This window comes from Pinus tabuliformis, chromosome X (assembly GCF_031772625.1).
Source record: "Pinus tabuliformis cultivar Carrire ecotype Pingquan chromosome X, CPIR1, whole genome shotgun sequence".
Lineage (NCBI taxonomy): Eukaryota > Viridiplantae > Streptophyta > Pinopsida > Pinales > Pinaceae > Pinus > Pinus tabuliformis.
In genome coordinates, this window is record NC_142308.1 from 1,106,356,222 (window position 1) to 1,106,428,310 (window position 72,089).

At 39.9% G+C, this 72,089-nt stretch overlaps 1 protein-coding gene across 1 annotated transcript; it reads right to left on the reverse strand.

Annotated features, from left to right (window-relative positions):
• Window positions 1-9,965: 9,965 nt before the first annotated feature.
• On the reverse strand, window positions 9,966-48,560 carry LOC149143685 (uncharacterized). Its single transcript, XM_089446864.1, has 6 exons — window positions 47,608-48,560; window positions 12,089-12,339; window positions 11,461-11,836; window positions 11,190-11,321; window positions 10,917-11,092; window positions 9,966-10,556 (listed from the first exon to the last, which is right to left on the reverse strand). Exons 1-6 carry the CDS (start codon window positions 48,190-48,192, stop codon window positions 10,433-10,435), a joined length of 1,644 nt encoding a protein of 547 aa, XP_089302990.1. The 5' UTR covers window positions 48,193-48,560; the 3' UTR covers window positions 9,966-10,432.
• Window positions 48,561-72,089: the final 23,529 nt, after the last annotated feature.

Below are 72,089 nucleotides of genomic sequence, written 5' to 3' on the forward strand. Positions count from 1 at the left end.
AAACATGTGTTTACAACAAATGACTCTTCAAGTCAAGCATGTAGGAAAAAGACTTTTAGGACTCTTTTCCAAAAGATGAAACACTTCATCATTATCTCCATTTTGGAGACCAAGTTTACTTCTCCCAAGCCAACATCACATGCATCTCATGCTCATGCATGCATTCCATCTTTCAATTTTCGCTTAAGTACACTGTACTTTCAAAGCTGAAATGAACATGTTGTTGCAGCAATAAAGTGAGTTTCCTACTCAACTTCTTTCCATTTACCATTTTGGTAAGATTCTGCAACTTGCATTTATTCCACAAAGAAATGCAAACAGATGCATCAATAGACATGCAATCTTAATTGGATAAGAATTCCAACCATTTCTTACCAATCCATTTCAAAAGTCCCTCCTTTGTTTGCACATTAGCGTCAATATGTGAATCATCCTGAAACACATCAATCATGGAATCTTTATTTCCATCCCTACCATTTTCTTTTTCCACCTTCTCCTTCAGCTTTGGTGGAAGCAGTGTTGGATTCAAAGTCCAACACCTTTCAACAAGATGCCCTTGCTTATGGTAGTTAGTGCAACATGTGCATCCTTTTGACAGCATGATTTTCCTCGTCTTGTGGACCTTTCGTTGCTTGCTTCTTTTCCTTCAAAAGTTTCATGTATGTGGCCATCCTCTTCCAACATCTAGAAACATAATGGTTATCCAAACCACAAAAGTAACATGCAATTCTTTTTCCATGCTTTACAAAATCAAAAGGAATGTGTTTAGAACCAGATTTATACCTGCCTCTTTCACCTTTATTGCCTTCATGAGGAGGTGAAGCAAATGAAGAAGTGGCTCCCTTTGGAACACCATCACTTTCTTCAAGGCTGTCAGAGTTTCCACAACTCTCTGGTTCTGAACACCTGCATCCTGCGAATGATGTTTCGAGCTATTGCATTCCTCCTGAATACAATCCTCACACTTCTGAGGTAGAGGACCTGCAATGAAACTCCTTTTTGGAACTGTTTCAATGGCCTTCATGGCAGCTTTGGAACTCTCTCCATAAGACTGTCCATAGCCAAGACCCAAATACTTAGGCCTTTCTTCAACCATTATTGGCTCAACAATACCTTGTGCATGTTTGCCCAATCATTTTCCTTCGTATCCCATCTTGGACATTAGCTTGGAACCTATGCCTCTGATATGTTTTTCAAAAGAACCAATATAAGCATTCTTAGAAGAATTTGAAGACAAATAGGAATGGTTTACCTCTTCTTCAAGCTAATACTTGGTCAAGGCTTCTTTGGCAACAAAGAGTTGTGACTCCAACTCATGCATCCTTTTCAGGTTCATATTTGCAATATGAAGTTGCCTCTCCATTTCTTGCAATTTGCCAGAAAGCCTTTGCTTCTCTTCCTCCACAAAATTCAACTGCTCTCTAAGTATGCTACTCTTCCTTCCATCCTCATACATTTCTCTCACCATATCCATCATGGTGGACAACTCTTGCTTCATGTCTCCATTAAAGGAACTTGGGGAGCAAGAAGAATTTGAAAACTCACTTGTAGAAATTGTCATTTTCAAAGTGCACAAAAGAACTTCAAACAAGATTATTAAAGAGCTTATTCAGTAACCTCTTGCAACGATCTTTTGTGCTTCAAGGATTGCCCTGAGGTCCTTTGGGATAGAAGAATGCCTTCAGCCCGCCTTCTTTCTTGTCCTTCCTGGACTGAGCTATCAATAGCTTTCCCTTCACCTCTGCAAACTCAAACAATAGTTAGTCTGCAACCAAGCATACAATCAATGAGGCAATCAATCCTTGACTGTCCAAACACCTTTCAGACAAGCAATCTTTGCCCTATCAATCAAGCATTCTGATACAACCTTCTTTGAAGGTGGGATTAATCAATCTTAAGCTTTGATACCACCTGATTTGAAAATGGGGCTCTTAGGCTTCTTATCTAACTTACAAGAACCTCTCCCACTTCCAAAGCTTTAAATTTTCCCAAGTCTTAATGATTAACCAATGCAGAATTAAGAAATGCTTGAAAATATAGGTGTATGCTTGTATTTGTTTTTTATTGTTGAGTGCTTATATTTATTTGCTTACGCTGATGTGAAACACAAATAACAGTAAATAAAGCAACAATTCAACAACCCCATAAGACAACAATATAATATGGAGTTCACCCTAATATCTTGGGCTACGTCTGCTTGAGCTCTAATCAACTCGATTAGGCTCTCTGGGATCATCACTTCAATTCTTTTACAAGTGCTACACTTAACTCCATTGGTTTATAGCTGAACCAATGGGCTTAGAATGCCATCTTACCCCTGGTTGTCCTTGTTCTGCAGACAGGGCTAGGCTTGACTAGACTTGACTCCTTCAGTCAGTGCTCTGAGCTTCTCGAGCTTCTGGCTTCTCTAACTCCCTCAGAACTCTGCATTTGTCTCTAGAACTCCTCCTATCTTCTACACACCTCAGACAACTAACCACAGCTCGATCATTCGATCTCCTGCTGTGCTGCAACTTCACTGCAGCCTCATGGCTCTTTAGAAGTCTATTAGAGCCCTCTTGGCTCTGCCTCCAACCTCTGGTGGCTTTGCTTATTACAGTGAGCTCAATTTTTGTCTCACACAACAGATACAATCAATAGGACTGTACTTGGATCCCCCAAGTCTCTCTGGAGTACTCTCTGTCTCTGTTTTAACCCTCGCTCACTTGCTGCCTTTGCTTCTTCAGGTCAGCTCGGCTCTGGTTTCTCTGCTTCCAGGTCTGCTCACTACTTCCTACGTTGCTCTCTCTCCTCTGTGTCACTCTGTGGCTTTAAAGCCAATCTGCTACCTGACTGTTCGTTTCCGCTTCTTGACTTTTTGGTTCCCTGCCTCTGTCCATTCGAATCCCTTCTTTCGGCAGTTACAGTAACTGCATAACGCCTTATAGGGAGGTGGCCACCTATTCCTTTAACGGATGAGCGTGTCAGGTTCACTGGAAACACTCGATCATTTGAAACGGCCGTTATTTCCGTTTACTCCAAGAATGCCCGCGAAACATGAATCTCTACCAACTCATCGTCCACGTCGGACTTCAAAATCCCACACAATCTGCTTTATAACTTCGTCAAATCCAGTCATCCATCGGGTCGCATCTCCGCCGTTGATCTGGACCCTCCAGATCCTACGGTCATCGCACATATCGGGCAGATAACTTGCTCGACGTTTACCCGTCCGATGTGAGCAGTTTTCTCTCTCTTCCACCGGACGCGTGTCACTCGCTGTGTGGCATCGGGCAGGACTCGGTCTAAACCAATGTTTTAAAACTCCAACTCCGACTCCGACTCGGCCAAGGGTCGACTTCGACTCCGACTCCGACTCGGTATGAACTCGGCCGACTCGATTTCAATGACTCAGTCATTGTAAAAAATACATTAAATATTTATTTTTTATAAAAACACATAATTTTAAAGATTTTCATTCATGTTTCCAAACACACAGCATTGGAATATAGATAGAAGACAACATATGATCAAAGTAGGCTCATGAATATATCCATTATATCAAAATGGCACCCAATGCATTGTCCAATACATACACGATGATGATATAGAGATCAAAACAAAAACACATAACCAAGGAGGCTATAAATGGCCTCTACAACAAAAGCCTGCGACCATTACTACTGGCTACTGCTACAGTTGCCAACATCATCTGGCTCAGTGTTACTTGGAAGTTGGGAGCAGGAGCGAAAGTGGGGAGCGAGAGCAAAAACGGGAGCGGGAGCGACATTTTCAGAAGCTCCTGGTTTGAGAGCGAATCCCATAGGAGTTCGACAACCAATGTCACTAACATCAAGGTACATAGAGGAATTGGTGCTCTTGATTAAATACGAGTTCCATACCCTAATACATGACAAAATTCAATGGAAACATTACAATCCTCCAATCTTAAAATCCTGAAAAACTGATAAGTCTGTTGGATTTTGAATGAAATCTAAAATTCTACTTTCTCCATATGAAATCCAATGAGGCCGAAACCACTCTCAAACATCCTGAGTCATTTCATGGTAATGTTAAAAATTTAAGTAAAAGGATGAAAATGAAGATTAAGGAGAATGTCACTTTTACTTTAAGAATTTAACATTACCATGAAATTTGAATAGCATATCAATAGTAGAGAGCATTTGAGTGTGTTAAATAGGGTTTGGGAGGGGGAAATGGACCCCAAATAACATTTAACTAATTCATAAAACACATTGGAGTTCAAACCAATCAACAAACACTTCAAAATTTCATTAAAAAAATGTCAAATCACTGTTTTGATGGGGTTATAGGCCACTAGTTATGACTCGACCGAGTCAATACAGAAACGGCCGAGTTGGCCGAGTCAGCCATGACACGGCCAGTCGAACCGTTCCAAGGGCCGGGTCACAGCAGAGGGTAATGGCTCGAATCAACCCGGTCGTTTCGGTATCGAAACGGCCGTTTCTTAAAACAACGATCTAAACCGCTTACTGCTCGAAACCCTTCCGATATCCTGCCAGTTTCTATGGAATCCCGCCTCGAATGGAACCGAAACACTTTCCGCTGCATTTCATGATTTTTCGGGTCTAGGCACATGTGGCTCTCCTTCGAGGGGTTTTCCCTACTGTCGCTAATCACATATCAGATTCCTCCCCCGTTGAATCAAAGCATCGTTGATTTTGCTAATTCGCGATCGCGCGCGTTACTATGGTCCGCCGCTCTGCGCGCTTGATCGACGGCCCTTGTTGATCCCCACTAATCGCAGTGAGCAACTATCATGAGGATTCCTCTAATAAGCTTGATATTCACAAGATTTTTAATCTTTGCCATAAATTATAGAGTTCATGAAGACTTCAAAGAGTTTCAGGATCTAGGATCCATTTTGGATCAGTGCTTGTCCAATCTAGATGCTCCAATAAGAGAGATCTGTAAGAAGAAAAACAAATCATTGCAAGTGGAGTATCCACGAATCTCTAACTTCATTTAATTCTAATTTCGGCATTTTGTAAGAGATCAGTAATAAATACAATCTCATCCATTCCGCTGGCATCTTTTAAAGTCTAATGACACCTTCCATTTACAGCATGCCCATAAATCACTTTTAAAAATGCTAGCCAACATATAGTTTACTCATTTAAATCAATAAAACGGTGAAATAAACATGCAACATGCTTAAAACCATGTCAAAACAACATGAGCTGCTCTCATGCCATGCCCTCTTTAATTGCTTTCTGAGAAATTAGCTTCTCCTTTGGCACCCATTTCGCTGATGTTAACACACCACAAGAAATATTACATGAGTCATGACCCATGGAATTGACAAGTTCTTACAGGTGAAAGGAAAGTTGGAAATCCCGTGAAGGAAATCCTGAAGATCCTGGTGACTAACAATAAAATTCATCGGTAAGGACCTTTAACTAGAGGACAATTAATATCTGACCTTCCACAAATCACATATTGGCCACTACTGTTATATGAAATTGTTAGTTGCCATGTAGTTTTTTGCAGTAAACCTGCCTATATATTAGCAAATTATACTTGCACACTAAGTTCTTTGTCCAATCTAGATGCTCCAATAAGAGAGATCTGTAAGAAGAAAAACAAATCATTGTAGGTGGAGTATCCACGAATCTCTAACTTCATTTAATTCTATTTTGGCATTTTGTAAGAGAATAGTAATAAATACAATCTCATCCATTGCGCTGGCATGCTTTAAAGTCTAATGACACCTTTCATTTACAGCGTGACAATAAATCACTTTTAAAAATACTACCCAACATTTAGTTTACTCATTCACATCAGTTAAATAGTGAAATAAATATGCGACATACTTAAAACCATGTCAAAACATGAGCTACCCTCAATAAAGACTCGAGAAATTAGCTTCTCCTTTGGCACCCATTTAGCTGATGTTGACACATTAAAAAAAATATTACATACGAGTCGTGACCCATGCAATTGACAAGTTCTTACCTGTGAATCGAAAGCTGGAACTAAGATGAGGTACATAGGTAAAATGGGTAACTATGGTTCCTCTGTTCTTGGAATTTGGTACCTTTGAGAAGGTATCCTACAAGTATACACACTGAACAAACAGCTATCAGGAATTAATAACCGCCTTGAAAACAACCAGGAATTAGGTAAACACATAGAGAAGAATTTAAACCAAAACCTGGATCTGATTTCTTCCCCTGAACTCTTAGGAACTACATTTCATCTTACTAAAATAAGTGTTGCAGAAGAATGGAGCATTCTTTCCTTTCCAACATCGCTCTCATTTTCTACCTTTTCTACTCTGGGAAACATTGCTTAAATAGAATTTCCTTAATAACTTTGGTGAATCATCCACTGATCATTAAAAATAAAGGCTAGAAAGTACAAAACGTTGACTTTAAGGTATGTAACAATGCCACATGATGGTTTTGATTTTACTTCTCTGAAATCTATTACTCTAGCAGAAAATCCCTAGGCAACCTAGGTGAATCATCCTGCAATTGGTATTGTAAGGCTAGAAAAGATCAAGCATTGAATTTAAGGTTTGTGACCACAACAAAAGAGTTTATTTCTTGGAAATCTTCTACTTATGGAAAATTCTAAACCAACATGAGCAAATTATCCTCAATTGCAAGGATCCATCAATCTGCTATATGAAAAACAGGGGCATTGATGCACATATGGTCAACAAGGTGCATTGGTATTTCAATGATGTGGGCCTGAGCTGACCACAGACAGTGCTTGAGTTGACCTATGCTGACAGAACACTGTAATCCGATGCTTCCTTCGGAGTAGAAGCTAAATAAGTTGAAAGAAAATAGATTGTGAACTGAACCGGGTTAGGTTCTTGTTGAAAGAGGCATCAGGATGACCTTGTAAGAGTCAAGACCCTTTGCCATCTCTTGTATGCCCTAATATTAATGAAGCGCAAGTCCTAGCTTGTTAAACAAATGAGAAACTGAAGCTCTGTTGTAGATATCCTAAAAATATATATATATTAAGCCTGAAAATTTGCTTTTAAAAAGGGCAGTTTGTTCTATAATATAGCATGCATTCAGATACCACCTACAATCAGGTCAATTTCTCATTGAAAGAAGCCTGATCACAGGCTTGTAAAACTCTTTTGTCGGGCCCAGAATGCCTCGGTTGAGGACTCCATCAACTAAACCCAAGCCCTGGCTGTGATTATCAAACGACGACTCAGGTTTTCTAAACACAGAATTCAAAAAAAAATCCATGCATGAGCTGTGAAACACAGCATTTGGGTAAAAAATGGAGTGCTCCGGTTGGGATTTCAATGATACCCTGTTTGAAAACTCTTGACCACCAGCAAGTTTCACGTGTGCGCTATCAGATTCTAAAAAGCACATTCAGAAGTACGGGATCCGCTTTCAGAGACCAAAGATATGCAGTTCCCTTCAAAGCCATTCATGGGTCAGTGCATAGCCCTTAAGGCTCTCAACAGACAGAAGATACAACAAACACAAAGCAAAAACACAGTGGGTTTTAGACCACTAGGCTCAAATTTCTTGCTTAAAATGCACATGTCATTGCCAAATTAAACAAAAAAAAATGGGGATTTTCAATGTTCATGCATGCTATCACAATCCTGGCCAAAAAAAAACAATAACCTAATAACAACAACAGATTAGATCCTTCATTGACAGTATTAAGAAACCACCCACCTTAAAAACAAGTAATACAAGTCAATACCCACAGATAATATTTGGATTTGCAGAGGCCAAAGCACACTTCGCTGCATAAAAATCCATTATTGCAGGCATGACAGAGAGGGTTGTTGTTGATGATGATGATGATGATAATAATCAGATGAAGAGCAGCAACATTGGAGGACGAGGGTAGTTCCAGCTTCCACGTTGTATGCAATCTGATAAGCATGGAGTTAGGTTTGGGTCCTAAGCTTCAGTGTTATAGACATTGCTCTTAATTGACACCCTCCAGAGATTCTTCAAAATAAGTCCTCTTGCCAAGCTTCAAACCTATATGAGATTCTCCAAAGCATGCAGAAACTGGGATTGCTACTGCAGAATTGTTTTCCTCCGTGTTTTCGATATCCTTGTCCTCTGCATGAATTTAGAATCTTTGGAACACATCTGTGGTTGTTGATGTTCCTTGGTGCCACAACAATGCTTATCGCCATTAAGTTCCACATCCTTCGTCCAGTGATATGACTTTTCTCTTTCTGACTCATCTGTTCTAGATCCTACTTGGCTTCTCAAGTCCAAGAAATCAACATTCCTGCCCTTCATATCACTGGACTCCATGGACCCCGTCTTGATTTCATAGAGATCTGGCTCAACCTTTGAGAGAGCCACAGCCAGGAAAATACAAATATCCATTATGGACTGAACCGTCATCCATCAGAGTATCCCCACCACCTCCTGTTTCATTTTCCCATTGAGCCCTCTTTTCAATGCCAGTTCCTCTATTAGGAAATAGCATTATATTCTCCCAGTCCCATGGGGAGGAAGACGCCTTCATGTCTCAATCAATGAGTACGCTGTTCCCTGAAAAGTTTGTTTTGTGAACCCATTACCAGAAACGGTAAATGGTAAGGACCTCTCTACACCATCTTCGACCCTCAAAACTAAACGGGATGCCTAAAATTTTCCATACCATCCTCGGCCCTCGAAACTAAACCTGATGCCTAAAATTCTCTGCCATGATTACCATCTTCACTGATCTGTTCAATCCTCCACCAGCCCTCGAAACTAAACCTGATGCCTAAATTCTCTGCCACGATTACCATCTTCACTGATCTGGTCAATCCTCCACCATGATTACCATCTTCACTGATCTGGTCGATTCCATGGATTCCAGGAGTGAAAAAGAGTGTTCTGGATCCACTTGTAGATGAAGTACTTGCTTATATATACAAAAACATGTACAGCCAAGCCGAGGAAAAAAAAAACTTTATCAGAACAGCAGCAGGAAGGAAATGCCAAACCCTAGCTCGGAATAGACACGTGTAAGGCACTCACTACAACAACTGGAGGACGACGAATCACTATGGTGTCGTCACAAAGAACCTCCTAAAAAGATGCCTATTGGCGAAACCATTCAACCAGAAGCATAGCAATCAAATAGACTGCCCAACCAAATATGCCAGTAAACAACATCACGACACTAGACAATTGTAGTGTGAAAAAACGCTGGCACATCCAAATCCCAACATCCAAATGTCAACGACAAAGCCAATCCCAACTATTCAAAGAACACAGCATAAGTATCAGTAAAAGCAACAAATACCTACTACCTGAGGGTACAACTTGATGACAAACAAATTTGTTGTTAGGAAAACTTGACAGTTTGTGGCACTACCAGAAACAAATTTGTTGCTAGGAAAACCAGACAGTTTATAGCACTAGCAGATGCACCAGATCTGATTATTCTAACAAGAGCTCTAAAACCAAAAAAAGGGTTATGAGAAAAAGTACAAGAATAGCATAACCCATCCCGATCTAAAATTTCATAGTTTTAAAACAATTTGTTCACTTTACAATTTTAACTTCAAAATTAAAAAATTAGCCTTTCCCCTGAAAAAGTAGAAAAGCTTTGCAAAACAGAGAGAATGTGCACAGAAAGCAAAGTCTCTACCTAGGAGAGGCAATCACAGGAACTGGTTTAAAACACCATAGTCTAAACATTTTACAAAATTTGCTTTTTTCCAACTGCTTAAAATAACAGAAGATAGAAAACCAGCATTTCTTACTTGAAATACAGTAAGAAATCATTTTGGATGGATGGAATTGCATATATCAGATGTTAACATTGCACAGTCCTGTTGTAGTAGGGGTATTCAAGGCTGTTGAATCCATTTCTACATTAAAAATAAAAATTTCACCAATTCATTTGATAAAAATTACAATTTTGACAAAAATTGCCTAGCTAACCGTCAAAAGTCAAAAACATAGAATGTTTAGCCTTCTTCATTTGAAAGATAACTATAAGCTTTAAAAGAATGCATACCTGTTATTTCACATTATCTGTAAGTTATAATCTTATCATTATGCTAGTTCTGAAAAGCATGATAGATTATAAATGTGGCAACTAGATGACCTTTGAAGGTCACTCTTTTAAAATATATCGTGTAGCATTTTGTACTTAATAAAAAAAGTCATAAAGCTTCAAAATTTTCTGGTGAAAATCTAATGATATAAAGTTAAAAAATTAGATCATTAGTATGCTCATTTCTCTTATAAAGCACAAACTTTGAAACTAAATAAAGCCTTGAAAAATCCATACATTACTACGTATTGACAATGGAGCAGTAGAAAACTCAGACGCCGACATTTTTACAAAAGTTTCCCTAAAAAATTCCTTTCCCAGGAAGATATCCAGGAAATAGTATTATTTAATTGTGGTTCACCACAAATAAATAATACAAAATCATGCAATTTATGTACTATGCACATCACTCCCACTCTACAGTTGATGGAGGTTTTGAGGTTATGTCATAAACTATTCTATTTACTCCACGAACACTGTTGCAAATCTTCGCAGAAACCTCTGCAAGGAACTTGGGATCAAATTGATACCTGTAGCCAAAACAACCATGTACAATTTATTATAATAAGCATACACAATGTGACAAATGAATTGAGAACGCACAACAGAAGTAAACTAATGTCTCAGTTTTTTGGTTGTGGAACATGTTTTGCGATCTTATTAGAAGACTCTAAAATATCTTAGAAAGAAAGTTATAGCAAAATTGGCATCTAGGCTCAAATGTAGGTAATTCTAGGTAAGAGAAGATATCTCTAGGCTCAAATGTAGGTAATTCTAGGTAAGAGAAGACATCTCTAGGCTCAAATGTAGGTAATTCTACATTTGACTCTCCAAGAAAATGAGAAAAATGACAAGCACAACCAAGGGATATGATACAACAAAAAACGCACCAGTCTGCAGTCATTCCATCCTCACTAGTGATTGCTCTCAATGCAACTGCATGTGAGTGAGTCCTCTTATCACCTTGCACACCAACAGTCTTTACTGGCAAAAAAACTGCGAAAGCTTGCCAAATTGAATCATATAGTCCAGCATCCTTGATTGAATTGATAAAGATCTCATCAACCTGTCAAAAGATGCAAACATATGATGAGAAACTTGGACCACTCTTATACAATCCAATAAGAGTGAACCCATATTGCACGCATATCACATGTATATACCAGGCGTATGGTATCCAAGGCATTTCCTTCAGTGACATCACCCAAAATACGTACAGCTAAGCCAGGACCAGGGAATGGATGCCTCTTAAGAAACCCTTGAGGAACACTCAAAATTGCTCCTAGCTTTCGTACCTGTTAATATTTATAAACATAGATCCGAGATTACCAGTACTAAAATCAGTCCTGAGAGAATTTCACAAAAAAACAACCATATCATCACAGAGTATCTAATTAAAGTAAACCTTAAAGAAAAGATTTAAATGAGATAGACCTCATCTTTGAAAAGCCACTTAAGAGGCTCAATAAGTTTCAGATTCATTTCCTCTGGAAGCCCCCCAACATTATGATGGCTCTTGATTGTGTGAGAGTGATTTCTCCCACTCCCAGGTGGTGGACACGACTCAATTACATCAGGATACAGAGTACCCTGGACCAAGAACATTGGCTTCCTTCCCAGTTTTTTTTCCAAATCTAAAGAGAATTCATCAAAAATGTGGATGAATTCCCCTCCAATAATTTTCCGTTTTCTTTCAGGGTCTGTTACTCCTTTGAGTTTATTAAGAAAACGTTCTGTTGCATCAATACAAGTCACAGGCAACTGTAGATCACTTTTAAATGTGGCCATTACACGCTCTCTCTCCTTGTACCTGACAGAATCCAACTAAATGTCATCAAATAACAGGAATCGCATACTCCTATCCAATATGTCAAATGAAAACCATTCATACTAATTTCTATTGGCTTGCAATCGGTTTTACGTTATACAATCATTTTGCACAACAGCTATGCATAACATGCTTTAATGCTTTTCCTCAAATTCTACTGAATAATAATCTCATTTCACCGTAAAGCATAATCTTCTAGAACAGATATACATTGCACTGTGCTTTTCAGCTCACCTCAAAAGTCCATTGTCCACAAAAACACAGTGAAGCCTGTCTCCAAGTGCTCTGTGTACAAGAGTCGCTGCAACTGTGGAGTCCACACCACCTGACAATGCACAGATGGCATGATCCACTGGTCCAACCATTCCTCTCACTGTTTGAATTTGCTCTTCTAGCACATCCTCGAGTTTCCAATCAGCTTTGATGCCACAAACACTGAAAAGAAAATGGCGTAGCGTCTCCATTCCAAGCACTGAATGGGTCACCTATCATACATGATCCCAAATTTGGTGTTAATAGTTTTCAACTACCAAATCATTAATTTCATAATGGAAACAGAACGATTCTTAAAGAAAAAGGCATTTAAGTCATGCATATTATAACATTATTACAGTTACTTGAGCATCAAGAACAAGCTATGGAGATGTGGTACTCTTGTCTGTCACAGTTTGAGGTTTATAGAAATAAAGGCTCCAACTCACTCTAAATTACAGAGAAAAAAACATGCCTACATTGCAATTTTTCAATTATCTATAATACAGTTATCAAAATAACATAAACATATGTCTAGTACATCAGTGCAGCCAAACAATAACAGTTGTCAGGTATGATACAGTGTTGCAAACATTACGATCAAGATTAAATCGGCGAGGGTCCGAAATCGGAAAAATCTTAAAAATTGGGAAAATTTTGATAAAAATCAGCAAACACAAAAATATTCATTTTTTTCAATTTTTGTAACATCTAAAGCATCCACAACATAAAATGAATGCATTGACACATAAATATGAAAAGAGAACTAATATATAAGATGTGTAATATCATGTCTAGTGCTACATCACATAACAGTGAATCATTTCCTGAATGCTACATAAAATGAATGCATTGACACATAAATATGAAAAGAGAACTAATATAATAAAATGTGTAATATCATGTCTAGTGCTACATCACACATAACAGTGAATCATTTCCTGAATGCTAAGTCCTGAGTCCCAACCCAGCCTCAAAATATCAACAAAAAATATAATAATGTATCTCATATCATGAGTCATAATGTCATCTACAATGAAATGAACCAAATAACTAATACTATTGATTTCTTCGGCCCCTCTTGTGAGACAATGTAACAGCTTTCCCTCTAGATGAAGAAGGCATTGGGGTTGGCAGTGGACTCTGTTGTGCTCTAGAAGCTGAAGAACTAGGAGCTATAGGAGGTAGACAATGTCTTCTACCGGTGACAGGGGTAGGTGGTGTCAGCTTCTCCTCCTGTTGCTCCTCCTCCTCCTGTTGCTTCTCCTCCTCCTCCACCTCTACCCCCTCCACTACCTCTTGCTCCAACCAATCAAGGGTCGACTCCATGATAGGCCTCTCGGCCTCAACCCTCCACGCATTAGTGGTGTCAATCCTATCCAATGAGATGGCCTCCACATCAAGTATCCTCTCAAGTTGCCTCACCCACAATCAAAGATTGTAGTAGACGTAGACCATGTCATTAAGTCGTTGGGACTCCAATCTTTACAAAGGTCATAAATTAATAAATTATAAATAATAAATCAATAATTATAAAAATTATTATTTAATGAATTCAAAAAATTAATTAGAAATTTGGAATATTTTAACCTTGTTGCGCTTCTTGGTATGTATTTTTTCAAATACACTCCAATTGCGCTCGCATCCCGAGGAGTTACATGTTTGGTTGAGAACTCGAATGGCAAGCCTTTGGAGATTGGGTACTCTGCCACCATAGCTTCTCCACCATACATCTACAACCAATAAGATAAACAAAACAAAAAATGAAATTTGAAAGTTGAAGCAAAGTATGAACTTGAAGAGAATGAAATTTGAAACAAACTAAAGCTTACCTGCATTTTAGTCTTTCTATCCACAACAGCCATGTAGAAGCTAAATGTGCCACCTATCATCTTGTATATCTCCATTTCTTTGGAGATTTCTACACGTTCTGTTGGAGATGGCACAATCCTCTGGACACAAGTGAAGAATCCATCCATGACTTCAACATCAAATAAGAAACCACAGGAATAAAAAAATGTGGGATTCAGGTAGATTCTTGCAGCATGAATGGGACGATGGAGTGTATAGTTCCATTGCTCATAAATCACTTCCCATAGGAGTTGTTGCTTCTCAAACCCCTCATCCCCCTTATCATCATAGTAGCTTTGAATGGATTCTTTGGCCATATCCATGGCCTCATACAAGAAGCCTATTGCGGCCCAGAAGCTTTCCCGGTATGAAACTAACCTGCATATGGCCTCTCCCTCTGGTTTGCATCTATATGACAAAGCACGCCACTCCTCTGAAAGAAACATTCTCTTCACATCTCACATAGAATTCAGAAGGGATTGAAGAGATATGAAACTGGTGGCAAACCATGTAATGGCAAGGCGCACCAACTCCTTGTTGTTGGTGAATGTTCTCATCAAATGAAGCACAGATGCATGATTATATATAAATTTTGTAATGTTTTTTGATGATTCAACCTTGTCCTTGACAAAAAGAATTTTTCGTATGTCCTCCAACATCAAATCAATGTAGTGTGCAGCACAAGATATCCAAATAAGTTAGGACGCCTCTCCATAAGCATCTTGCCAACAGCAACATAATTTGCAACATTGTCTGTTATGACTTGGACAACATGTTGTGGACCCACCTCCTAAATGAAAATGTCCAACAAATCACATAATAACCGTGCATTTTTTATATGTGCAGATACATCAACAGATTTCATAAACATTGTCCCCTTGGGACAATTAACCAAGAAGTTAATAAAGCTTCTACCCTTTTGATCGGTCCAACCATTTGACATCACAGTGCATACTGTGTGTGTCCATGATCCCCTAAACTTCTCCAATTTCTTAGTGCAGTCAACCTTTTCATTTTGAAGAATGCACCCTCTAAAGCCATCATATGAAGGGACTTTGGGGCCAACAATAGCAATAACATCAACTGCAAGCTAGAAAAAGGGATTGTTCCTGGCAACACTAAAAGAAATATCACTCCAAAGTAGAAACTTTCCCAACAACATGTCAGCTTCTTCCTTCTCCCCTTTTTAAATAACTAACGAGATACATGGTTTAATGTTCATATTTTCCGGAGAAATCACATAAAGAACAAAGGGTCTTGGTGATGAACCTAGATCTAGGTTCGAAACGCATCGACCATTTGTTCTCTATGTGATTTCTCCGGAAAATATGAACATTATATCATGAATCACAGAAGCATAAAATCTAAGAGATACATGGTTGTGCACTAGGTGTGGTTCTAGGAACAAAAAATGATGAGCAGTTATGGGGGTGGGTGTAGATGCTGATGGTGAAGAAGAACTAGTACCACTCTCACTTTCACCTCCCAATCCTGACACTCCACCTCTACTATTTGACTCTTTAGAGTTGCCTTGGTAAGTTTGGTTGTTTCTATTCCTTCCAATGATATGAGGGATCTTCGAATGAATTTTGGATTTATATTTGAGCAAGGCCCTACCTCGTGTTCAAGAATTTGTGCAAAGTGGAACTTCAATCTATATACTCCCCCCTTGTCATATGTTGCCCACATAACTAGCAACTCAAATTTGATTTGTCAAACCCCCCATCAGGTTCACCAAATTCCCACAAAAGGTCCAATTTCCTTGGCATGTTTGTAACTTTGTTGAACTCTTGAGTTTTAATGTAAGTTGAAATTTGAAGTTTGAACCTAGAGCTCAAAAAGAATTGTAAGTTAAACAAATGAAATTAAAATTTACATACAACATTTTTAATTTTTTACAAAAAAAAACCCTCAACTCAATGCAACAATAATGGAAAAAAATACACATTCAAACCCAAGCAAAAATAATGGAAAAGAACTAAGGCACAAGAAGAAATTAAACAAATAAAACTGAAAATCAAGTTTTTACATTTTTGACCAAAAAAAACCCTCTCCACTAAATGCAATAAAAATGACAAAAAAACACACTCAAATCCAAACAAAAATCATGGAAAATAAATGGGTGATAGAAATCCGCAGAAAAACAAGAAAAGAAAAAACACAAAAATGGTCAAATTTGATGCCCATACCTGAAAACCATGCTCTGCTAAAAAAACTTGGTCCAAACTTGAATTTTTTTTGCTTTGAATGCTAAATTCCTCCACTTTTCTACTCTCTTGCTATTGTAGATGAGTTATCTTCCTCCTTAGCTCTCACTCTTGCCCTCTATCTGCAAAATGAGCCAAAAAAACCGAATTTAGCCTTTAAAACCGCATTGTTTTCCAACCCCACGATTTTTATGGATCGGCTCGTAAAAATCGCGATGTTTGCAACACTACTAAAATCTCCCCTAAGCAAGCCAAACACACTAATAGTTTCATAGTAAAATTTTCCTATTTGTTTGGCTAGTTGGGCATTGAATTTTGAGCTTACAAACAACAGTTCAAGGGAAGTAGTACAAATGTACTACTAATAAATTACATGCATTTACTATGCCCATATATTATTAGCCTTGAAACCAATGAAACATATATTATGAGATCCAAGGAAAATATCATTATTTATACCAAGCTCCAAGAGAATCCATTTCTACCTTTCTTCATTATCCAACTCAGAGGTGTTTAGCTCTCTATATTTGGGGATGATTATTCATTAACAATAGACCTAGTGGGACAGGTCCAGGCTCAATTCCACCAACTTGGTCACTTCTTACAATCCATCTCAAAGAATAGAGGCATTAAGTGGCGTGCAAATTCACCAGTTCAGGATACAAAGGACATTAGTTCATCAATCCTTCCTGGTTTATTAGGGGATAGCTCACTCACACAAGATCGCTGGGACATACCCACTTTAGTTCGTTCTAGTGCAAGGACATGTCCCTTCCAAATCAATTAGTCACATCCCCTTGATAGATTCTTCTCTTTGGCTTTGGATGTTAGGAGAGTTGCAGCTAATCATTCCTTTGCCCCCTCCCAAGACTACCAAGAGATGTTCCAACTTCCCTAAGTCCAAGGCACTCCCCAATGGACAGATTATCAGGCTTTGTATTAGTGCTTTCACAGTTAGTTAATGTGACAAGGATGTTCTTTCTTTTACCTCTACATCTACTTCTACCTAGAGTGTAGTGTCATTCTCCCTGCTAGGGATTACCTTCTTGGTATACCCTTTCCTACTCATTAGTTCATTTTCAATTTGTGTTTCACTTCTTTAAGGAAAATTGGAATAAGTATAGCATAGCACATTATTGGAATGTGCAACTAAATATGAATGATATGCGTAAAATGCTCTATTATTCAGAAAGATATTGTATATAAATACATTATGTGACCATTGGATTCATCTTCCAAGGTCTCTTGGACTACATTGATTGTTCACATTCAACACCCAAAACCCTTGGTGGATTAGATGTCCAACATTCCCCCCCTTAATCCAAAGGGGTATATATGAGTCCAAGAAGAGAGTTGTAATACAAAAGTGGCAGTCAATGGCTGAATGTGCTCTCTGAAAAGGTGGTTTTTAAGGAAGACCACAAACCCAAAAGGTGGGAGAACTTGAGGTCTCAACTGGTGTGGTTTAAGGATGACCACCAACACTGGAACGCCTAGTACAGTTCCTAGAACTCCTCCAAATCTAGCTAGAAGTTGAAGTCTTCTACTAGAGGAAGTGTTTCCTAATGCTTTGAAAAGGGAAACCATTGAGGTCTCAACCTGGAATGCTTGATGCAGTTCTTGGAACTCTTCCGAATCTAGCTAGAAGCTGAAGCCTTTTGCTAGTGGAAGTGCTCCCTATTTTTCTGAAAAGGGAGACCATTGAAGTCTCAACCAACGGTGGTTTAAATTTGACCACCAACTCTAAAACGCTTAGTGCAGTTCTTGGAACAATTCCAAATCTGGCTAGAAGCTAAAGTCTTCTACTAGAGGAAGTGCTCCCAATTCCGGTTTGAAGATGACCGTAAACTGAATCACGCTTATAACTTTGACTCCGACTGCAACTTTGATACTGGTACAAGGGCTATGCTTTTGGTGTTGATCTAGCTGTGGCTTAGGCTCTTCAAAACTTGTAGTTGATCATCAATTCCCCCTATCAGATACAAGGTGAGAAGATGATATCACTGTTACTCAAGCTCGCTTGTACATGCTTGATTGATAGGGCTTCAAAAAACAAGAAGCCTCATTGTCAATCCCCTCTTATCCCATACAAAATGAGAGGATGAATATGTTTATAAAGTATTCACATGGATGAAGATCAAAAAACAATGATCCTTCATGCACGGAACTCAAGAAGGGTATCGGTTTCTACCGAAAATGCACCCATTTACAATGCAATTTCACTGGTAAACTTACAAAAAAACACCATTTGCAAGTTACCATTGTTTTTAATTTGAATGCCCAAGAAGTACAATGTTTCTAACATTGAGGAAAGACGCCCAAGGCCAACAAACACAAACTTGTGGTTGCAATATCGTCACAATAAAAAGATAAATGGTAGTGATGCCCAGAAAAAATATATCAACTATGCCAAATTATCTTGCTTTCCAATAAAAGAAATTGTGTCCAAATCCAGCCTCTCAAAGGCTCTCTCATGTCGTCCATTGTTGATATGGCAGGGTATTAATTTAGGTTAACAATGGTATGGTCTATTACTTCAACGTTCCTTTAGCAACCCAATGACAATTTCCAATTTAGTTTTCCAATAGCAATAACATTAACCATTAATCACATTGACAGTAAAAGTAGATAGAACATGAAACAAAATAAAAAAGACAAGCCCAGACAAGAGGACACTAGATTTGGCGAATGCAAGGGAAAAACCCCAAAGTGGGGAAAACCCTTTGATCAATTCTTCTTATTATTATTTTAAATGTTCAACAAAGAGAGAGAGTACAAAAATTCAAAGTTGACTTGCCAAATCACAGTGAAAACAGTGTTGTCAAATTTGCAGTCAACTGCAGTGGAATTCAATCGCAACCAGAAAGTCAAAGATGGTCAACGCAACAACAAATCTTCCTCTTTATAGCTCGGTCATACCCAGTCAAACTCGGCCTGATAAGGTGGTCAAAGTTAGATCAAAACAGTGATAAAAACTGCAGTCAAACATGGTCAACTCTACAGTCAACCTTGCAGTCAACCCTACGGTCAAAGTGCCCATAAATTCTCGGCCTGTGCCAAAGAGTACAGCTTGCCAAAAACGAAAAAGGATGAGTCAAAGTGCCTAGTCAACATTGGTCAAACCTTGAACAGTTTTGAAAATTTAGCCCTGTAATCTGTTTGAAATTCATCCTCCTTTGCCACATGTGTGAAAGAAAGAGAATGCCCAATAGCTATACGAATCAATGAGAGAAGGAGAGAGAAGAATGTGTGAGTGATGATGATGCCAAATGAGGCGAGAGGTCACTTGTATTTATACAAGTCGTTGAGGGTGAAGAGACACGTCCATTGGGCTTCATGAGCCTACATGATGATGTCGCTGACCTAAACAATTTGCACATGTGTAGGCATAAATTCAAAAACACACTTCTACTTGTCCAAATTGGATGATCTTTATGCCAATTTTGGTCCTCTCGAAAAAAAGAATTTAATGCAATCATCATCTCCACCAAATGAGTTGTCCCAAGGTGGAATTTGGCCCTAGTTGCCAATTTTAACACTCCCTCTCAACTAGGGAGAATTCCACCTACAAATCCATCCATCATCATCGATCATCATGCCATCTTGTTGTCATGTACCATCTTTGTATCTCATCTCATCTGTGCTCTGCTGAACACTCGTATGAATAGTGAAGAAGAATCGATCGAGAGTGAGTCACAAGATCTTACCACTCTCCACTGAAAAAAGACAGTGCAAAGGTAGAACCTCAATTAGACTTGATCCCAGATCAAGTTGTTGAACATCATGCATCCTAGACATAGGGAGTATGGGAGTACAGGATGCGTCCATCGGCAGTGTTATGGTCCTTGTCCACTTTTCCCAACTCATTGGCCAAATGAGAGATACTTCCCATGAGTCCCGGACTACATGGGTAGGATGTATGTTGGGGCATTCGCAGGAGAAGGTGAACCACTCATCCTGCTCATATGCCATAGAAGAAGGTGAACCACTCATCCTATGCATATGTCAATCGTAAGGGAACGTGAACCACTCACCCTATGGTCGCTCATAGCTTCAATGTTAAGTTATGGTATGTTCTATTCCATAGATTAGCAATCACATGTACATAAAGTAAAATGCAGATAGAACATTAAAGGATCTACAGAAAACAAGCCAAGACAAGAGACACAAGATGTGGCGGCTAGCCAGGGACAAACCCCACAATGTGTGGGGAAACCCTTTGATCAAATCTTCTTTTATCTTCAATAATTCAGCAGAGAGAAATAGTATAATAAATCTGATTCATATCAGCAGTAGCAAACCCTAGATCAGCAGCATCAGCATTAGCGGCTTCATCATCAAACTAAGGCAGACAATATCTCACAAACCGACCGTCGGATCGGCTTGATTCCACCACCAAAAGTTGCGGCTTCCAGAGGAGGTTCAGATGAACCTACAGCGCAGTTCAGATGAGGAGATCTTCTAGTCCACGCAGGTCAAACTTTACTTCTGCAGTTGCAGCTTTAGTTTCGGCAGCTTCCGGCTTCAAACTAGGGCAGTCGATATCTTGCAAATCATCCGTCGGATTGACTTGATTCCACCACCAAAAGTTGCGGCTTTCAAAGGAGGTTCAAATGAACCTACAGCACAGTTCAGGTGAGGAGATCTTCTAGTCCACGCAGGTCAATATTTACTTCTGCAGTTGCAGCTTCAGTTTCAGTAGCTTCCGGCTTCACATGTGTGAGGGAGAGACCATTTTCTGCGCAATAGAGAAGAGACTATTTTCTGCGCAGTAGAGAGAGAGAGATGTGATGAGATGAGTGAGTCCAAACGAGAAAAAGTTCTCCTGTATTTATACACAATGTTGGTGTTTGAATAGATGCGACTGTTGAGCTTCTGAGCCTACATGAGTTGTAGGTCGGCTTGATAATAATTCCATAATCAAAATAAATTCATCTCCATGAATACTTATCGGAATCAGATAATCTTTATATCAATCCTACACCTCTCGACGAGAGGAATCTAATAAAAATATTATCAACCATGAATAAGATGACCCACAAAGTTTTGCCCTAGTTGCCAATTTTAACACTCCCTCTCAACTAGGGAGAACTTCATCTGCAATCTATCTACCGGTCGTTACTATTCATCCATCAAATGCACTACCCTGTACAGCATGTCCCTTGCCCTGCTCTGCTCTATTCTGCCTGTTTTGCTTTGTCTTGTTCTACGCTGTACTGATCTGTATTGTTCTGCTCTGTTCTTCTTTGCTCTTGCATTGTTATGTTCTACTCTGATTTTGTCCGAATTATGAAGAAGAAGAAATTATCGAGGATGTATCATACTGACTCAAAGTCAATCTCAGAGTATGTACCACTAGTCCCAGACCAGTCTCAACCAACCCGAAGTCAGCGTCATAGTGAGTACAACTCCACTGGTCCCAGACCAGTATCATCCTCCACCCACTCAAAGTCAGTCTCAGAGTGCATACCACTGGTCCCGGACCAGTCTCAACTAACTCGAAGTCAGCTTCATAGTAAGTACCACTCCTACCACTGGTCCCAGACCAGTATCGCAGTCTCAGAGAGTGTACCACTAGTCCCAAACCAGTCCCAACCGACCCGAAGTCAGCATCATAGTATGTACCACTCTCACTGGTCCCAGACCAGTATTGCACTGACACAAAGTTAGTCTCAGGGTATGTACCACTGGTCCCAGACCAGTCTCAACCGACTCAAAGTCAGTGTCATAGTATGGTACAACTCCTACCACTGGTCCCAGACCAGTATCATTGATCCTAGATCAATGGAGGTCATCCTAGCGTACGGAGTACGGTAGATATAACGATGCGTCCATCGGTACTACTATGGTCCCTAACTTCATTTCCCTGCTCATTGATCACATGAGAGGTACTTCCCATGAGTCCCAAACTGCATGGGTAGGATCCCTCGACAGGAGAACTAATCAATCTTGTCCTCACAGGAGAACACATCAATCCTGCTACAATCGCCATGGAGAACACATCAATCCAAGCCGCCATGGAGAACACATCAATCCAGGCCTCACAGGAGAACACATCAATCCTGCTACAATGTCGCCACGGGGTGTACATGTATACCACTAGGGGATAGTGAATCATCCTGTGGTCATATGCTGCTCCAAGAAGCACCCCGCACCCCCCTAGAGCTCCCAAAGCTCAATGCATCATACATGACCCTCATCAGAGGGTCTTTGAACAACTCCAAGTTGTTCTCGGAAAGTCAGAAATTTTACTTTCCCAAGGGGTTTTGTTAGAATGTCGGCGACCTGTTCATCTGTACCGATATGTTGGAGCCTTATAGCTCCCCGCTGCACCATATCTCGAATATAGTGGTATCTGATATCAATATGCTTGGAGCGATCATGAAATACAGGATTCTCTGACAAACGAATCCCACTCTGGTTGTCACAAAGGATCACGGTGGTATCCAATGTAAATCCAAACAGCTCACTGAAGAGTTTTCGCAACCAAATTGCCTCACAGGAGGCCATGCTGGCAGCAATATACTCTGCTTCGGCGGTGCTCAAGGCCACCGACTTCTGCTTCCTGCTCATCCAGGATATTGAAGCAAATCCCAAGGAGAAACAACACCCGGAAGTGCTCTTATGGTCCTCCACATTGCCTGCCCAGTCAGCATCTGTGTATCCAAATAGTCTCACATCTCCGACAGTGTATCTTAACCCATAAGTGATAGTGCCACGAAGATATCTCAACAGATTCTTGGCACCAATCCAATGTATGTGGTGGGGTTCAACCATATGTTGACTCAACATGTTGACTGCGAAGCATATATTCGGACGGGAGTTCACTAAGAACATTAATGCTCCGATGAGTTGCCGATACTCGTTAGCATTTCGTCAAACAGGTCCAGCAACACTACCACTTAACTTCTTGAAGTCAAGCTCCATCGGGGTAGTTACAGGCTTGCAGTCCACCATACCGAATCTTTCCAATATCTTCACCACACATTTTCCTCGAGATAGGAAAGTTTCTCCTGGCTTCTGCCACACTTCAAGTCCTAGGAAATAGTGCATCTGTCCTAGGTCCTTCATTTCAAATTCAGAAGCCAACTCCCTCTTACATTTGAGAATGAGAGGGTCTGCACCTGTTAGAAAGAGGTCATCCACATACAACACCAATATGAGAGGTTTATCATCTTCAACCTTAAAGTAAAGGTTAAGATCGGCTTCACTCCTAGTGAATCCCAGCGTCATCAAATAGCTATCGATCCTCTCATACCATGCTCAGGGTGCTTGCTTCAACCCATAGAGAGCCTTCTTCAACCTGCATACATGAGATTTTCGATCATAAATTTCAAATCCTTCAGGTTGCTCTACGTAGACCTCTTCTTTGATCGAACCATACAAGAACGCAATCTTGACATCCATCTGATGTAGGTTCCATCCTTGTGAAGCGACAAGGGCTATGATCGAGCGGATGGTCGTATATCTGGCAACAGGTGCAAATATCTCATCATAGTCTATACCTTCCTTCGGAGAAACCACGAGGAACAAAACAAGCCTTATACTTTTCCGTACTTCCATCTACTGCATGCTTTATCTTGTAAAGCCATTTGGAAGTAACAATTGTCTTGTCCTGGGGTTTGGGAACTACTTCCCAGACATCATTTTTCATGATAGACTCATATTCTTCGGTCATAGCATCCTTCCATACTTGATGCTTGACGGCATCTGAGAATGATGAAGGCTCATTTTGTATGATCGTGCTCATGATGGTCAAGTATCCCTGATACCTATTAGGTTTCTTACTTTCACGAAAGGTTCCTCAAAGTGCAGCATGTCCTTCAGCATCATCAAGTAGCCCCCTAAGCCATGAAGGCCTCTTCCTAGAAGAGGAAGGCTCATGTGGAGGAGGATCAATCGGATCCATGGGTTCTTCTACATCTGCTGCATGCTTTATCTTGTACAGCCATTTGGAAGTAACAATTGTCTTGTCCTGGGATCTGGGAACTACTTCCCAGACATCATTTTTCATGATAGACTCATATTCTTCGGTCATAGCATCCTTCCATACTTGATGCTTGACAGCATCTGAGAATGATGAAGGCTCATTTTGTATGATCGTGCTCATGATGGTCAGGTATCCCTGATACCTATTAGGTTTCTTACTTTCACGAAAGGTTCCTCAAGGTGCAGCATGTCCTTCAGCGTCATCAAGTAGCCCCCTAAGCCATGAAGGCCTCTTCCTAGAAGAGGAAGGCTCATGTGGAGGAGGATCAATCGGATCTATGGGTTCTTCTACATCAGGCATTGATTCATCATCCTTTTCTTTCGATTCCCTGGTGTCGGCTTCTTGAGAGCTCCTCAAAGTCGGAAGATTGTTCACCTTGCTAAGAGCCATATCTTCGTCAAAGGTGACACCATGACTAATTACGACTTCCCTTTGGCCGGCTACATAGATTCTATAACCTTTAGTATTTTCACCATAGCCCACGAAAATTCCCTTCTTTCCAGATGCACCCAATTTATTTCTTTTCTCTTTCGGCACATGAAAATATACAGGGCTTCCAAGAATTCTAAAATGAGAAACATCAAGTTTCTTACTGGTGAACTTTTCTTCAAGAGTCTTGGAACCCAATGCTTGATGAAGGCATCGATTTTGTACATATACGCAGTGTTTGCAGCTTCAGCCCATAGAAACTTCGGAAGTCTTTGTTCATGTAGCATGGCCCGGACAGCTTCCATAATTGTGCGGTTCTTCCTTTCCGCCACACCATTCTGTTCAGGCGTATATGGTGTAGTAGTCTCCCTCTTGATGCCAGCCTCTTTACAAAAATCATGGAACTCATTAGATTCATATTCAGTCCCATTATCAGTTCTTAAGATTTTGATCTTCTTTTCGGTTTGATTCTCGATTAGGTATTGAAACCAAGAGAACACTTCATCCTTCTTTTTCAAGAAGTATATCCAGGTCTTTCGAGAATAGGCATCTGTAAAAGTAAGATAATATGAATATCCTCCCAAGGAGTTCACAGGCATCATACCAGATATGTCTGAGTGAACTAGTTGTAATATCCGGAGGTCTTGCTTTGACTTGAAGGGAATGGTCCCCTTTTGAGCTTTCCTTCGGCACATCCCAAACATACACCTTCTTTCTCTACTTGGAATTTGGGCATCCCTGTTACCATCTGTCTTACATCGGGTAGAGCTTTGTAATGAAGGTGGGCAAACCTCTGATGCCAAAGTTCGGACTGAAGAGTTGTGTCACAAGACATGACACCTAGCGGACTTCCACCGACCTGATATAAAGAATCAACTCGAAACCCAAGAGTGAAAGCATCTTTAACATTATTTTTCCATATACGTACCTTGCCATCGCTGAAGGTTACCTTGTAGCCTTTGTCTTCCATTGCCGAGATGGATACCAGGTTCTTTTTGAGATCAAGTACATATAATACATCTTGTAAGTGAATCGTATTACCTTGATTCAATTTGAGAGAAACATTGCCTACACCTTTCACGGGGTATTTCATGTCATCTCCAAGGACAATTTCCAGGTTAGTTTCTTTCTCTACCAGATTATGGAGTACTTCTTTGTAACCAGTGAAGTGTCTTGAGGCACCACTATCAATAAGCCAAATTCCCATTGAGTCCGAAGGAGCGGAGGTAGATAGAGCAGCTGGTAGATAATATTCAACCTGCTTATTATCAACAGTGTTAGACTCATACCTGGAATTTCTAGCCTTCTTGAATGGTTGCCCTCTTCATTGATTTCCAGCATTCCTTTTACCTTTGCTGTTGAATTTTCCATTCCTTCGATTACCATGAGAGGGATTTTGATCATCGTCACGGTGAGAGTCCTTTCTATCTGGACATTCCCTTGCATAGTGACCTGCTTTATTGCAAATGAAACATTGTCCTTTTCTTCCACCCTTAGGTCCAGCCTTTCTTTTCGATTTAGACCCAGAATTATTTCTTTTCTTAGCATGAGAAGAAAAAGCAGCAGGAGGACCTTTAGGCAAGGGAATTTCTTGCTCTTCTACCCTTGTTTCTTCTTGAATGCATCTAGCCATTAATTCCTCGAAACCAAGAATTACATTATTGTTCAGAAGAGTAGTCCTGAACACATACCATTCGGATGGTAATCCTCCAAGAGTTGTGAGTGCCATTTCTCTGTCAGTAATAGTCTCCCCAATAGATAGGAGATCGTTCTTGATCTTGGTGATTCTTAAGAAGTATGCTTGCATACTCTCATCTTTACCCTTCTTGATTTCCCTCAGCTTATTTCTAAGAAACAAAACTTGATTTGCATCATTGAATTTAAATAAACTCACCAGTCTATCGTAGATTTCCTTGGAGGTGTCTAGTTCAGAGATGTAGGCCACCGAGCGCCTGTCGATAGAGTCCCGGATGATCTTCTTCACTTTAATTTCTCTATTCTTCCATTTGTTCCTCACAGCAGGAAGTGCATTTGATGGACGTTCAACAATATTGCCTCTCACATGATCCAACACTCCTTGATCCTCAAGGGTTAGATCGATAGACATCTTCCATCCATGATAGTAAGCTTTCTCACGGAGCTTGTATTCGGCAGGAAAGAGTGTTGAGGACCCCATCGTTCTTTTAGGATAGCTTTGCCAATCTCCTCTTCGGTGATTTGCTCTTGCTCTTGCTTGGGCTTTTTCTTCACCTCAGCTTTGATACCATGTTAAGTTATGGTATGTTCTATGCTTATAACAGTTTACTTCTTTTTCTTATTATATTCCATAGATTAGCAATCACATGTACATAAGGTAAAGTGCAGATAGAACATTAAACGATCGACAGAAAACAAGCCAAGACAAGAGACACAAGATGTGGCGGCTAGCCAGGGACAAACCCCACAATGTGTGGGGAAACCCTTTGATCAAATCTTCTTTTATCTTCAATAATTCAACAGAGAGAAATAGTACAATAAATCTGATTCATATCAGCAATAGCAAACCCTAGATCAATAGCATCAGCATTAGTGGCTTCATCATCAAACTAAGGCAAACAATATCTCACAAACCAATCGTCAGATCGGCTTGATTCCACCACCAAAAGTTGCGGCTTCCAAAGGAGGTTCAGATGAACCTACAGCGCAGTTCAGATGAGGAGATCTTCTAGTTCACGCAAATGAAACTTTACTTCTGCAGTTGCAGCTTTAGTTTCAGCAACTTCCGGCTTCAAACTAGGGCAGTCGATATCTTGCAAATCGTCTGTCGGATTAACTTGATTACACCACCAAAAGTTGTGGCTTTCAGAGCAGGCTTAGATGAACCTACAGCACAGTTCAGATGAGAAGATCTTCTAGTCCACGCAAGTCAATATTTACTTCTACAGTTGCAGCTTCAGTTTTAGCAGCTTTCGACTTCAAATGTGTGAGGGAGAGACCCTTTTCTGCGCAGTAGAGAAGAGACTCTTTTCTGCGCAGTAGAGAGAGAGAGATGTGATGAGATGAGTGAGTCCAAATGAGGAAAAGTTCTCCTGTATTTATACACAATGTTGGTGTTTGAATAGATGTGACTATTGGGTTTCTGAGCCTACATGAGTTGTAGGTCGGCTTGATAATAATTCCATAATCAAAATAAATTTATATCTCCATGAATACTTATCAGAATCGGATGATCTTTATATCAATCCTACACCTCTCAACGAGAGGAATCTAATAAAAATACTATCAGCCATGAATAAGATGACCCACATGAAGTTTTGCCCTAGTTGCCAATTTTAACATTCAAGTACCCCAAGCACCCAAAAGCTCCCAGAGCTCAATGTCCAACTCAAGCGAGACACTCATGGGAGGGTCTTTCCACAACTCCAAGTCTCTCTCGAAAGCCTAAGAATTTGACCTTCCCTAAGGGCTTCATGAGGATATCTGTGACCTGCTCATCAATCATGATGTGTTGGAGCCTTATTGCTCCCCGTTGTACCATATTCGGATATCAATGTGCTTGGAGCGGTCGTGGAACACGGGATTCTCTAAAAGGCGAATCCCACTCTAGTTGTCACAGAAGATCACGGTGGTATCCAGCACGTGCTCAAATAGCTCACTAAAGAGCTTCCTCAACCAAACAGCCTCACAACAGACCATACTAGTTGCATATATTTCCCCTCGGCGGTGCTTAGAGCAACCGATTTTTTATTCCTGTTCATCCAAAAAATTAAACCAGACCCCAATGAGAAGCAACATCCAGACGTGCTTTTGCAATCCACCACACTACCAGCCCAATCAGCATTAGTATATCCATGTAGTCTCAAATTCTCGACAGTGTATCTCAATCCATAGTTGATTGTGCCACAAAGATATCTCAAGAGATTCTTAGTAGCAATCCAATGAATGTGATAAGGCTCGACCATAAATTGACTCAACGTATTCATAGCGAAGCATATGTCAGGACGGGTGTTTACCAAGAACATCAAGGCCCCCATAAGTTGTCTATATTCGGAAGGGTTTGCCAATTCGGGCCCAGTAGCATTACCACATAATTTCTTGAAGTTGAGTTCCATCAGAGTAGACACAGATTTGCAATCTACCATCCCACATCTCTCGAGCAACTTCATAATGTATTTCCTTGAGAAAGGAAAATCTCGCCTGGCTTTTGCCAACCTCCGGGCCTAGGAAGTAGTGCATCAGTTTTAGGTCTTTCATCTCGAACTTGGAAGCCAATTCCCTCTTGAATTGATAAATGAGAGGATTTGCACCTGTCCGAAAGAGATCATCTACGTAAAGGACCAAAATGAGAGGCATGTCCTTTTCAACCTTGAAGTATAGGTTAGGATCAGCATCACTCCTCGTAAATCCCAGCTTCACAAGATAGTTATCAATCCTCTCATACCAAGCCCTAAGGGTTTGCTTAACCCATAGAGGACTTTCTTCAACCTACATACGTGTGTCCTTCGATCTTGTACTTTGAACCCCTAAGGTTGTTCCACGTAGACTTCCTCCTTAAGCGAGCCATGCAAGAAAGCAGTCTTAACGTCCATTTGATGTAGGCTCCATCCTTGAGAGGCAGCGAGAGCAATAATAGATCAAATAGTGGTATATCGGGCAACTGGTGCAAATATCTCGTCATAGTCCACTCCTTCCTTTTGAGAGAAGCCTCTAGCAACAAATCTGGCCTTATATTTTTCGACACTCCCATCAACTCCATATTTGATTTTGTAAAGCCATTTAAAAGTGGCCACAGACTTGTCCTTCAGTCTAGGAACCACGTCCCAGACATCATTTTTCATGATTGATTCGTACTCCTCATTCATCGCATCCTTCCATAGTTGGTGCTTTACAGCTTCTTCAAACACGCATGGTTCAGCTTGAACAATAGTACTCATAGCAGCCAAATATCCTTTGTACCTATTCGGCTTCTTACTTTCACAGAATGTCCCTCTTGGAGCAATATGTCTTTTAGCATCTTCAAGAGTATCTTTGAGCCACAAAGGTCTTTTCCTTGAAGTAGAGGGATCACCAAGAGGTGGATCAATGGGATCCATCGGGCCTTCAACATTGAGCATAGACTCATATTTAGGAGGATCGTCCTGTTTTTCCATAGCATCATTGTCCTTTCTTGGAATGGGGAGATCATTAGCTTTCCCAAGGGCAGTGTCTTCATCGAAGGTGGCATCATGGCTTACTTCCACATCTCTTTGACCAAACACATAGATTCTATATGCCTTTGAATTTTCACTGTAGCCCACAAATGTACCTTTCTTCCCAAATGCTTCCAACTTGTTTATTTTCTTATTAGGCACATGAAAATACAGGGGATAACCAAATATTCTAAAATGAGAAACATCAAGTTTCTTACCAATGAAACTTCTTCGGGTGTCTTGAAATTCAATGCTTGATGCGGCTCCTATTTTGAACATACAGGACAGTGTTGGCAACTTCTCCCCATAAAACTTCAGTAGGCCTTGATCATGGAGCATGGCATGGGTGGCTCCCATGATTGTTTGATTCTTCCTTTCAGCAACTCCATTTTGCTCAAGAGTGTATGGAACGGTTGTCTCCCTCTTAATGCCAGCGTCTTTGCAAAAGTCATTGAATTCATTTGATTCATATTCGGTTCCATTGTTGGTCCTCAATATTTTGATCTTCTTTCCTATTTGATTTTCCACCAAGGCTTTGAAAGAACGGAACCATTTGAACACTTAATCCTTCTTCTTCAAGAAATAGATCTATGTTTTGCAAGAGAAGTCATCCACAAAAATTGCATAGTATAAGTATCCTCCCAATGATGTTACGGGCAACATACCAAATAGGTCAGAATGGACCAATTGAAGAATATCAGTAGTTTGGCTTTCACTTGAAGGGAATGGTCCCCTTGTAAGTTTCCCAGTTGCACAACCCTAACAAACTCCTTAATGATTCATGTTGAACTCGGACATACCTGTAACCATCTTCCTTACCCCAGGTAAGGCTTTGTAATGAAGGTGGGCAAATCTCCGGTGCCATAATTCAGATTGAAGAGAAGTATTGCAAGTCAAGGCTCCCAAAGGACTTCCTCCAACTTGATAAAGACCATCAACCCTACATCCAAGTGTATATGCATCTTTAGGGTTTCTTCACCAAATAAGTACCTTTCCATCAATGAATGCTACCTTGAAGCCTTTATCTTCCATCGCAGAAATAGACACCAAGTTCTTCTTCAAATCGGGCACATACAATACTTCTTGTAGATGAATGGTTTGACCTTGATTTAAGTGAAGAGTGACAATACCTATCCCTTTCACGAGGTAGGTGGCATTATCTCCAAGTATGATCTCCAAATTAGTCCTTGTTTCAATCAAATTTGAGAGGGCCTCTTCGTACCCATTGAAGTGCCTTGAGGCTCCACTATCAATCAACCAATGATCCAAAGTATCCAAAGGAGAGGTAGTAGATAAAGCAGAAATAAGATAAAATTCCTTTTGTTTTTCTACAACATTACTTTCCTCATACCTGGAATGTCTCATCCTTTTGGGAGGTTGACGATTTCCATATCGAGCAGCAGGAGCATTCCTCTTTCCTTTATTGTTGAACCTGTTTTTCTTTTGATTGTCATTGTCTTTGAAATTGTTGTTGTTGTCGTCATCCTTTGGAGAATCCTTCTAGTGAAGACACTCTCTAGCATAGTGGTTGAACCTATTACAATTGTGGCACATTCCTTTTCTTCCTTCTTTGAATCCCCCCGCTTGAACCCTTGACCCTGTCTCTTTGGACCAACATTATTTTTCTTCTTTGCATGAGCGGAGAAAGCAATAGGTTCATTTCTATTGAAGGGTTTTTCTCTCTCCATCATCCCAGTCTCCCCTTGAGTGTTTCTAGCCAATAACTCATCAAAACCAGGTATCCTGTCATTGTTGAAAATGGTGGTGACAAATACATCCCATGGTCTTGGAAGACCTCCAAGAGCAATGAGAGTGAGCTCTCTATCAAAAATAACTTCTCCAATAGATAACAAGTCATTCTTGATTTTAGTTATTCTCATGAAATAGGATTGAATAAACTCCCATTTATTCATTCCAACATCCTTCAACTTGTTTTTGAGAAAGAGGACTTGATTTGCATTGTTCACTTTGAACATCCGAAGAAGCTTGTCATACATCTCCTTAGATGTTCCCAAATCAGAAATATACGTAAGCAAAGGCTTTTTAATGGAGTCTATGATAATTTTCTTAGCTTTGACCTCACCTTTCTTGTACTTTGACTTTGCAACAGCATATGCATTTGAAGGAGGCTCCACCACTTTTCCCTGCACATAGTCCATTGCATCATGCTCTTCCAAAGTCATCTTCCATGCATGATAGAAAGATTTTTCATTGAGCTTATCCTCAGTCTCGAAGTAAGATGTAGAAGCCATCGAGGCTTGTCCTTGTCCAACAAATCTCTCTTTGTGATTGCTTTTCTCTCTATTGCTTGGGCTTTGTCCTCCCCTGGCCTCTGATACCATGTTAATTTTAGTTAACAATGGTATGTTCTATGCTTATAGCACAATTACTTCAATGTTCCTTTAACACGCCAATGACAATTCCAAATTTAGTTTTCCAATAGCAATCACATTAGCTATTAATCACATTGACAGTAAAAGCAGATAGAACATGAAACAAAATGCAGAAGACAAACCAAGACAAGAGGACACCAGATTTGGCAGATGCCAGGGAAAAACCCCAATGTGGGGAGAACCCTTTGATCAATTCTTCTTATTATTATATCAAATGTTTAGCTAAAGATGTTACCCACCATTTTGTGGATGGTCTCCCTAGGAGAAAAAAATTCTCCAAGATGGTCATTAGTCGGCAGCCCCTTGCAGCCACCAACTAGCTCGTTATGCCATTTCTCCACCACCGAAGCCAGCCATGTGGTCCCTCACCCTTCTGTCATGACAATGTTTAAAGGTGGGCCTCCAAAACCTAAAGGTATGCCTTGTCATTTGGTAATTGAGTATTGTAGTTTACTTATCACGAAAACTTTTCGGCATGGATTGATGGGGGGATTTGGCGAAAAGAGTGGGCTAGGTCTATGCTCTTGTCCCCTAGACCTCTTTTGGATGTTACCCTTGGACCCTAGTCCTGTGGGATCTCTTTTACTGACCTTTGGACTTTAGGGATGGTACGAAAAGGGAAACCCTAATTTTGGTTGTGTGGTCCTGCTCCCTCATCCATATATATCACTCCTCTTCCATTCTTATAACCCCATTCATCATTCCTCCCACCTAGGTCCGCATTCCTCCACTGGGTCCACATAGGGTTAGCTTTCCCCTCACCTTGTCCACACCTTGTGTCGAGCCTAAAACAATGCCCCCGCGGTTGATGCAGCTAAAAATAAAAAGCATAACTGGCCACATTCAACAAAAAAAATGTACCACAAAATGCAAAATATGGTTGGAACAAACACATTTAGCACATGGGCAAAAGCCAATGCATGAGCTCTACCCCATTCCCATGTCTATCACCCTGGTTCCTATAGGCCCTAGATGAGTCTCCTCTATCATTCAGAAACCCATTATTGTCCCCACCCCTGATGGGCAATGAACCACCCAACCTTTAAGGGGGTATACACTGCTATACTTTTCACATCATGCTCTCATTCCTTGAGCCCCAAGCAATTAACCAAAGAAAAATCATAGAAGGCAAAAGGCATATGAAGAAGGGTTGAAAAATCAAGGTTGGGGCAACTCTTGTACCATGATTGCTCCATCCTATACATTATTTACCCAAAGTGTGGGCTCCCCTTTGCTAGCTACCCTTGTGTCGTGGCATGTAACCCAAGATTGGCCCTTTCATCCCCTACTTCGTTCAATCACTTTATCACATGCCACCACCATTTGAAGGATGTACGATGGACATATTATCCCCATTAAAAGTGGAAACCACCTAATAGGGTACTTGGTTAAACCCCCTTGGAGCTTGGAGACATTAGCACATGCCAAAGCCCACTATGGTAGGGCATGCCACTATGAAGTGCCCATTTGTTGCCCATGGTTTGTAAATTCTTTAACTCAATTTCTTTAATGACTTGGTGTACTGAAGGGCAAGGGGGCACATTGGATCTTATGCAAGATTGCAGATGGTCTCCATCTTGGGTTTGGTCTCCCTATACGGGGTCCTAACCCTCCAGAGGGCTACATTGGCATATGTAGGGTGTGTGTAGAGAGCCATGGGCCTCCACAGTAGTAGACAGCATTCCATATATCCCCATAGAAATTCAGAGATTGCACGAGATTCCTATTAGACGAGGAAGATGCATCTGGTTCACCATACCTAGTCAGCCCCACAGTTATACCATGCACTTGGCAGATGACCCAAGACCTGTATGATGATATGGCATCACTTATACCATCATCCGAGCCCTTGCAAATGGTCTACAGGCATCTTCGATCTGTTTGGAGACCCATGAGGACACTTGTGTGCCCCCACACCCATTGGGAGCACCACAAGTTTACTATTTGAGAACAAGGGGCCAACCCCTTGTCCACTACTTTTGGGAGTCCTATTTCGCATCATGGCACCTATGGACTTTATTAGGCCTCCTCTAAGGCCCAACGGCATGTATTGTTGATCATTCGACCTCTTGAGAGGCTTATTCTTTTGATTATGAGCTAGTTTGGTGGGCTTGTCACCAAAAGTTAGTTATCTTGCACATTATTTTATTTTAGGGATTGTATTAGGCCTCATTAGGCAAATCGAATTCATTTGGACATGTATAAATACAAGTGATGTGATTTCATTTCAGCATCATCACTTGGATTGGACTTGTATCTCTTTAGAGAGCTTCGCTATCCTTCTTGGAGGATGAATTTTTGGAGCATGGAATGAATTTTGATGTTTGGATCATTTTCTCTTGTCTTGGAGCTTCTTGATTGGCAAAATTTAGATGGTTGGATATACTCTTATACATGTAAGTGCAATTTAATGCTACTCTTTCTTTCTATTTTTGTCACATACATTGTTGTTGGGATTTCGATATACTAGGGCTAATTTACTGCATTTGTTTATACAAAGTTGTGGAAATTTTCTTTCTAAATAGTGATGCTTCATGTATAAGCCATCTATTTTGCAAAACGAAGTATAAAGTCTTTAAAGTTGTTATTGTTGTCACCTTAATGCTATGCAAAGTTGTCTTTGAGGCCTCCTTGACATAGAAATCTAATATTCATAATTATAATTACTCTTGACTTCAATCCCCCCAAAGGATTAGGCACTAGTCCACCATAAGGTGATCACCTTAAACATAATTTTCTTCCCTCACCTCTTCTTTTCTAGGCCTAGCCCATAGGTCACCTAGGGCATCACTTATCTCACAATCTAGCCATCCAAATAATTTGATTTTTGGTCCACAACTACATTGGAGTTTGCTCTAGAGGCCCTCCAAATTTCAAGCAAATCCAACGGTGGGGTCTCAATATACTGCAAGCCCTAGCTCGGGGACTGTTCCTTGCCCTAGGTTTTCCTTGGCTAGAAACCTTGTTGGGATCATTGTGTTACCTTTCATTGAAAATTCCTTCCTCGATCCCCTTCTCCTCCTTAATTAGATCAAGCACATCATTGGTTGCTCAACCCCATTCCCTTGACCTAACCTTAGGTCCACTTGATCCCGTGTGGTTCCACAACTTATTGAAGCCGATTTCACAAAGACCACTGGGAAGCCAAGTTTCCACAAGGATTTTAGGAGCTAAGAATCTTCTTGAGAAGTCATATACTCAAACCCTAGTTCTTAGAATTCCCCTAACCCCTTCCTAGAGAGCCTTTCATATTGTTTTCAAAGCAAGCAAGCCATATATCTGAGCCTCTCTTGTGAATAGGCTTTTAGGATCACATCTCATCCTATCATTGATCCATTCAAATTCGTGATCCTTATTAAAATGGGGCTCCTCCCCCATCGGTGAAAGTTTGCAAAGAGTAGGGAGCCTTAGCCGAGGTGACAGTGGGTTATTGCTCCATTGTTGCCCTTGACCTAGTGATAGCCCTTCAAGGACCCCCTTTTAGGACCCCTACTAGATTGAGCGATAACATTTTGGCATCGTTGTCGGGGACACGAAACGTGTGTCTTTTCCCCATAAGACATATTGACATATCATTGTTGGCAACTCCATTGGAAGAACAAACCCTAGTTCTTCATTCCACTCCAAAGTTAATGCTTGTAGGGTGAAGCAAGCATCTAACAAGGCACTTCATTTCACCTTGGCGACTCCATTTTAATCCTAATATGCAAAATCATAAAAAAAATGGACTATCGAATAAGGGAGATTTACCTCAGTCCTACATTTGCAAAACACAATGACCAAGACATTCAAGAACTACAAAAGAATGTGCAGAAATATGTAGAGTCTTATCAAAATATATTGGAAGGTAGGGATATGGAATTCATGCTCAGGTTTTACAAGTCGCAACAAGCGCAGCTCAACACAGTAGGGTGTTCCTATGAGGCGGATCCTAGTTGTCTCCTTGACTTTGCTCGCCTAACCTATGCTCTAAATATTCTAGATAACCTAATCAAAGACAAATATTATAACCAGGTACAAAGTCCCACAAAGGGTAATCAATTGAATGGTCAAGGTAACATCGAAAGAAGCTCGAGTGTAAGCAAGGATGATGAGCAAATAGAATTGGAAGACAATGGTAATGAGAAGGGAAACATCTCTTCTGATGATGACGAAGAGTTGGATCCTGTAAGCCTCCAAATCATGCAAGAAAGAATGGATGAATATAGTAGGTCATGCAGGGGGTTAGTAAGGGAATGTAATTCTAATGAAGTATTCTTTCATTTGCACGAAGTAGAGGTGAAGCTTCATAAGATGAAATGTGAATATAAAGAGAACCCCACTAATGCTCTCCTCCTAGAAGCATATTACCAAAATCATGTAACAAATACCTTAGCTATTGTTCTTCAAGAGAAGAGGGAAGAAGAGTCGTCCCGCTTGTCAACTAACCAAGATGAAGATACCCTTGAGGATCTAGCTGATGAGCAGGAAGATGAGTCCTTGTTGGGTCCACATGATGAATGGAATGATTTTGAGAACACGTGTATTAAGGATGACGAGGCTATGGAAAGTAAAGTTGAGGCTGACCTTACCTTTCTCGAGGGTATCACTCTTGATAACTCTCCTTTTGAGAACCTTGAGGAAGGTGATCCCATGAGCTCCTTGGAAGATGACATTGAAGGCTTATTTCAGCATCGAAAAAGAGAAATGGAAAATTGTTAGGACTCAATTTGATTGTGCTCCCATTTATGATACTGACAAAGAGGATGAGGCTGAGATTGGTTTTCACTTTCTCTCCAGCATTACTTATGATGACATATCCATCGATACCCTTGGGAAGGAGAATTATTATTTTCCCTGGCATGAAAAGGGGCAGTTGGAAGTAATTGATTCTCCCTGTAAGGAAAACCAAATTTTTGATACAAATAGTAAGGAAATCAATAAGGCTCCTACCTATCCTCCTTACAATCTTATATTCAAATCACCTGAGCCTTTAGATTATGATTTTGGGGAACATAAACCTATTGGACATAACACTCCACCCTCACCTTTGCCTTCTCCTCTTGTTCATCATTTTGAGAGTGATTCTCGCACTTGTTCTCATATGATCTCAAGTGACCTTGATCCCTTTCCCCTTTCTGAGTATAGTGTCGAGGAAGAACCCCTCATTGAGTATTCTTTATCTCCTTGGGCACCCCCTCAAGATCATGATCAATCTATAATCTCCCCTTTCCAGTGTGATCATCATGGGCAACCTACTTGTGTTTCTCCATCTCATCAGTCTCCCTTTCCTACTAATCATAACCCTGTAGAGGCCATAAAATATGACATAAATGATAAGGACCATAATGGAAATAATATGCCCGAGGTTGCCATCCATCAAAAGTTTATGAGCCTAATCATTGACATCTCTATATTTTGGTTAGAAGAGAGGATCTCATGGACTAGATTACATCCTTTTCTTACCTCTTCTCATGTGATCATCCATGTGTGGGCATTCTATTTTCCTACCTCCCACTGGCCTTATCATCCATGTGATTTTGTCCACATTCGCTTTGTCATTTGCTACATGAGTAATCATATAGGTCGGCATATTTATTTTGATTTGGTGATATGTTGGTTGCACTAGCCAGTGTTTGACGAAACGGCCGAACCGAAACGGAAACGGCCGTTTCTGACCGTTTCAATGCCAAACTTATTGACCCGGCCCTTGACCCGGCTCGGCTGACCGAGTCAGCTATGACTCGGCCGGGTCATCCAATGACCCGGCCGAGTCATAGCTGACTCGGTCAACCCGGCCGGGTCCGTATTGACTCGGCCGAGTCATAGCAAGACGGCTGGGCAGCGTTTTTTTAAAAAAAAAATCAATTTTTTGCTGATCTTTGGTAAAGTTAGTTAGGGTTTGTTAATGCTAGCCATCCATTGGAGTTCTAGTCCATTGGAAGATCAACTAGCTGTCAAACTAGGCCTCTAGAACTAAGGGTTTTCTCTCTAACCTTGTCTCTTCCTCACTGTTTCATAAATCAGATCTGAAGCTTTATAATAATATAATCACAGTGACATAACCTCTGAAATTACACTCTAAAAACCCCTAAAAACACATTCATATAAGCTCATAATTAGTGGATATTTAATCTCAAATAATAAGAAAGACTTGTCTCATGGTTTCTATGGTTTTCTAGTTGATTTTGGAGAGCTGATATATATTTTCCTGAGTCTGATATATTAACTTCTGAATCTGATATAAATGCTACAATAGTGAAATTTCTGAGTTTTGGTGCTAAATTTTTTATCTAAGCAGTCCTAATACATTTACAAAGTCATAATAAGCTTGGTTTGGCAAAGTAACATAAGTGGTTTTGCTCTAAGAGGTTGAACTAATCATTATTGTCTTGCTGGTCACTCTTTGCATTTTGCATCGTTGGCATAATTTAAAGTGTGCTCTAATAATGTATATTATAATAATTTAAAGTGTGCTCTAATAAAGCCTACTTTGATCATATGTTGTCTTCCATGTATATTATAATGTTGTGTGTTTGGAAACTTGAATGAAAATCTTTAAAATTACGTTTTTTTATAAAAAAAATAAATATTTAATGTATTTTTTACAACGACCGAGTCATTGAAATCGAGTCGGCCGAGTCATTACCGAGTCCGAGTCCGAGTCCGAGTCCGAGTCGATCCTCGGCCGAGTCCGAGTCCGAGTCCGAGTTGTAAAACATTGGCACTAGCTTTACGATTACACTTAGTATTAGTTTTGTACCATATGCATGTTAGGGTAGGATGCATTACATGCTAATTTTCATTGACATTAACATCATATGATATTCTCATGCTAGAATAATTACATTTAGATTTAAAATTGAATTTGAAAAATTATTTTCTTTATGAATCGATTTTATTGGTCTAATCCAAGCATGTGTGATCATGAGATGCCACGAAAGCATGTTGCCCCGTGTCTTTCATCTATGATATGTGAAGGTAACAAGTCTATGGAACCAGATGTTACCCACCATTTTGTGGGTGATATCCCACCTCTCGTTCGAGTAGCTTCACCTACTTTTCAAGAGATCACGTCCCAGTTGGAGCTAGATGTTACCCACCATTTTGTGGGTGATATCCCTAGGAGAAAAAAATTCCTCAAAATAGTCCTCAAGTGGCAGCCAGCAGCCCCTTGCAGCCACCAACTAGCTCGTTATGTCATTTCTCCACCACCTAAGCCAGCGATGTGGTCCCTCACCCATCTATCATGATCGTATGTTTGAAGGTGGGCCTCCCAAACCTAAAGGTATGCCTTGTCATTTGGTAATAGAATATTGTAGTTTACTTATCATGGAAGCTTTTGGCATGGATTAACTGGGGGATTAGGCGGAAAGAGTGGGCTAGATCTGTGCTCTTGTCCCCTGACCTCCTTTGAATGTTACCCTTGGACCCTAGTGTTGTGGGATCTCTTTTACTGGCCTTTGGGCTTTAGGGATGGTACTACATGGGAAACCCTAATTTTGGTTGTGGGGTCCCACTCCCTCATCCATATATATCACTCCCCTTCTGTTCATTATAACCCCATTCATCATTCCTCCCACCTAGGTCCACATTCCTCCACTGGGTCCACATAGGGTTAGCTTTCCCCTCCCCTTGTCCACACCTTGTGTCGGGCCTGAAATGATGCCCCGGCAGTTGATGCAGCTAAAAAGAAAACAAAAGAAAAAGCATAATTGGCCACATTCAACAAGAAAATGTACCACAAAATGCAAAATATGGTTGGGACAAACACATTTAGCACGTGCACAAAAGCCAATGCATGAGCTCTACCCCATTCCCATGTCCATCACCCTGGTTCCTATAGGCCCTAGATGAGCCTCCTCTATCATTCAAGAACCCATTATTGTCCCAACCCCTGGTGGGCAATGAACCGCCCAACCTTTAAGGGGGTATACACTGCTATACTTTACACATCATCCTCTCATTCCTTGAGCCCGAGCAATTAACCAAAGAAAAATCATAAAAGGCAAAAGGCATATGAAGAAGGGTGGAAAAATCAAGGTTGGGGCAACTCTTGTACCACGATTGCTCCCTCCTATACATTATTTACCCAACTGTGGGCTCCCCTTTGCTAGCTACCCTTGTGTCATGGCATGTGACCCAAGATTGCCCCTTTCATCCCCTACTTCGTTCCATCACTTTATCACATGCCACCACCATTTGAAAGATGTACGATGGACATACTATCCCCATTAAAAGTGGAAAGCACCTAATAGGGTACTTTGTTAACCCCCCTTGGAGCTTGGAGACATTAGCACATGCCAAAGCCCACTATGGAAGGGCATGCCATTATGAAGTGCCCATTTGTTGCCCATGGTTTGTAAATTCTTTATCTCAATTTCTTTAATGACTTGGTGTACTAGAGGGCAAGGGGGCATATTGGATCTTATGCAGGATTGCAAATGGTCTCCATCTTGGGTTTGGTCTCCCTATACAGGGTCTTAACCCTCCAGAGGGCTACATTGGCACATGTAGGGTGTGTGTAGAGAGCCATGGGCCTCCACAGCAGTAGACAGCATTCCATGGATCCCCAGAGACATTCAAAAATTGCGCGAAATTCACCTATTGGACGAGGAAGATGCATCTGGTTCACCATACCTAGTCAGCCCCACAGTTATACCATGCACTTGACAGATGACCCAAGACCTGTATGATGATGTGGCATCACTTATACCATCATCCGAGCCCTTGCAAATGGTCTACAGGCATCTTCGATCTATTTGGAGACCCATGAGGACACTTGTGTGCCCCCACACACATTGGGAGCACCACAGGTTTACTATTTGGAGAACAAGGGGCCAACCCCTTGTCCACTACTTTTGGGAGTCCTATTTCGCATCATGGCACCTATGGACTTCATCAAGCCTCCTCTAAGGCCCGACGACGTGTATTATTGATCATTCGACCTCTTGAGAGGCTTATTCTTTTTATTATGACCTAGTTTGGTGGGCTTGTCACCAAAAGTTAGTTATCTTGTACATTATTTTATTTTAGTGGTTATATTAGGCCTCATTACGAAAATAAAATTCATTTGGACATGTATAAATAAAAGTGATGTGATTTCATTTTAGCATCATCACTTGGATTGGACTTGTATCTCTTTAGAGAACTTCGCTATCCTTCTTGAAGGACCAATTTTTGGAGCATGGAATGAATTTTGATCTTTGGATCATTTGCTCTTGTCTTGGAGCTTCTTGATTGGCAAAATTTTGATGGTTGGGTATAATCTTATACATGTAAGTGCAATTTAATGCTACTCTTTCTTTCTACTTTTGTCACATACATTGTTGTTGGGATTTCGCTATACTAGGGTTAATTTATTGCATCCATTTATGCAAAATTGTGGAAATTTTGTTTTTAGATAGTGATGCTTCATGTATCGCCCATGTATAATGAATGAATATTCCTAGAGATGCTTCATCATTGGAATTCATCTTGATAAGCCATCTATTTTGCAGAACAAAGTATAAAGTCTTTGAAGTTGCTTTTGTTGTTCCCTTAATGTTATGCGAAGTTGTCTTTGAGGCCTCCTTGACATAGAAGATCCAATATCCATAGTCATAATTACTATTGACTCCAATCTCCTCAAAAGATTAAGCACTGGTCCACCATAAGGTGATCACCTTAAACCTAATTTTCTTCCCCCACCTCTTCTTTTCTAGGCCTAACCCATAGGTGACCTAGGGCATCACTTATCTCACAATCCAACCATCTTAATACTTCGATTTTTGGTCCACAATTGCACTGGAGTTTGCTCTAAATGCCCTCCAAATTTCAAGCAAACCCAACGGTGGGATCTCAAGATATTGCAAGCCCTAGCTTGGGGACCGTTCCTTGCACTAGGTTTCCCTTGGCTAGAAACCTCACTGGGATCATTACATTACCTTTCATTGAAAATTCCTTCCTTGATCCCCTTCTCCTCCCTGATTAGGTCAAACACATCATTGGTTGTTGAACCCCATTCCCTTGACCTAACCTCAGGTCCACTTGGTCCAATGTGGTCCCACAACTTATTGAAACCAATTTCATAAAGACCACTTGGAAGCCAAGTTTCCACAAATATTTTAGGAGCTAGGAATCTTCTTGACAAATAATATATTCAAACCCTAGCTCTTAGAATTCCTCTAAGCCCTTCCTGGAGAGCCTTTCATCTTGCTTTCAAAGCAAGCAAGCCATACATCTGAACCTCCTTTGTGACTAGGCTTTTAGGATCATCTCTCATCCTATCATTGATCCATTCAATTTCGTGATCCTTATTATTACAGGTTTCCTCCCATCGGTGAAAGTCCATAAAGAGTAGGGAGCCTTAGGCGAGGTGATAGTGGGCTATTGCTCCATTGTTGCCCTTGACCTAGTGGTAGCCCTTCAAGGATCCCTTTTTAGGACCCCTGCTAGTTTGAGCGGTAACAAGAGAGAGAGCACAAAAAGTCAAAGTTGACTTGCCAAATCACAGTGAAAACAACCCTGTCAAATTTGCAGTGAAATTCAGTCCTAAACAAAAGTCAAAGATGGTCAACGCAACAGCAAATCTTTCTCTTTGGAGCTCGGTCATACCCAGTGAATCTCGATCTGATAAGGTGGTCAAAGTCAGCCCAAAACAGTCCTGAAAATTTGCGGTCAAACTTGGTCAACTACATTGTTTTAAGATCCGGCTGGCTCGGAACCGACTCGGCCGAGTTGGTCCAAGCCGGAACCAAAACAAAAAAAAAACAAAACAAAAAAAAAATTTCAACGCGACAGAAAATTCGGTTCGATCAGCCGAGTTATGACTGACCCGGCCGAGTCATAGCATGACTCGACCGAGTCAGTGATAACTCAGCCAACTCGGCCGGGTAACTGACAGTGGCCAGTCAACCATAAAAAAAAAAACACCCTTTTTTTATTTTTTTTATTTTTCTAAGTGTTGGGGGGACTCCAAAGGGGTTTAGGAATTAGTTTGTTGGTCTTTGGGGTCCATTCCCCTCTCCCAAACCCTAGTATTTGATCATATTGCGCTACTAAGGCTATGTTATTCATGGTAATGTTAAATTCTTAAAGTAAAAGTGACATTCTCCTTAATCTTCATTTTCATCCTTTTACTTAAATTTTTAACGTTACCATGAAATGACTCAGGATGTTTGAGAGTGGTTCCAGCCTCATTGGATTTCATATGGAGAAAGTAGAATTTTAAATTTCATTCAAAATCCAACAGACTTATTGGTTTTTCAGGATTTCAAGATTGGGGGACTGCAATGTTTCCATTGAATTTTGTCATATATTAGGGTATGGAACTCGTATTTAATCAAGAGCACCAATCCCTCTATGTACCTTGATGTTAGTGACATTGGTTGTCGAACTCCTCTGGGATTCGCTCCCAAACCGAGAGCTTCCGAAAATGTCGCTCCCGCTCCCGTTTTCGCTCCCGCTCCCAAGTAACACTGAGCCAGATGATGTTGGCAACTCTAGCAGTAGCCAGTAGTACTGGTCACAGACTTTTGTTGTAGAGGCCATTTCTAGCCTCCTTGGTTATGTGTTTTTGTTTTGATCTCTATATCATCATCGTGTATGTATTGGACAGTGCACTGGGTGTCGTTTTAATACAATGGATATATTCATGAGCCTACTTTGATCATATCAATATGTTGTCTTCTATCTATATTCTAATGCTGTGTGTTTGGAAACATGAATGAAAATCTTTAAAATTGTGTGTTTTTATAAAAAAATAAATATTTAATGTATTTTTTACAACGACGGAGTCATTGAAATCGAGCTGGCCGAGTCGATAACGAGTCGGAGTCGGAGTCGACCCTCGGTCAAGTCGGAGTTCGAGTCGGAGTTTTAAAACATTGGTCAACTATGCGGTCAACCCTGCGGTCAACATGCCCATAAATTCTCGATTCCTGTGCCAAACAGTAGGGCTTGCCAAAAATGAAATTTTCCCACAAAAATCGCAACTAAAAGGATGAGTCAAAGTATCCAGTCAACACTAGTCAAACCCTGCAACAGTTCTGAAATTCTGGCCCTATAGTTTGTCTGAAATTCGTCCTCCTTTGCCACACGTGTGAGAGAAAGAGATTACCCAATAGTTATACGAACTAATGAGAGAAGGAGAGAGAAGAATGTGTGAGTGATGATGATGCCAAATGAGGTGAGAGGTCATTTGTATGTATACAAGTCGTTTAGGGTGAAGAGACACATCCATTGGGCTTCATGAGCATAGATGATGATGTGGCCGACCTAAACAATTTGCACATGTGTAGGCTAAATTCAAAAACACACTTCTACTTGTCCAATTGGATGTTCTTTATATCAATTTTGGTTCCTCTCGAAAAGAGGAATATAATGTAATCATCATATCCATCAAATTAGTTGTCCCAAGGTGGAATTTGGCCCTAGTTGCCAATTTTAACACAAGGAAAATCCTCAAAGTTATGTTGCTTTCTAGCTACTAACAACATTAAACAATTTTAAAAAACATCCAAGCTCTCATGTGAATCAACTGCACCATCCACATCATTGTCATCTATCGAGGTTCTGTTTGCTCTCCCCAACTTCAATTTCTTCAAATTTCAACGAGCATTTATGTCTAAAAATCATGGTCCCTTTTCTTTACTGTAAAGTAATCCCATACCTAGAGTGCCATATCTAGAGTCTCTTTGTGGCATCTTTGAACAAACTTAATCAACAGATTCAAGTTCTCATGTGAATCAACTTCCAAGCATTACAGCGTCTAAGAGAGCAAATGATATCCAAGGTTCTCTTTGCACACATAACATTTTGATGCACTGTCACGGACTCAATTGGCTTGCAGAACTATTTCAGTAGGTGAAGCTTGAAACGATTATAGGTTCTATGTTGCCAAAGGGAGACAAGGCTTTCTCACTGCCTTTTTTGATGCTGACCTCGCCCACATGTTATCAGCTAGTTTCCTCACACGATCATTACAGTAAGGTGTAAAGTTTTTCTTGACATTATCATTGATGGAGCTAGGTAATTTCCACCATACATGGGCTTTGGGGTTTACTGCATTCTTCAGCTGCCATGAACGTCGACGGTGCAAACACTGGTAGACCACAGCTAACACATCTTGATATCTTGAGGTTGAAAGGGTTGAAACTGAGCCTTAAAGACATGTATTTGTTTGGCTTGAAAGACCAAATCATCCACATCTGCTTCAGGAATTATGAGCAATTGGGCATCCAACACACCATTGGAAGAGAGCTCTTTATCATTGGCTACATGCTTTCAGAACCAACAGCGATCGGCTTGGGTGACTTTCGTTCTTGGAGGCTAAAGATTGACACTCAGAGACAGGTTGGCAGCAGCCTGCTCCATGAAGGCAACATCTGTGCCTTTCTTGAGAGAGCCATTGTTTTTTCTGCATAAAATCCTAGTCGAAAGAATAAGAAGCAGTCGAGTAAGAAGAATAACTGAATGGCGAGACCATGTAGGCGAAGCACTTGCTCGCCACAGAGTAAGAGATTTCATTGTTGAGTGAAATGGTCATGTACAGAAATGGCAAGGAACATTTTGTCAAGCCACAATTCGGTTGAAAGAGTTTGGACAATAGGGTTGAGGGAATGTCAGAGCAAGGCACATAAATAGCCAAGAGTTTGAGGATTGCTCAAAGTGGCAGATCTAACAGGTCATGAGAATGTGCAACCTACTCTAATACCACTATTGGAATGTGCAACCAGATATGAATGATAAGCATGAAATGCTCTATTATTCAGAAAGATATTACATATAAATACATTATGTGATCGTTGGATTCATCTTCCAAGGTCTCTTGAACTCGATTGATTGTTCACATTCCACACCCAAAACCCTCGGCGGATTAGGTGTCCAACATCCACTTAAATCTAATTGTCGGCAAGGCATTATGGATGGCTTGGCGCTGCTTACATTTCTCTACAAGGGAACCAAAAGCAATCACTCTCGCTCACCCTATTACGCGTATCTAAGTTGAGATTTGGCGCTTGGATACAAGGACTCAAACTACTATAATGATGCTTTATATGTTATGGGTGAATCAAAAACAACTAGTTTTGTTTCGCCTAGCTAGCAAGATCTTGACTGCTTCTGGATCAACTCGATAAAAAGGGTAAACAACTAGAAAGTAGAGGCAAAGTAGGAACAAATAGTAGAGGCAAAGTAAAGTAGTATGTAAATGATCAAGTGCCCGATTCCTACAATAGAGGAATATCCATGTATTATCGGGTTGCTTCACCAAGCTTACCAATTTTTGTATAGTTTTTTTGTTTTGGTACATACAAATTCTAGTGGCTCTCCCATATTCTTGTAATGTTATGACTTGTACTCTTTAGTCCCATTTACATATTTTTATCATAGGCCTCCAATATGCCTACAAACCATGTTGGTTTACAGACCTACCACTTGACCAATGCAGAAGTTACAATGTGAACACCAATGCCCAATCAAAATCCATCACACGCACAATTTATGTCATAAGATAGTAATGATGCATGCAATATAGAAAAAAAATAACATAAGTTAATGCTTGAGACTTCAGCTAAAAATCAAAATTCAATGCAAGCGACAGTTTATGACATCAAATAGTATTGAGACAACCAACATAGAAACAAAAAAATTAAGGAAGAGGTGTAAACATGAGACAAAACATTTTTGAGGTGGATGTTATTGATCAACATGACCAAAAGGCACACAAACTAGTCAAGACAAGGTTTTATCTAAACTCTCATAGTATTGAGACATCAATAAAGAAATAAAAAATGGAAAAGGCACGAAACAAGATAAAAGATTATTTGGGTGGTGTGATTTGGGAAAGTAAGTCTTTAGGTAAGCTAAGTAGTTGTAATATTGAGACATCCAAGATAAACAAATAAAGGAAGAGGCATGCAACTAGATACAACGTTTTTTTGGTGACAAAATTTGAGAAAGTGAGCTTTTGGGTAAGTTATCGCTGGGTATTTACTCCAGCAGTTTCACCAATGACTAGCCCTTAGCACTTGAACTTAGCTCAACCAAGTACTAATGCACAACAAGCATAAGCACAATCGTGCCCTAGGTGAGACTTGAAGTCACCCGAACACCAAAAGTCAACCAAACACAAGAATGTCAGAAGTGAAACTTGAAGCCATCCGAGCACAAGCATGAAGCCCTCCAAACAAAAGCATGTTCTAGGTGACACTTAAATCCACCCTTTGGAAGTTGAAAGTTTACGAACGCTACTTTCACCCACCCAACAAACCACCATTGCAACATAAAACAATGCTAAGCTGCCCTACAAACAACCAATACAATATAGAACAAAATTAAGATGCCCTGCTCAACAACTTACAACACTGGATGAGCCTAACCACTGTACTCTTCTAAACTTAAACTATTGTATATTAAGCAGAAATCGGACAAAGAAGCAACCAACCCAATAGAGAATTGAATGCAATATTGGAGAAATCGCTAGTCTATTGACCATACATACCTCCGGATGGTACTGAAAGCCGTATAATCCCTTGTGGGGATTTTCAATGGCGGCTATGGCATTCTGCAGACTTGTGGCCACGACCACGAAGCCCTCGGGCAATCTCACGACCTCGTCCCCATGGCTCATCCACACACTCTGCGTCCCTCCGACGAAGATGTCCCCATAGAGCTTCGACCCCTCGTGCATGCGGACCTCCATTCTCCCGTACTCCTGGGATTCGGCAGGCTTGACCTCACCCCCCATCATCTTGACGATGAGCTGCAGACCATAGCAGATGCCCAGAACATGAATCCCCTTCTCCCACACATAGTCAAAGAATCCGTCAGGCAGTGAGGGGGCGCCCTCCTCGTGAACGCTGTGAGGACCCCCCGAGAGGATGATGACCGAGGGATTGAGGGCCGCCATTGCCGACAGGGGCGAAGTGCCCGAGAGACACACAGAGCATACAGCAAGCTGCCGGATTCGGCGAGTAATCAAATGGGTATACTGAGAGCCGAAATCAAGAATCAAAACGACATTGTCTCTACTAGCAGTGATGTTGACGATGCTGTTGCTGTTATGGTTATTCTCTTCCATCGCCATGGCTGCATGCGCTTCCCGCCCTTCGCCGCTGTTACTGGTACTGTTATCCCTTAACTCTACCTAGTTCGTGTTTGAAGTTCAACAAAAGTAAGATTCGTCTGAGTGGACACTGCCCTGTGCGTCTCGGCTCTCTCTAGGCAGTGGCAAGCTGCAAGGCTTCATCGAGAGCACGCCGTGCGGTCGCACAGGCCAAGAAAAAGCGGAAGCTCTCAGCTGAAAATCAAAATTGAATCTCCGCAACAATTTATGACATAAGATTGTGTTGAGACATCCTAACACACAAAAACATTAGGGTAACTTAGACGAGTCAAGATTCAATGTAAATTCAATGAAACGGAAGCTCTCAGCTCAAAATCAAAATTGAATCTCCGCAACAATTTATGACATAAGATTGTGTTGAGACATCCTAACATACAAAAACATTAGGGTAACTTAGACGAGTCAAGATTCAATGTAAATTCAATCAAAATGTTTCTTTAGTAGTCTTAACAAGCACCAAGAAAAACCAAAGTTATCGATGGCAGCCCTACACCTCATGTGAGCCAATCTTCTATGAAGATAAAATTGGTTATAAAGTTTAAACAAAGCCAATCTTCTATATAAAGATAAAATTGGTTATATTTAAACAAAGTAGATGAGGAGGAGATTTAAGGATTGATGTAATTGATTAGGGTTAGTATGGTTAAGTTGTTGTTGATATGGGGTTAGTAATGTTAAGATGTTGTTGATAATCTATTGTATTTTATAGGGATTAGTATGTTGAAGAATCTAGGGCAAAGTAGTGTAGTGTGATTTTTCGTTACTTGATAACAATTTGTGGAGTCTTTTTTCTTTTCTTGTTAGCTTATGCTGCTTCTTCTTCTTATTAGTGCGTATGTGTGTACTTCATCAAACTACTACCAAAACATAAAAACAAGAACACGAGATGTTGGCTCTCTGTCAGGGCCAAAACCTCTCTACTCTTGAGAGGAAAACCCTTTAGTGAATTTCTCTTATTGAAGCTTCTATTGATCAATGCCAAACCCTAGACCCCTCATAATGAGATCCTCCAAGCACAAGTCAAGTCTCACTCCTTTATGCACCATATACCTCAGTACTTCTTCCAGCACTTCGTCTTTCTACTTTCGGCACTTCGTTCTTCTTGCAACTTGTTAGTAACCTTGTAGTCCTTGCTCTAGAGAATATACTTTTGATGAGACCCTTCTCCTTATGATGGTTCCTTTCACCAATCAACTAACTTTGGATGACTATAATGTAAGGTTGTTGTGACTGCAGAAAGACATCTGATTCTCACACGTGTGATTGTTTTCTACCCTAGAAAACAGTCCCTTTAACTTCGATCTTGTTCTTTCTTTCTTCTTTGGTGAGGGCTTCTCCTTCGCTCTAGGATGGAGACCTTGTAGACCTTAGTTTCTAACCCAAACAGAGATAAGGATTGAGTTGTTGTATTATTGTTGTTATAGCCGCAAAGAGACCTCCTTCCTTCAGACGTGTGGTTGTGTATGACCCTAAGAATAGTCTATTAACCTTCATTATTTCTCCTCCTTTCTTCGCTACCCTAACAGACCTTTTCCACAACTCCTTTTTTTCTTCTTTTCTTGCGGATTTCAGAGCTTCAGTTCTACTTTGTATGAGGAGTGGACAGCCTCTATAAATAGACGTATGTGCCTCCTTTTAGGCCGACTTGGTTGCTGCTTGTAGGTCGACTTGGAGGGCAGTTTGGTTGTTGATTTGTTGAGCAAACTTCACACATTTTTTATGGTGGTGTAGCATGCTTGAAGGAGCTTCGTATAGGATCAGACTTGACTTTGCTTGGAGGTTTCCCTTTGAATTTTAATATATATTTATACATACTGTAACATGCCCTTAAGGCCTTCAATGTTTTCTCTTGACTATTTGACTCACCTATAACACTTTTACATGTGCTAGACCTACTTCAATGAGTAAGAAACTCATTGACATGTATTATAAAAATAATATTTCTTTTCTTGAATAAGTACAAATATCAAAGTACATTTATGAAGATCGGACCTAGTTACACTTCCTTCAACACTCCCTCTTAACTAGGGAGGTATTCATACAACATTACAAGGTGTTTGGTAATTATCAATCTTGAAGAATTCACATAAGAGAAATCAAATTAGCAATCCATCTGTTATAGCATCATATTCATCAGCATTGTCATAGTGCAAGGCCTTGACTAACAACTCCATCTCTTTACGAGACCATGAGCTACAATGCTGGCGAGACCAATGATTTATAGACACCTTCATCATTGTCTCTCAAGGTACATACCCACCCAAATGTTCTCTGAGTATGACCTTCTAGGACTATTCTTATCTTGGGTTCCCAACCTTCAAAGAATACCAATCCTCTTGCCTACTCTTGTCTTGAATGCCCTACACATCCTCAAAGAGTATCAGATGCCAGATAATTACCTAATCCTCCCATTCTTTCTTCTCAAGTGAAGATAAGAATGTTGTGTCTATCTTGTGTCTACATTTCCATTCATGGCCTTCATCTAGACTTACATTGTTAGTCATGGTCTAGTGTATGACCCATGAAATGGAAAACACATTTGTCACTCCTTTGTAATTAGAGTGATCCAAAAAACTCTCTCTTGGTCAGGGACCTGTCAAAGCTCCCTCTTAACTGGAGACTCTTTCCTTCATCAGCAACTTCTTCTTCATGGGTCCTTCCGCTGCTTGATCTCCTTCTTTTCTTAATGTCATGAAGTCTTTGTTCAAACTTCTTCTACGTAGGGCACCATCCATCAATCACTTTCCTTCTTGGTTTGTCATGTCATTGCTTCGTGGAAAGTGACTATCAGGTTTTTCTTGTCATCTTGGCTACTTCTTTATCATCTTGTCCATGCTTCATAATACTCTTCTCATGGATGCTTCATTGTACTTGCTTGATTGCATGTTTTGACCTAGTAGCCCATCATGACTTTCATCCTAATATTGCTTCAACATTGCCTTTTATTTTGTTGGATGACTTCTTCATCACGACATCAGTGTAGAGTAGAATAAATTATCTGCAACTTTTATATCTTCAAGGCCTTCATAGGTGTCAAGGATCCTTTCTTTCTTTATCAGAGTTGTCTTGCCTTCTTTTGGAAGATATCTTCAAAGTATCTTGTCAGATAGTGATTCCTGGTGATCATGGTGTTCTTCTACATGAGTGATTTCTTTCTTCATTTGCTTCTTATTAGATAGATAGGTCAACCATCTGATGCTTCTTCTAAGAGCACTCTTCCATTGCTTGCTTTCTGGATTTGTCGGCATTTCTTCTAGCTTCTTAGTCAGCAATCTTATGCTCCTTATGTGAGCATATTCTTTTGTTGACCTTCATTGCATCGTATTACATGCCTTCGAGCATGTTCTTGGTGAAAGAGATTCTTTCATGCTTGATCATGTGATAGAATTGTACCCATGACTCAATAATATACAAATGAAAACATGACTTAAACTTTGATGCATACATACCTCATCTTGATTTTCCTTTGATCATTCATTGGTGTGGCCCTTCTTGCTTCATCTTAGCTCGCTTGCATATCGTTCTTTTCTTGAAACCCATGAATGGGATTCCCAATGAGACATATGCTTTGTTCCATGAACCTTCTTTTGAATATTCCATCATAGGATCTTAAAGATCCTTGCCTTGCAAATGTTTCTTTTCCTTTGATGATGGAGGTTTTCTAAGATACTTAATCATGATCAAATTTTCTTTTATCATGGATGAGATTCTATACTAGGTATGCTCCTTCTATATGAATATCTTGAGCTATATCTACCATGCTCCTATATTCTAGAAGATATTTCTACCCATGCATTTTTATTCTCGTTATTAAATGCTACATCTTTATGAGTATCTAGAACTCTATGTACATTATGCTTCTAGATTCTAGAGGATGTTTCTAGCCATGCAATTTTATTGTATTCCTACATGCTCCTATACTACTCAAAACTTTGAAAGAAGTCTAGAAGTAAAGAGTTTGACCTAATCATAGTAGAGATCTAGAGGACCTTCCTTTTTTTGCTTCTTTCCTTCTTCTTTCATCTCTTGAGTTATGTGAGCTTCTTCTCTCTTCCTTTAGTTGTTGTCCTTTTTAAGCTTAGGACAATTCTTTTTGTAGTGTCCATATTCTTGGCATCCAAAAAATTGGATCTTGGAAATGTCTTTGTTGTTTGTTCTTCATGGACCAAACTTGCCAAATTCACCCTTTCTTTTGGCCATGGTAGTAAATGCTTGCTCCTTTGATCCCATATCTTCTTTTTCCATAAGTATGGTTTCCTTTATTCTGCATAGAGACCGCATTTCACTAAGAGTGGTTGCTTCCTTCTTGGCATATATGCTAGATGTGAAGTTTCCCCACTCCTTAGGTAGAGCATTGAGTACTACAGTTGTCATCTCTCTATCAGGCATGACTTCCCCAAGCTCTTGAAGTTGATCTCTCATTTCAGATATTTTCATGAAGTAGGGAGCTATTCCTTCCTCTGTTATCTTCATATTGTATAATTCATTCCTCAGAGATATTACTTCTTCAGTTGTGGATACCGAGAATAGCTCTACTAACTTATCATAAATTTCTTTTGATGTCTCAAACTTGGAGACATAAGGAATGAGATAGTCTTTGATTGATTATATCATAATCCTTTAAGCTCTTGTCTCATCCTTATTGTACTTGGCTAAGGCTTAAGTCTGTTCCTTAGCAGGGATAGTGATATTCCCTTTGAAATGCTCTAGGAGTTCATTCTCCTTGAGTAGTAGATCAGTCCTCTTCTTCCATGCAAGAAAGTTATAGGTACTTACCAATTTATTGCTTTCCTCGCAAAAAGACATTGAAACATATTTAGAAGGGGACATGTATTTACTTGATAGATTTTGAGATGTAATGGGTTTGCTTCCTCCTTGAAGGCTTGATGGCTTATCTTCCCTAGATCTTGATGTTCTTCAAGTTTCCTTCTCCAAGTGGACTTGCTTGGTGATGAGGGTTGCTTGAAGACTTGTAGCTTGATGTAGGTCCTGCTTCAACTTGCTCTTTTTTTGTAGGTGCCTTTATGCAAGGCTCTTCTTCTAGCTTTGTAGACCTTCTTGATGAATGATGGATTGTAAACCTTTCTTGTCCTTGAAGTTATTGAGACTTCTAGACTTGATGCTTCAACTTTGTAGATTCTTCCCCTTGATGAGTGTTCTTGAGTTACCCTTTCCTTGATGTGTCACCTTAGCTCTGAAACAATGTTGAAGAATCTAGGGCAAAGTAGTGTAGTGTGATTCTTTGTTACTTGATAACAATTTGTGGAGTCTTTTTATTTTTCTTGTTAGCTTATGCTTCTTCTTCTTATTATTAGTGCATATGTGTGTACTTCATCAAAATGCTACCAAAACATAAAAACAAGAACACAAGATGTTGGCTCTCTGCCAGGGCCAAAACCTCTCTACTCTTGAGAGGAAAACCCTTTAGTTAATTTCTCTTATTAAAGCTTCTATTGACCAATGCCAAACCCTATACCCCTGACAATGAGATCCTCCAAGCACAAGTCAAGTCTCCACTCCTTTCTGCACCATATACCTCGACACTTCTTCCAGCACTTCATTTCTCGACACTTCGTCTTTCTACTTCTGGCACTTGTTCTTCTTGCAACTTGTTAGTAACCTTGTAGTCCTTGCTCTAGAGAAGATACTTTTGATGAGACCCTTCTCCTTATGATGGTTCCTTTCACCAATCAACTAACTTTGGATGACTATAATGTAGGGTTATTGTGACTGCAGAAAGAGATTTGATTCTCGCACGTGTGATTGTTTTCTACCCTAAAAGACAGTGCCTTTAACTTTGATCTTGTTCCTTCTTCCTTTGTTGGTGAGGGCTTCTCCTTCGCTCTAGGATGGAGGCCATGTAGACCTTGGTTTCTAACCCAAACAAAGATAAGGATTGAGTTGTTGTATTACTGTTGTTATAGCCATAGAGAGACCTCCTTCCTTCACATGTGTGGTTGTGTATGACCCTAAGAACAGTCTCTTAACCTTCATTGTTTCTCCCCCTTTCTTTGCTACCCTAACAGACTTTTTCCACGACTTCTTTTTCTCTTATTTTCTTGTGGATTTCAGAGCTTGAGTTCTGCTTTGTATGAGGAGTGGACAACCTCTATAAATAGAGGTTTGTCCCTCCTTTTAGGCCGACTTGGTTGCTGCTTGTAGGCCAACTTGGAGGGCAGTTTGGTGGCTGATTTGCTGAGTAGACTTCACACATTTTCTATGATGGTGTAGCATGCTTGAAGGAGCTTCTTATAGGATTAGACTTGACTTTGCTTAGAGGTTTCCCTTTGACTTTTAATATATATTTATACATAGTGTAACATGCCCTTAAGGCCTTCAATATTTTCTCTTGACTATTTGACTCACCTATAGCACTTTGACATGTGCTAGACCTACTTCAATGAGCAAGAAACTCATTGAGATATATTATAAAAATAATATTTCTTTTCTTGAATAAGTACAAATATCAAAAGTACATTTATGAAGACCGAACCTAGTTACACTTCCTTCAACATAGTATTGTTAAGATGTTGTTGATAATCCAATACATTTGATAGGGGTTGGTATTGTTAAGATGTTGATAATCCACTGTAGTTTATAAGCTTTTGGTTCGATTTCTATGGGATTAGTTATACTAAGTTTATACCATTTATTTTGTATTAGCTACCATTCCAATTGTTTATGTCATTTATTTTATATTAGGTACCATTCTTGGAATGACAAAAAGAGTAAGATTTCATGTGGTTGATAATCCACTGCATTTTAAAAGCCTTTGGTTTGATTTCTTTGGAATTAGCTACACTAAGTTTATACTATTAATTTCATATTAAGTACCATTTTAGGAATGATAAAAAGAGTAAGAGTCCCTTGTAAGTTACTTTCAAGGGGAAAATTTTCGACAAAGATTGTCTTAAGCATGGTTATGCATTAGTCGGTTCATTGTCTTTCATGCATTTCATTGCTTTATCTAGCAATTACAATTGATCTTATTAGTAGTGTACATTAACCTTCACACCTTTGGAGAGATTTAATAGAAACATTATGAACTTAGAGTTGGTTAAAGACATTAAGTTTCTAAATCTTTTGGGCCATTACATTGTGTGTTATATTATTATTGCCACTATTACTTGACTAATTGTACATTTTGTCTCCTCTATATGCCAAGGAGATATAGTTTTAGGGGCCATCATGAAATATTTGTAAATATACGGTGTAAAGGAGGTTGCCCCCTCAAGTTGACATTCTTAGTCGTTCACTCTTTCATTAGGTATGCATTAATAAGTTCATTAGCTTTCATGCACTTCATTGATTTAGCTAGCAATTCCAATTGTTTTTGTTGGTAGTATGCATTAACCTCCACACCTCTAGAGAGAGTTAATAGAAACATTATGAACTAGGGTTGGTTAAATATATTAAGCTTCTAAATCTTTTGGGCCATTACATTGTGCGTTATATTATTATTGCCACTATGACTTCAGTAATTGTACATTTTGTCTCCTTTATATACCAAGGAGATAGAGTTTTAGGGACAATCAAGAAATATTCATAAACACATTGTGTAAAGGAGGTTACCCCCTCAAGTTGGCATTCTTATTCTTTCACTCTTTCATTAGGTATGCAATTAATCAATTCATTAGCTTTCATGCATTTCATTGTTTTAGCTAGCAATTCCAATTATTTTTGTTAGTAGTATGCATTAACCTCTACATCTTTGGAGAGATTTAATAGAAACATTATGAACTTCAAACTGGTTAAAGATATTGAGCTCCTAAATCTTGGGTCATTACATTATGTGTTATATTATTACTTTCACTATTACTTGACTAATTGTACATTTTGTCTCCCTTATGTACCAAGGAGATACAATTTTATGGATCATCAAGAAATATTTGTAAACATAAGATGTAAGGTGGTTGCTCCCTCAAGTTGGCATTCTTATTCATTCACTCTTTCATTTGGTATGCAATTAATTGACTAATTAGCTTTCATGCTTTTCATTGTTTTAGTTAGCAATTCCAATTGTTCTTGTTGGTAGTATGCATTAACCTCCACATCTTTGGAAAGATTTAACAGAAACATTATGAACTTAAAGTTGGTTAGAGATATTGAGCACCTAAATCTTGGGCCATTACATTACATGTTATATTATTATTTCCACTATTACTTGACTAATTGTACATTTTGTCTCCCTTATATACCAAGGAGATATAGTTTTAGGGATCATCAATAAATATTTGTAAACATAAGGTGTAAAGGAGATTGCCCCCTCAAGTTGGCATTCTTATTTGTTCACTCTTTCATTTGATTAAGACATTGGATAACTGGGTTTGGTCTTTTTTATTCTTACTTGGCTATTTCATTGATAAAATTTGTTATCATAGTAAATAGTTTTTGGTTTGTCTCCTTCAAGTGAACCATCGTACCATTTCTCCTCTAACCTTTTTTTGGATCATTGGAATTGTGTGGAAATTTGAAGGTTGATAAAGGACAGAATGAAGTAAATTGTGTAAAAATTTCAAATCCAAGTTCATTGTTTGTCTAGAACCCTTATTCTTCCTTCTGCAATCTGAAACAAAACTACTAGAAATTGGAAATTAAGTACTCAACATTTGAGCTTATTTATGTACAACTCCTATCTATATACATGGTTGAATTCTTTCAGGTGAAGTCAGCCTTCCAGTGATAGTAGGCTAGCATTTGAGTGTTGGATCTAATGCATTTGTGCTCCTGAAACCTGAAAAATAAAAACAGGCATGCGCCACATGAAATCCTCAGACAGAAAATTTGATACATACCCTAGAATTGATACATGTTGCTGAAAAAAGAAAGATGACATATAATAAGTTACTGGATCATAAAAATGATGAGAAAATTTTTCAATGGCCTCCCTTTTTTGAACAATTCGCTGACATAAGCCTTTTGGTACAGGGCAACCACAGTCATTGCTTAACTCTTCAACCTTGGGTTGTATAAAAACTCATTTCTTTGTACAATTAGATAAAAAGTCTTTTGCTTCATAAATATGTTTGCACAATTCCTTGTTCAATTTTTCACACACTTCCAAAAAGCACAATTAATCCAAATATAAAAATTTGGAGAAAGTGACATGTGTTCTTGTTAAAAAAATTACCGATGTGACAAATTTTTGCCAAGAACTAGTAATTTTTCGCTATTGTCAACTAAATGCTTTGTATAATGTGAGTATACACCGCCAATTTCAACAACATTTTCTTCAAGTAACACCATGTCAAAACCATTCATTGTCTCATGAAAAGGAAAATCACCACCTACAGAAAAATCTGATTTGCAAATTGTAAAATTAGAAGAAGAATTTAGATTCAAATCTAATGATCATTGTTTAGATTCCTACCCCTACTAAATTATTTCCAAATTTGCCTGCAAATTCTGATCTAAAAACTCTCCACAGGCCCAAACGTTATCCTTAATTTATTTAGCATCAATGAACATTTGCTCCAGAGTTCTGGATCCCATCTCCGTGAGATAAAATATTATATCAGGATGAAGAGTCCTTGAACAATATACCATGGTAGTGGTTAGATTTTAGACGCCCATGCTTTGTTGCCTGAGTCAAACTACTTTGCTCCTCACAACCTTGGCCTCCTACCGTCGCCATGGCCTCTCCGGAGTCTTTTCCGATAGGGGTTCCTCCTCCTGAACCACATCTTGTGGCTCAGCACCCTCCAGACTTGTTGTCTCCAAATTCGTAAAAAGGCTTGAAGATATCCTTGAAATCGTTCTACCTCCTTCTTTGCTCCATCGAGTTGCTCTCTCATTATCATAAAGAGGCTTGGTGGGTCAGTTTACTAGCCTTTGGCCCTCTCCAAAATCTGTGCAAAAATGGGTTGAAAGAAACTGGTCACATTCAATCCATGGGAAATTCTCCATTTGATTTTGTGGTAGAGGATTTTTCACCTTCCATTTTGAAACCAAAGAGGACAAAGATTTGATATTCATGAATGGGCCTTATTTCATGGATACAAGGGGTTTATATCTAAACAGGTGGACACTAGACTTTGACCCTGAGCTGGATGTCCCAAGCGTTGTTCTAGTCTGGGTCCATCTTCCTCATCTCCCCCTTCATTGTTGGGAGATGAGTTGGTAAAAGCAATAGGAAATGTAGTGGGAAAATATATAGACATAAGTGAACCAAAGGAGAATATGCATGCTTGCGCAAGGATCTGCGTTGAATTCGACCTAGGCAAAGGACTCCCAGAAGTAGTAAAGATCAAGGTGGATAGTTGGACACACATTTAGCAATTGGACTATGAGCATATCCCATTCAAATGCAAGGTATGTCACGAGTATGGTCATTTTGCTAATAAATGTCCAAAAAAAGAAGAACCTAAAGAAGTGTTGGCTTAGGGGTCCTGACCCAGCTTCAAAGTTAGTTGCGCCAACCAACAAATCCCTACACTACTGGCCCGTTCGGCAACAACCCGCGTAGTGCATGTTGCAGTCTCACCCGAAGCAGTATGGGGGGATGCTAGAACCAAGTTTATGCATCCAGAGACTAGTGTGATGTCTTTTAGTGCCTCAGATTTGCCTTCACGCAGATCTATACTCTAGGGCACACTGTTGCAACTCCATCAAAATGGCCTTTAGACCTTTGCGAAGGTCTACAATCAATCTTTGCGGACCTTTAACAGTTGATTTATCCATTTATGCACGTCAGAAAGCAATCCTAAATTAGGGTTCACACAAATTTACTTAAGTTATTAATAAACATCAGAGAATTCATCAAAGTTTTCGCGAAATTATATAAACATGCTTGCATACATCATCTAACAGTTATTCTGTTATGAAACCAACTCACAAAAAGATAGAAAAGATAGATCAACACCTTAGAAATAAGCCTCTTCGAGGGGGCAAACTTCTTTACATTACACAAATGAACAATTCTTGGATGATACAAATGACAAGACCTCCTTTCTATATATAGGAGTCTAAGGGGTCAATATAATCAGAGTCGACATAACAACAATCATGTAAGGGCACAATAATAACAATAGTGGGCTTCTATGGGGCACAATAGTAACAATATGGGGACTACATGGGTACAACAATATAATAAGGGGGTTGTATTAATAACAATAAAGGGTTACACTAGTAGTATAGGGGCCTAACATGCCCCTCTCCTTCAAAAAGTGTTGTCCTCAACGCTTGAGTAGTTCTTGATGCTTCTGTAGAAAATTCTTGTCCTCCCATGTGGAATCTTCAGCGGGTAAGTTCTTCCACTTGATGAGATACTCTGAAATTGGTCGATTTCATAGTTGTCGGGTTCTTGATTCTGTGACTACTCCAGGTTCCAATATGATTTTTCCTTCCTCTTCAAGTTCTGGCAATATTGTTTGAATTGGGATCTTCTGCAACTTTTGAATGAGTGGCCACACTTCTTCGTCCTTCTTCCATTCATCCCTTGCTTCGTTTATCCAATTTGGTTGGATAATAGAAATAGCACAAAACAATGCTTCCACATCCTCATCCTTTCTTGAGAGTGCATCTGCAACAAAATTTTGCTTCCCTTTTCTATAGATGATGTCAAAGTCATAATCCAACATATTTGTGACACATTTTTTCTGTTCTCCTAAAGATAATATTTGTTCTAAAAAGTATCTAAGGCTATCATGATCCATTTTTATCTTGAAGTGTCTTCCCATTAACATTTGGTATCAGAGCTGTGGAATCTAGGGTTTCGCTGCTCCAAACAGTGACACGTGGCACTTCATACAAGTTCGCTCTTCTGAAAAGGTATATAATCAGGTCATCTTGGGAGATTGTGCATAACTCTTTCTTGGAGAATCTAAATTCGATCAGACTGGTGGCATTGGTAAGAGGAAACAAGGGGCTACTGCAGGTCACAATTTCAGAACTTAAAGATCCGAAAGTATAGAGTTACAGTTGTTTCAAGATCAAGCTCCTAAAATCAAGAAAAGGCGATATGAGGAAGTTTGATGACAATGATCCGATAAATTGGATACTACCGATGGAGAAATATTTCAATCTACATGAGGTTCAACTATTACGAAAGGTACATATTGCATCTTCATATTTAGAACCAGATCAATTTTTATGGTATAAAGGGCTTTTTTCTTGTAAACAACTTGTTACGTGATCAATTTTCACGGAGGAAATGATAACACATTATGAGGATACAAATAGCAACACCACAACAATTAGAAAGAGTAAAAGGGCTTTGTTACAAAGTGGAAAGTATAATTACAACAACAAGGTAGTCTACCCCTCACAACTATAAAGATGGAAGTGTTGTTTCTCCTAGCCTTCCACAACTTACAAGGGTTACACTAGTAGTATAGGGGCCAACAGTTATTCTGTTATGAAACCAACTCACAAAATTGCATCAAAACTTGGGTTATCTTAACCCAAAAACTGACCCAGGGGACCCCATCCCAACAAGAAGTAGAAGCTCAAGAAACAAAATGGGAACCAGTAAAAAAGAAGAAGATTGCGAATAGAACATCTGCACCGCTAGCCCCCTCCTTGTCAGCTCCTCTCCCATCGAGTGCTCCCCTAACTCATTCGTCTATATTGCAACCCCTCTCATCTAATCCCCTCCTTGAATCCAATCCCTTTGGACCTCTCAATTCTTCCCTCGATCCTCCTCTTGCTTCTCAAGAACCTGCTAATCCTTCTTCATCCCCCCCCCCTCTTTTCCCTCTCCTCTTCCCCCAACCTCCCTCTCAGCCCACACCCGCCCCCCCCCCCCCCTCCCCTCCTTCCTTTGAAATAATCCTCACAAGAAACTAGTCTAGAGAATCCCTTCTCTCTTTAGACCTCTGAAAAAGACAAGGAAGAAAGACCAATAAGGAAATAAGGGACGAAGCAACAACAAAGGAAATGGCAATGGGAACACAACAACCAATGGACTCTTTCCTTAAAAAAAGCATAGGAAACAAGGAGAAAAACCATCAACCTAACCGAGGGAAAGGTCCCTCTGCACCAATCCAAAGCAAGTAATGAATTTGGTCTCCTAGAATTGTAGAGGCCTAGGACACCCTACGAAATTCAATGCAGCAAACAACCTCCTAACAATGGAAAAACCTGATATATTCATGATCCAGGAGACCAAAATCAATGAACAGGAAATGGGAAAAATGATTAAAAAACTAAGGAATTACGATGACTTAGTACTCCAAGCAACTGGGGCATCGAGAGGAATATGTACAATGTGGAGGAAGGACAAATGGGAACTGCAGAACCAACAAATAGATCAACATTGGATCAAAACAGAATTAAGAAATAAATTATCTGATATAAAAATTTGCCTTTACAATGTGTATGCACCAAATCACTACAGAGATAAAGAGTCATGTTGGAGATCCCTCAAAGAAAACCTATTGTAGGATCAAAACAAAAGCCTTATAGTAGGAGGTGATTTAAACTTGGTACTGAGCGTCGAGGAGAAATCAAGAGGTATTTTTCATGCAGACCCTTCTCGAGACTCCCTTGAAAGTATCATAGACTTTATGGAACAATAAAGAAGAAGTTAATCAAATTATAGCAACAACTTGGACTGAAAAGATCACTGACCTGCCAAGCTATGTGTGGGAAACAAAATTAAAAAGTGTTAAAAATAGTCTAAAAATTTGGGCAAAAAATAATCATAAAGAACCACAGAAAAGAAAGGAAGAATTGCATAGAGAAATGGAAAATAGTTCAGGAAAAGATAGAAGGCAGGGAAGACACTAAAGAGAATCAATTGAAGTAGAAAGAGACACACTCGTGATGGAGGGATCGTGGGGCCTGGGAGACTTTACCTATCCTCCCATGCACAATGTATTCTTCCCCTCGACCATAGGCTAGTCCACGGGCTTGACACTTGGTATAAAAGGTTAACTTTTGAGTTTAGGTTTTATTTTGACATTCGTTGTACTGTGCGAGGGTTTGGAGGATGGTTGGAGGGGTTTTGACCTCGCGACTTCCTGTATCTTTGCAATGGTGAATTCTTTGCTTGTGTGTGCTTTCTGGCTAGTTCTCCTCCACGTCATGGCCGTTTCTGTGCTCAACACTCAATAAACTTGGAATATTTCTTGCTTTCTTCTCTGGTTTATATGGATATATTGTTCCTGTTTGTTAATGGTTGCTATGTTTCCTCCACAGGGATCTCCCTTCTTATTGGAACTGCTCGGTCTTTCTGCCAAGGTGAGTTTTTCATTCCAATTTCATTTACAGTCTTCTTTCTCGTTTTTTTAACCCTTTGGTGCTGGGTTTGACTCTTCTGGGCGCTATGGCCATTTTCAAAACCAATGTATCTAGCTTGGTTATGGGTTTTGAACCCTCGTGGTTCCTCTGGTTCGACAGTGTTTCAAAATCGAAGTTTTGTCTTCAATGTGGCCCTCTCGGCCTTGACGAAACCATTGGGTCGCCCTCATAGGTATTTTGTCCTTTTGCCAGGTTCTCTGTACTAATTTTACTTTCTTCAATGAGGTTCCTGTTCTTTTCTAATTTGGGTTCTCTGTTTTGTGTTTGCAAGTGTGATGCTTCTGGTGGGGCTTCTCGACGTCACCTCGGCCCTGGTTTTCCCTGTGTAACAAGGTAGGGTCTTTCCCTTTATTCCCTTGCTCATTTTTTTACGCTTTGTAAATAAAAGCCTAGTGGGTTCTATGTATAACCCTTGGTTGGCTATGCTATATAGCACCGATTTTGTTCCTTGGTGTATTCTCGGTCGTTTGGTCGAAACCCTGACTGGGTTGTTTTCCTGCTTGTCAAATATTTCTATGTTGGTTTTGTAATTTATATGTGGACTATGGATACTCATTTTGTAAACAGAACCTTGGAAAATGAAAGAGGAATTTTGATAATACTGCTTGCAAATTCTTATTTAAGTGACACAGATGATTACCTACATTTTATGATTTGATGCATTGTCTTGAAATTTCTTCACTTTGGCTGTGTCCTGTATGAACCTGGGGTTCTGGAAATTTAAGTTATTGCTCTCTTTTTCTTGAAAATGGTTACAACAACTTACAACACATTTTGAACAACAACCTGATACAACATCTCATAACTCAATCATTAAAATAAAACTCCAATGTCTAATTTCTTCACACACACAGACATTCCTATTTCTTTCTAGGAATGGCAGAGCCTCCCCTTGGGTGGATTTGGGTTGGTTTATACCTTCCCAGACAGTTCCCAGGTGGTTGAGAAACTGCCATTCAGTTAACAACTGACTGGTAAAACCATTTTTTTTTACTTTTACCTACTTTAACTAATTTGACTCGTAAATTAATTTAACTTTTCAAATAAAAACATAAACAAAACTCATTTCTGTCCAACAACAAATAGCCAGCCCATCCAGTTGTGACTCTTTAGTTGGATGCTCCTGCATCAGGCTCCCGGGGAAATTTGAATTCATGGCTCCTGTCCATGAGCTCTTCAATAGAGTACCTAGCTCGTTGGATCTGTGTAGCATCCAACCAAGAACAATCCTCAAATGGAAGTTCTTCCACTTGACCAAATGCTACAAATATTCTTTCTTTCGTGTCTTCTTGGCTACTTGAGTGTCCAAAATCTGTTCGATTTCTAGCGGTTGTGCCATAGGCATCTACTTAATCCATGGTTCCTCCTCATCCTAAATATTTTGTGTTTGACTCCCCGAATCGTCTTCCACATCAACAACAACGTATGGGTACAGATCTGCCACATTAAAAATGGGCGAGATTCCTATACCCAGAGGTAACTGCAACTCGTAAGCGTTTGCAGAAAACTTCCGAAGGATTCTACAAGGCCTAATCTTTTTCATCTTCAATTTGTTATACTCTCCTTTTGGAAACCTCTCCTTGTGTAAATGTGATAAGACCAGGTCTCCTACTTCGAACTTTACCTCCCTTCTTCTCAAATTTGCTCTTTGTTTATACATTTGGCTGTTGTCTTCTAGCTTCTATTTAACCTGCTCATGTAGATCGTTGATTGTGTTTGCGAAGTCTTCCCCATCAGCACTCATGTACTCCAACTGACCTAAATCCCGCAACTCAAAGATTCCGCGTGGATGCATTCCAAATAAGATCTGGAAAGGGCTCTTGCCTGTATTTCTGTTGGGTGAGTCATTGTAGGCAAATTCTGCCTTTGCAAGCACACAATCCCATTGTCTGGAATTTTCACCAACCAAACTCCTTAGCAGATTTCCCAGACTCCTGTTCACAACTTCAGTTTGTCCATCTGACTGTGGATGGTAGGCCGAACTGAAGTTTAATTTGGTGTCTAATTTCTTCCACAATGTCCGCTAGAAATGGTCTGTGAACTTCACATGCTTGTCCGAGATGATGGACTTTGGCAAGCCATGTAATTTGACTATCTCTGAAAAGAACAAGTGTGCTACATATGTGGCATCGCTTGTCTTCTTGCACGAAATGAAATGCAACATCTTGGTGAAATGATCCATCACCACCATGATGGAATTGTAACCCCTTTGTGTCTTCGGCAAACCTAAGACAAAGTCCAAATTGACTGAGTCCCAAGGTCTGTTTGGAATGGGTAAGGGTGTATACAACCCTGCATTCTGACTGCGTCCCTTTGCATGCTGATAGACCTTGCACCTAGTTACAAATATCTGTACATCTCCTCTCATTCTCGATCAATAATAGAAGTGGCTCAGCTGAAAGTCTTATCTACTCCAAAGTGCCTGACCAAACCTCCATTGTGCTTTTCCTGGATCAAGTTCTCTTGCATGGAACACTCATGAATGCACAACTGTCCCCTTTTGAAAAACAACCCTTCCTGTATATTATAGTCCAACCACGGGCTATTGTCTCTCAACAGTGGATTTTGGAAGCTTCATAAGCTTCCTTAAAATCTGCATCCGCCTTGTACAAGTCCTTAAGATACTCGAATCCCAACACCTATACTACACTTTCTTGTAGTATTAAGCTTCTCCTACTTAACGCATCCACCACCTTGTTGGCTTGACCGTTGATGTGCTTTAGAACAAATGTGAAGCTCTGTAAGTACTCCACCCATTTCGCATGCTTATGATTCAGCTTGTGCTGCTGCATAATGTACTGCATAGCAGAATTGTCTGAAAAAAAGACAAATTCCTTATCCAACAGATAATGTCTCCAATGTTTCAATGCCTGGATGAATGCATAAAACTCCTTGTCATAAGACGTATACTTCTGCCTACTCTCATTTAATTTCTCGCTGAAGTATGCTACTGGCTTATCTTCTTGGCTGAGAACTGCACCAATGGCTGTTCCACTGGCATCACAACGAACTTGAAAAAGTTTGTTGAAATCCGGTAGTCTTAGGACTGGTCTTTCAGTGATCTTCTTCTTCAAAAGCTGAAAACTCCTTTCAGCCGATTCTATCCAATGAAAAGGCTGATTTGCCTTTTTAATGGTGTCTACCATAGGTGCACAAATACCACTAAAATTCTTAATAAACTTCCGGTAAAAACCTGCCAATCCATGAAAACTTCGTACCTCAAACAAATTTTTGGGAGATGGCCAGCCAACTATGGCTGCAATCTTTTTTGGGTCCATCTTCAACTCATTCTCAGAAATTACAAAACCTAAATAAATCAATTCTTTCCTAAAAAATGAACATTTTTTCAAATTTATCAGCAATTTTTCTTGCTGCAATTTTTCCAGCACATACCTAACATGCCGAAAATGTTCTTCCTTAGTCTTGCTAAAAATGAGTATATCATCCAGATATACAATCACAAATTTGTCGATAAATTCCTTCAATACTTCATTCATCAAACACATGAACGTGCTAGGAGCATTGCTCAGGCCAAATGGCATCACCAACCACTCGTACAAGCCTTCATTTGTCTTGAAAGCCATCTTCCACTCATCACCTTCTTGAATCCTGATCTGGTGATAACCGCTTTTCAGATCTATCTTTGAAAAGTATGCCGCTTCGCTAAGACAATCCATCATATCGTCCATCCGAGGTAAAGGGAACCTATACTTGATGGTGATCTTATTTATCGCCCTGGAATTGGTGCACATCTGCCATTCACCTCCTTTCTTGGGAGCTAAAACGGTCAGAACAACACAAGGACTCAGACTCTCTCGAATCAGTCCTTTGTCCAGCAACTCATGTACTTGTTTTCTGATCTTCTCATTATCCTTTGGACTCATTCGGTAAGCAGCCTTGTTTGGCGAACTAGCTCCCGGAATGAAGTCGATGTGGTGACTAATGCTCTGCTTCGGTGGCAATTCGTCCGATAGATCATCTACTACAATATCACTAAATTCCTGCAACATGTCCTATATCTCCATAGGCAAATCTATAATCTCGATATGCAGCAATACTACTTTATGTTTTCATACAACTGCATAGTTTATCTCATTTTCCTTAACCTGTCGCAGAAACTCCTTTTTGCCTATCAACAATGTTTTAGACTCGCTGGTCTCTGCAACATTTTCCTCCTTCATGGTAATAAGCATGTGCTTTATCCCATCCTTAACAAAATTATAACAATTCTTTTCCCCATCATGGACGACCTTTCTATCATATTGCCATGGTCTGCCCAACAAAATGTGGCACACGTCCATAGGCATAATATCACAAGTCACCTTGTCCTTGTATTTGCCAATGTGAAACTCCACCTCACACTGCTCATCAACCAATAGTTGGTGTCCTTTCTTAAGCCAAGACACCTTGTATGGAGTCGGGTGTTTCAGCTTCTTCAAGCCCAATTTTTCCACCATTTTAGTGGCTACCAGGTTATCAGTGCTTTCGCTATCTATAATCAGCTTGCAACATTTTCCATGTGACTTGCACACAGTCCAGAACAATGCTTTCCGTTGTGTCTCGTCAGTCACTTCCTTAGTTGTTTTCAACAAAACCTTGTTCAACACCAAGGCCTCACCTGTCTCAGGCATATTCTCCACCTCCTGTGGCAGTGCCTCTGCTGTATCAGGTTGAGCAACATAAGCTCCCCACTGCCCAACCTGCTCACCTTCAGGACATTCAAAAGACCGGTGCCCCCATTTGTGACACTTGTAGCACTGGTAGGCATTTCCTCTGCCTCTGCCATTACCCCATCCACGTTGGTATGGCCTTCCACCTCTAGTGCTACCTTCTCTCTCCGTCTGTCCCAAGGTCTTTGAACTGCTGCCTCCTTCATTACTGCTAGCAGTTTTACCCCTGCCAAAGGACTGTCCCTTTCCTCTGTCGGAACCATGTCCTCTTCTTGCGTTCTTCTTGTTGGTGATTTTTTCTTTTGCCTTCAAAGCACACTGATATGCGTCCTCTATAGTCTTAGGGGAAAGAATGTTGATCTCGTCTAGGATTTCCATCCATAGACCATTCACATACCTTGTTGTTTTCTCAGGGGTATCTTCAACATACCCAACCCTCAAATTCACTTTATAGAATTCTTTTGTGTATTCTCTGACAGTCATCACTCTCTATCTCAGATTTTGCATCTGCCTGTAAAGGGAAATCTGGTAATCTTTCGGCAGAAATTTGCTTTTCATCTTGGCAATCATCTGGTCCCATTTTTTAATCAAAGGTTTGTTCAGTCTCCTTCTTTCTGCCTGCACACTGTCCCACCACAATGTTGCATGTCCTTTCAACTTGGTAACAACAAACCTAACTTTCATGTCCTCACTAACTTCCTCATACTCGAAATATTTGTCCAACTCGCTTATCCAGTCTAACAAGGCTTCTATGGACAAGCTGTCATCATAATTAGAAAGTTCTGGTCTTGGTTTGCTGCTAGCTATCAAAACTGATTTCAACAGTTTGATTTCTGGTGCCTCATCTTCTGACCCATCTGTCGTCGCCACTGTTTCACCCTCACTATCATCTCCACCTTCAGGATCCCTACGCCTTCCTGCTTCCACTGCTTCCAAGCGAGCTGACAAATTTCAAATTTCCTCTCTTAGTCCTTCATCTGTTGCTCCCCTTGCAGGTCTTCCCTGACCTCTTCTTCCTACCTCCATTTTCACTCAAGAAGAGTAACTGCTCTGATACCACTAATTGATGGAGGGACTGTGGGGCCTAGGTGCCTTTTCCTATCCTCCCGCGCACAATGTATTCTTCCCCTCGACCGTAGGCTAGTCCACAGGCTTGACACTTGGTATAAAAGGCTAACTTTTGAGTTTAGGTTTTATTTGGACATTCGTTGTACTATGCTAGGGTTTGGAGGATGGTTGGAGGGGTTTTTACCTCGCGACCTCCTGTATCTTTGCAATGGTGAATTCTTTTCCTATGTGTGTTTTCTGGCTGGTTCTCCTCCACGCCGTGGCCATTTCTATGCTCAACACTCGGTAAACTTGGAATATTTCTTGCTTTCTTCTCTGGTTTATATGGATATATTGTTCCTGTTTGTTAATGGTTGTTATATTTCCTCCACAGGGATCTCCCTTCTTACTGGAACTGCTCGGTCTTGCTGCCAAGGTGAGTTTTTCATTCCAATTTCATTTACAGTCTTCTTTCTCGTTTTTCTAACCCTTCGGTGCCTTTACTAGTAGGGTTTGGTTCTTCTGGGCACTATGGCCATTTTCAAAACCAATGTATCTAGCTTGGTTCTGGGTTTTGAACCCTCGTGGTTCGATAGGGTTTCAAAATCAAGTTTTTGTCTTCAATGTGGCCCTATTAGCCTTAACGAAACCCTTGGGTCATCCTCACAGGTATTCCGTCCTTCTGCAAGGTTCTCTGTATCAGTTTTCCTTTCTTCAATGAGTTTCCTATTCTTCTTTTCTAATCTGGGCTTTCCATTTTTTGTTTGCAGGCATGATGCTTCTGGTGCGGCTTCTTAACGTCACCTCAACCCTGGTTTTCTCGGTGTAACAAGGTAGGGTCTTTCCCTTTATCCCTTGCTCATTTTTTTATGCTTTGTAAAATAAAACCCTAGTGGTTTATGTGTATAACCCTTGGTCGACTATGTTGTATAACACCGATGTTGTTCCTTGGTGTATTCTCAGTCATTTGGTCGAAACCCTGACTAGGTTGTTTTCCTGCTTGTCAAATATTTCTATGCTGGTTTTGTAATTTATATGTGGATTGTGGATACTCATTTTGTAAATAGAACGTTGGAAAATGAAAGAGGAATTTTGATAATATTGCTTGCAAATGCTTATTTAAGTTACACAGATGATTACTTGCAATTTATGATTTGATGCACTGTCTTGAAATTTCTTCACTTCGGCTACGTCTTGTATGAACCTGGGGTTCTGGAAATTTAAGTTACTGCTTTCTTTTTCCTGAAAATGGTTACAACAACTTACAACACATTTTGAACAACAACCTGATACAACATCTCAGAACTCATTTATTAAAAGAAAACTCCAATGTCTAATTTCTTCACACACACAAACATTCCTATTTCTTTCCAGGAATGGCAGAGCCTCCCCTTGGGTGGATTTGGGTTGGTTTATACCTTCCCAGACAGTTCCCAAGTGGTTGAGAAACTGCCATTCAGTTAACAACTGACTGGTAAAAACCAATTTTTTTACTTTTACCTACTTTAACTAATTTGGCTGGTAAATTAATTTAAATTTTCAAATAAAAACTTAAGCAAAACTCATTTATGTCCAACAGCAAATAGTCAGCCCATCCAGTTGTGACTCTTTAGTTGGATGCTCCTGCATCAACTAGGAAATCTATAGAAACAATAGGAAAGAGGAAGAAGAATGGAGACTCAAATCCATAAATCTTTGGACTCAGGTCAGGGATAAAAACGCCCTATTCTTCCATAACACAACAAAGATGAGAAGAATCATAAATCAGATTGACACAATAAAAGGTGAAGGAGATCAGGCAAGAGGCAATTAAAAAAGAAGCATACAACCACTTCAAAAATTTATTAACAATTGAGCAAGTAAATCCAGATTTCGAGAGCTTCATAAAGCACATTCCTAAGAGGATAAATGAAGAAACAAACTCAGAACTCTTGAAAGAGGTTGAAGAAAGTGAGGTTCAAGAAGTTGTGTGAAGCCTCTAGCCCGATAAAGCAGTGGGACCAGACGTTTTTTAAATAGCTATCTACTGCTTCTATTGGGCCATCATAAAAAAAGATCTAATAAGAATGATCAGAAATGTCTTCCGGAAAAAGAAGCTGGGAGGTTACACAAACTCGACCTTCCTAGCCCTCATCCCAAAAGAAGCAAGATCCTCAACTTTCAATTGCTTTCGGCCTACCTCTTTATGCAATTCATCATATAAAATCATCACCAAAATCCTAGCCAACCGCATAAAACCTCTCCTAACCAACTTAATCTCAGAAAACCAAGGTGGTTTTGTTCCTAACAGACAGACTATGGATAACATCATGATCGTTCAAGAAGCATTGCACTCCAGTTTAGCAAGAAACGAGCAGGGCCTCATTCTAAAACTTGACATGGAAAATGATTTCAGCAGAGTCAATATGTCTTTCTATTCAATTGTTCTTAATAAATTTGGCTTCTCTATTGAGCTTATAGAAATTATAAATGCATGTATTGTCGGCCCGTGGATAGCCCCTCTCATCAATGGAAGTTCGTGTGAGTATTTTCAAAGTTCTCGGGGATTGAGACAAGGTTGCTTGCTGTCTCCCTTCCTCTATATATTAATGGCAGATTCATTGAGCAGAAACCTTGAGCATTGCAAAAGAAACCGTACCCTAACAGGCCTCTCAATAAGCTCTGGAACTAAAAGTATAAACCACTCCCTCTTCACAGATGACACTCTTCTAATGGGAGGAGCTTCTTGTATAGTGGCACGAAGATTCAAAAAAGTGCTTGACAGGTTTATGGAAGGATCAAGATGTTTACTCAATAACAAAAAGAGCAGAATATATGGATGGAATGCACCCTCCAAAGAATTTCACAAATCCTTGAGATCCCCCTCCAAGCATAGTGGAACCATTTCCTATATTTGGGATTACTAGTGTCAAAAGAAAATCTGAGAGCAGAACTGTGGAAAAGCTATATAGAGAAAATGAAAAATAAAATACAAACTTGGGGAATGATCTGGCTTAATCTAGCTAGTAGAGTTACACTAATCAAGTCAATCCTGAGAGCTCTTCCCCTCTACCAATTTGCAACAATTCTAGCCCCAACAAGTGTACACAAGCAAATTGAATTAATCATAAGAAGCTTCCTTTGGCAAGGAGGTAAATCAGAGACAAAAAAATTTAGTCTCATAAAATGGGAACAAGTTACATCTCCCTATGAGAAAGGAGGACTCTCAATTAGACTTCTGGGAATGATGAAGTTGGCCTTAAGAGAAAAAATAGTTTGGAGATTCATCACTAGGGACAACTGCTAGTGGAAGCAGGTGCTGGAATCCAAATATCTGAATTACTCTCGTTTCTCCTTTCTTTCAGGGAAAACACCAATTAGGCCCTGCACCCAAATGTGGAAACTCATAAAAAAGGTCCTACCTCTCATTAAGGATAATACATCAAGACTTTCAGGAGATGGTCGAGAAATAAATATATGGAACAATAGTATAATGGGAAAGCCTCCTTTATCCACCCACCTAAAAGTTCAAAGGATAAGGAGGTGGATGAATTCAAAAGGGTTATGTACATTGGATTCAATATCACAATGGGATCAATATGACAGCTCATGGAAAGAATGGAAGACACCTGATTTACCTCAAGATCTCAAACATCAGTGGGACTCTTTAATCTCCCTCCTCAAAGAATATTTTAAAGCATCTCGAAGGGTAATCAAGAAGAATAAGTGGCATCTTAAGGGGCTTGAAAATTTCTTGAATTTTGGATTGGATGTCATAGGGTTGTTTAGAAGAGATAACGGTGAATGTTAAAGGAGATGGTGAACCAACATTTTCATGTTCAAATTGACAAGCTTGGGGATTTTGAGGGATTGTAACACAAATGTGATTTTTTTTTCTTTTGGTTCGTAAGAAAGAACAGG

Excerpts from the sequence above, each read along its gene's own strand:
- LOC149143685 (XM_089446864.1), bottom strand. The coding sequence starts at position 48,192 with ATGGCGATGGAAGAGAATAACCATAACAGCAACAGCATCGTCAACATC. Across the intron at positions 12,340-47,607 it reads GCTTTCAGTACCATCCGGAG|GTGACCCATTCAGTGCTTGG; the intron begins GTATGTATGGTC and ends CATGTATGATAG. Across the intron at positions 11,093-11,189 it reads CCTTGGATACCATACGCCTG|GTTGATGAGATCTTTATCAA; the intron begins GTATATACATGT and ends ATCTTTTGACAG.